We start from the raw sequence: 68,168 nt of genomic DNA on the forward strand, positions 1-68,168 counted from the left end.
ATACATCCAGACACTTATTCAGCAAAATGCCATATTACAGGGCAACTTCTAGGAGATCAATAATGATGCCAAAATTGTATCCAATGACACAGGACATGTGTTAGTTACCTGTGCTAGTTTGAAGCAGGCCAGAATGTTTTGGTGAGAAGAACTAGATTACAGGCTGTGGAAAGAAAACAATGGTGATGTCTGCTTTGCTCACAGGCTTGCTGAGATGTATAGGTACAAGAAATAAAAACAGTAGATAACCACTCTCGCTGGGGCTGCTGGCTGAGCTGCATTTCTCCAACCTCACCCTCCATTTTGGACTAATCTACTTTGCTTCCTAACCCCCTGGCTGAACCTCTATTCTTCCTTGGGACTGGGGTGAGGTTGAGAGGGGTAGGGGGAAGGTGAAGGGGTGGTTGAGAGCCCCTCCTGGGGACTCAGGTTTTTGGGAGGGGAGTTGTGTTTCTGTATTAACTTTTTACCTTGCATATTTCTGTATATAACTGTATATACTGGAAATATCTGCTTGTATATTGTGCCAGCTGTAAATATAAGCTTCATTCATATTTCCAGAGCCAGCTGAGTCTAGTCTGGGTGATTTCTAAAGTGTGGGGGCCGGGGAACACCCAAACCATCACATTACCCTACATTCAAGCTTGATAGGAAGCTTGACCACTGTCCAGAATTAGCAGGAGTCTTAAGTTTAACTCATGTGGTCAGATTTGAAGTGTAAGTTCCTCCACATTTTGGAAAGGAACCCCTCAGGTATTATGCACCAGTTTGCTTTTGTGTGCTTATATCTGTGTTTATTTCTTCGTTTGAACACACTGCTAACTGTGCCATTTGTTCAGCAAAATGAGATTTTAAAATGCATTCAGAGCAGAAATGTCCATGGTGGTTTAAGGCAAACTGGCTTTCAGCAGCAAAAGTCTGCCTTTGGTGGCAGAGAGATCCTGTGCATGCTTTGTCTTGGTGCCAAGCGATTACCCATAACAGGGCCTGAGCTAGTCTGCAAGCTCAGCGCTGGCCAGGCTGAGGTGCTAGCACATGATATGTTTTACAGCCTTGCTGGTGGCTGGCCGTGTAGTGCAAAGGCCTGGGTTGCAAACAGCCTAACACATAACACCATCCTCAATTGCTGCTATTAAACTTGGCATTGCAAGCTTGACCCATGCCCTTGAAAACTTTACTGGAACTGCTCACCTTTAAGCCAGTAACAAGACCTTTGCAATTGCTGAGCTTGTTTTAGTAAACTGATCTTATCTGAAGATTAAAATAGATTTGAAAGGTGTCAAATGTCTGCAGTATATCTCCTATAACAACATGCATGTCTCAACAGGTGGCAATTTCAAACTGAACAGCACATAGGTCTCAGCTGCTCTTTGCACTCCCATTGGCTTCAGTGAGGTCATGGAGGGGATGTAAACCCTCCCACTTTAGAGAACAATGTGACTTTTGGGGCTGGTTGGAGTACATAATGCACACAGGTCCCTGATTTGATCTGTTGTGTTTCATAAGGACAATATTTAGTTTGACACAGGTGGTGTTTTCCACTTCTGTATCCTCCCATTAAATCCCTGACTGAAAGCACGTTGCTGAATAATTGCATGCACACATCTTCCTTTGGATTTAGGTGCCTGCAAGGGGGATCTTTTTTCTGCCTATTGAAAGGAATCAGAGCCATGTTGTAAAACTTGCAACGTTATCCTTTCAGCCTCAGCCAGAATAAACTGTGCAATAACTTTTTTGGTGACAGAAATCATCACATGAGCTTTTATTTTATATTCAGAAGCCATGTTTTGGAGATGCTGGAACAACACTGAGCGGGCGTTATATAATACCTTAAATGTGTGCTCAGAGGAGTCAGAGAACTTTGACCAGGAAATTGGGTGAGGGAGAACAGTCATCATGGGTAAGGCCTGCGTGGGGGCGTGCAGCTACTTGTGGCAGGGAGGAGGTCAGGCAGCCTCCAAGTCTTGGAGGAGAGCCAGTTCAGTGACAGCACTGCTTTAGGATTCCTTCCCAAACATGATATTGGCAGAGAAGCATTAAACCACAAACAGGACTAGATGTCTGTCAATCTGTGGGCAGTGATGGGGAGGATTGTCCTGAGAGCTGAGCAGAGAGGTGCTTCGTGACCTGTGCTCTGGGTGATAGATGTCTTCTTGTGCTCAGAGCTGAAATCAGGGGTGAGTGGGTGATGAACCTTCAAGTACTGTCCTTGCCCCACAAACCACAGGCGTCCCTACAGCCTTCAGCAAAAACATTGCAGGGTCACATCTTTGCACTCAACTGGCATAGTTGCAGCACCTTACATGACAGGAGGTGAAGAATAAAGTGCAGTCATGCACAGCAGAGTCTGTGCCTGCTGGAAAAGTTCCTGTACATACTGCATCAGAGAGCAGAGTCAGACTTTTCCTGACACCATCCCTGGAGCATGCCCGAAGTTTGCAGTGAATTTGCATTTGCATACCTTGTAGCTATGCTTATGCTGCAGCATGGAGCTAGACCTCCCCAGGTATTATTGAAGTGCATCATAGATGCTATTAAATACAGGAGGAGGTAGAAGAAAAAGGGCTTGCCTAGTGCTGTTTTGTCAAAATACAACCAAGACAAGTGCAAACTATTTAGAAATCTGGACCACTCCCATATAAAATGCAACAGTGTGTCATGTGTGTGCCAACATGCAAAGTCATTGCTCAGCTGTTGTTCAGACAAAATTCCCACTGAGTAAGGTCAGAGTAATCGCTTCGAGGTCTGGCCCTTCTGTGTTCCACTCCAGTTGCCATAGTACTTTCCATGTGACTAGCTCAAGGTGCTTTCCAATCCCAGCTACATGGGTCCTACACTCATGGCTTTGCTAAGTCAAGGCAAAGCTTGGCACAGCACTTGGACATCACCTGTTCTCTCTGTGAGGAAACACAGCCTCTTGGGCTTCTGTAGGTTGTGTACCTGCAAGCCCCTCCATCTTTGTGCTGTGTTACCAAAACTGCCATGGGGATTAGGCAACACTGCTTGGAGGTTGCTGCCTGTCAGAGTGATCACTATCGATTCATCCTCATTATCCTGTCATTTCTCCTTCCCATGCCTTTCCATTCCAGCAGGCAGGCTAACTGGAGGCAAGCAGCACCATGCCCTTCACCCACTTCTCCCTAAATGCCCTCTTAGACTTTTTTCCTCTCCTAGGTGTTGAGGAAGGAGGGCTGATGTCTGGGCATGGGCTCACCTGGCACTGGGGTTGTAAGCATGAGTTGCCTCAGTCTCTGGTCTCTCATCACAGTTTTCCTGAATGTAGATGGCATATCTTGTTCCATTTATACAGATTTGGGGCTCATATGCATCTGGAGCTCCTCCTGTGCTCCCTCAAGATCAGTAATGGCAGACTTGTGGTATTTTGGGATGCTTTTCTTTGTATGGAGAGATGATGTTTCTTTACTGCCCAAGCCTGCCCTTTCCATCTCCTGGCCTCTCATTTGCCTCTGATCTTCAGGAATGTGTCATCTCTCCCCAGATCAGTGTTACTTCCCAAATGCCACCTCTAGGGCCTGCCTCGAGCTTTGCTGGTCTCCCTGAAGGTCCATGGGGTTGGTCTGTTGCTCTTCTTGTGGATCAGCTTTCAGAATATGGACCAAAGTTTTTGATATGTGAATGTGAATAAAAGATTAACACTTGAGGTCATTATCTTTTAGGGGCACTTGTATGACTGCGCTCCTTGCAGTATCCTAAGTAGTCTTTAATGCCAGTGCTGTGGGTGCTGCTAGGCATGAACTATGTCACACTATGTTCCCATCCCTCTCTTTCAGAGGTTTTCAGATCCCTACATCACTCTCCTCCCAACTCTGCCATCTCCTTGCAGGGATGGATTGCATGCCTAACTTAAATACAGGGATTCTTGTCATCCTGTGATGCTCTCCATTTACCACACTTGGCAAGGAGCAGTTCAGCAGGCCCCTGAACATTCTGAGTTTCCCTTCTGAGTCTTTCATGCCTGCCGCACACCAACTCCCCTCTGATATTCTTTTCTCTGTTGTCACCACCCAGCTTTATCTCACAGACGGGTAGAGAGAGATGACACAGTCATGTTCAGACCTTACTTCACTTCTCTGGGGATCTTTTTCCAATTAACTTAAATGCAAGCTAGCACTGCAAGGAGAGGAAGTTTTAGCAGGGCTTGAGAGAAAATGTCATCCTCTGTTGCAACAGCAAAGTGAAAGGACTGGATTTACAGCAAAAGCAGGCTGTGAGATGGACTTGGCCAGTCAGCAGGAAATCGATGATAAAAGCATAAAGTGTGCACGTTTTGGCCTTTATTCTTCTGTTGCTTGTGTGTAACAGGCATATGACAAAAGGTGGCAAGAGGTGAGCTCAAACAGCTGCGGCTGTTTGATGTCTCTCTTTGTGCTCTGCCCCTCTGCTGGAAGTTGCTCTCTGTGCTTTGGGGCAGGATTGAAGGCAAGAGGACCTCCAGCCCAGCTGCTACTCTATGTTGCCCAGCTCATTTCCTGAAAACAGTAATGATAGAATCATAGAATCAACCAGGTTGGAAGAGACCTCCAAGATCATCCAGTCCAACCTAGCGCCCAGCCCTATCCAATCAACTAGACCATGACACTAATTGCCCCACCCAGGCTTTGTTTGAACACCTCCAGGGACAGTGATCCACCACCTCCCTGGGCAGCCCATTCCAATGGTAAACCACTCTCTCTGTAAAGAACTTCCTCCTAGTATCCAGCCCATACCTCCCCTGGCATAACTTGAGATTGTGTCCCCTCATTCTGTTGCTGGTTGTCTGGCAGAAGAGACTGCCCCCCACCTGGCTACAGCCTCCCTTCAGGTAGCCGTAGACAACAATGAGCTCAGGATAGCACTAAGATGCTTTGAACCCAAGGAGGTGCAGAGTGTCTCACCTTCTGAGAAGAGATAGTCTTAGGAAAAGTGAGTGGGGTGCATGGGAATATAATGTCTTGTCCACAAGAGTTTATTCACAGGAAAGTTCCCCCTTTGACTTCACCTTCTTGTGCTTAATATTGGTTTTCTCTTTATGTGCCCTGGACTTGATGGAGATAAACCTTATGTCATTGCATAGAGCAACACTTTGGAAGGGAATGTCTCCATTTATGCTTATGTGGGTATTATGTATGGCTGCTGGGAAGGAAAAGGCTTGTCCTTTTAGAAGACCTTTATTAAGGGAAACCAGTTATTAACAAGTATATATGGAAAGGGTGGGGTTCCTCATTACTGCACTCATTTCAGCATCTCCTATCTGCCTCAGGAGTGCATCATCATGATATCAGCCTTTATTAATATAGAACTCAGTATTACGCACCCAGGGTTACACCACAGGCAGCTCATTCAGTGGCTCTCTGACTTTGCAACCTATCGGATTAAAGTGGCAGAGAAGCAACGGGTGGCAGCAAATTGAACTGTCCTTGTCAGGGAGCTTTTGGTGTTAGGATATAAACTTCAAATGATAGTCAAGGATTAAAACCTGGGAGACTGAGCTAATTAGCTGAACTTTACCCTACGAGTGGTTGGGATGTAATGACTTGAAGATGTGGAGATGAAAACACCCAATGGCAAATTTTCTCTGTGGGAAAGTGAGAAATTAATTGGCTTTGGTATGTGCTACATGAGTACTCTGCCTGCTTTTTTGATGGCTTCTGCCCAGTCTAAGGAATATGCCATTGTGGAAAAATGCATTAACTTTATCACTTTCCCCAGCAAGTATGGGTTACAGAATTTTCTCCATCTCCTTGAGGAGAAGTATCTTTATCTGGTTCTTTATTACAGGAGTTGCTGTGAAACTTAATTAGGGGAAGCATGTTTTTAGTGGTGGAGATGCTGAGAAATTAGTACTTGTGAAGTTTAGAGTCGACTTTTAAATCCTCTGTGGGAACAAATTCCACGTTTCTTGCAACTCAAAACTTGGTTATTCCTAATCAAAATTCTTCACAAAAACTTCCATTTGATAGTGTGAACACACTATGCTTTTCTCTTGTATAGGTAAGCTTATTTAAATAGAACATAGTTTTAAAACCTCCAACAACACAACACTTAAAACAACTTTCTCGTTCCGTTTTGTCACAGTGAAAAATTGTTTGGTCTCTTTGTTCCTTGGAAAAAACTTAAATTGTTTCTGCAAAACATTTTGATTCTGTTTAAACTGATCTTTCATTTTAACAGAAAACTCTTCCCTCAGGTATTTTGTTCGGTTTTGTTTAGAATATGTTGGCCTGGTGTGTCAGATCCTGAGAGGTGTGAGGTGACTTGAGGTGAATTCTAGGGGACTCAGCACTCCTCAGGGTGAGTCCCACACCATTTACCCAGTGTTGAGACAAGCAGGTGTAATTATACTGGCCTTTATCATTTTCCCATAGCTGTCTTGCTGATAAGCTGTCCTTGGTGAGAACTGCTCATGCACATTCGCTGATGAATCAGCATATGTGTGTGTGTGCATACATGTGTGCACGCGGAGTCATCAGGGCTGCCCACTAGTAGGGCTTCCCACCCAGTCTTGAAGTAAGGTGGGACTCAGAGCTCTTGTTGTCAGTATAAAGGTTGGTTTGAGCTGCTGATGGTATTGTGGGTCTCTGATGCAATTCAAACATGGTTTAGGACTCTTCTTCCCCTAAATCTCCTCCCTTCCCCATACCTAGAGGACAGGGATGCCATCCAGAGGGACCTGGACAGGCTGGCGAGGTGGCGCCAGGCCAACCTTATGAAATTCAACAAGGCCAAGTGTAAGGTCCTGCACCTGGGTCAGTGTAATCCCAAGCACAAATCCAGGCTGGGTAGCAAATGGCTGGAGAGCAGCCCTGAGGAAAAGGATCTGAGAGTCTGGATTGATGAAGAGCTCAACATAAGCTGGCAGTGTGCATGTGCAGCCCAGACAGCAACCATGTGCTGGGCTGCATCAAGAGCAGCGTGGCCAGCAGGGCAAGGTGGGGGATTCTCCCCCTTTACTTGCTCTTGTCAGACCCCATCTGCAGTACTGTGTGCAGTTCTGGAGCCCCCAATACAAGAAGAACATCGAATTATTGAAGCAAGTCCAGAGGAGGCCATGGAGATGATCAGAGGACTGCAGCAGTTCTGCTATAAGGACAGGCTACAAGAGCTGGGGCTCTTTAGCCTGGAGAAGAGAAGGCTTTGAGGAGACCTTGTAATGGCCTTCCAGTATCTGAAGGGGGCCTACAGGAGGGCTGGGGAGGGACTATTTACAAGGTCTTGTAATGACAGGATGAGGAGCAATGGATTTAAACTGGCAGAGGGGAGATTTAGGTTAGATGTTAGGAAAGTGTTCTTTACAATGAGGGTAGTGAGACACTGGCACAGGATGCCCAGGGAGGCTGTGGCTGCTCCCTCCCTGGAGGTGTTCAAGGCCAGGTTGGATGAGGCTTTGAGTGACCTGTTCTAGTGGGAGGTGTCCCTGTCTATGGCAGGGAGGTGGAAATAGATGATCTTTGAGGTCACTTCCAACCTAAATCATTCTATGATTCTATGATTCTACCTGGCTCCGTGAAATGGAGTCCTTCAAAGCTGACCCTTGCTTCAGTGAGGTTGGTCCCCTAACTGGCTCTGTTCTGCAAAGCTTTGAAATAAACCACCTTCTCCAAGTTCCATAATGCCTCATCCTCATGGTAGCTGTGTTTTGCCTGCCTGTCTTCCTTCCGCTAAGCCCAGAGTGTGTATGTGTAGATGAGCCCAGTCATTCTGCTACGTCAGCAGGCTTGCAGCATGCTCTTTGCCTAGGTGCAGTTTATGTGGAGAAGGTTCTTAGCATCTTCCATCAGTGGATGCAGGGAACAGAGGCTAATATGGAAGTCTGTGTTCAACAAACCTGTGAACAGTCAAGAGAAATCACTCTGTTTTTTAAGGCAAAAGATAAGCTGAAAAAAAACAAAAAACAAACCCAAACATCTGTCTCTGTGACAGTGAGAAATTAATATAAGAGATTAAAATAATTGCATACAGTTCAAGAATGAAAAAAATGTCCCAGGTCTTGATTCTTTCCTGTATGTCAATATTTAACTATAAAATTTTATGGAGAGTATGCCTTGTGTCTCAGACAGAGCCTTTGACCTGCCTACGTGACAAGCTTATTACCTGGTGTCCAAATAAAGCAGATGATAAATAAATGATGCTCTTCCCAGGTGAACTGTATGGGAAGTGTGCAGGTTAGTAACTAACTCATTTTTCAGCTTGGGAGACAGACTCTGGAGTGAAAACTGAGTGTGAACTTGAACTTGCTACTATAAGCATCAAGCATTGGAAAGTCTCACCATTGCTCACAGGCTACTGAGTCAGCTTCCTGTTCCCTACTGTTCTTACTGTATTGAGTTTTCTCTCTGAAGAGAAATCTTTTCAATCCTTCTCATCTCTCTCACTCCTCTTTCCATTAGCATTGCACCTCCTATGGAGCTTCCTTATACCTTTAAAACACTGCCTGCATCTCTTGTGTCCTGAAATTCACCGTTCTACACATAACTGCTGGAGGGAAAGAGTGACAGTATTTGAGGAGATGTGTTTGGTTGGTTTTTTTTTTCTTTCCCCCCCGGTGGTCATTTTATAGGCAAAGATTTTCATTTACTCAGAACTTTATATTCATGTCAATAAAATGAAATCCTTATTCCTGTTTAAGTTTTATTTGGTGTTTCTAATACATTCTACATTGTGTATGGGCAAAGAGAAACATTTTCTCTCTAATCCTTCCTCCTGCTTTTTGACTCTTTTCCTTTCACTATTAATTTCAAACAGCTGATCAGCCGGTTTGTTTCTAAGATAAGATTTGACATAGGTAACAAAACATGCCATTCAAATACTGCAGCCAGCTCTGGTGTCCCCATCGTAAGAAGGACACAGAGATGTTGGAGCAAATCCAGAGGAGGGTCACAAAGTTGATCCAAGGGCAGGAGCACTTCTTCTATGAGGACAGGCTGAGGGAGCTGGGCTTGTTCAGCCTAGAGAAGAGAAGACTCTTGAGGGACCTTATAGCTGCCTTCCAGTACCTGAAGGGATTCTACAAGAAGGCTGGAGAAGGACTAGAATCATGGAATCAACCAGGTTGGAAGAAACCTCCAAGATCATCCAGTCCATATCCAAAAGATAAGATGAAAGTCATGGCAGAGGGAAAATCTCATCAGTGTGGGGATTGCAGAGGCAGGACAGGATGGAGGTCAACACCAGAGTGTGTACAGGTAACATGTTGCAAACTGATAGCTGTGTCATCCTACCAGCAGGGATGTGAGCTAGAGAAGATGATATAAAACATGAAGGAATAAATTACCTTGAGGGAGCCCATGTTCCCCATCAGGACAGCAAGCAGTCAAACTGTGTGGATGTAGCAGGGAGAACAGGTTGCCTTTAGCCTCGCTCTGGGAGGCCAGATTGTGTGAAATGCAGACATAACCAGAATTCAACTTCTAATGTCTCCTAGAGGAGAAAATTCAGAGCTAATCTTGTCCTATTTTCTTCCATCCTGACACCCTAGAGAGGAAAAGTAACCAGCCAGCTAGAAATTTTCTGATACCAGTCCTGATGCAATGGCAATATGGGGTAAAAAAACAAGTTGCAAACCCTGCTTGGGGACATGGAGGGTTGCTGCTGCCGTGCTGAGGGACACCTGCTGCCACCAGTGACTGAACCACGGCTTCCTAGGCAGCGGTTGCATCCTTTCTGCCTGTGATGGGGGCATTACCTTTGGTGTTACTGTCTCAGCAGTGAGAAGTGCTGAGCCAGTTGCTATTTAGGTAGGGTTCCTGGCCCATTTCCCAGGGAAATTTGAGTTACGTAAAGGATACAAAGTTGGAAGCCTCACTGGGATGCAGGACAAGCGGAAGTGGTAATGGGAGAAGCATATGCAAGGGAGCAGAAGGGGTGAGGGCCAGGCTGAGCAGTAGAACATCCACCTGCCATTTTTTTTCCTTTTAAAAACTTTTGATCAGCTCATTGTTTCGTGGTCTTTGTGATGTAAATTCCTGTTCTCTGTTCATATGTCCATCCTCTCTTATCCAGCTGGTCCCTGTGCCACCGCTAACAGCTGCTGGAAATGTCAAACCTGGTCTTCAAAGCTAGATGCCTCCCATTGGGGGTGATTTATTCTGGAGAGCTGTGTACAAACACATCCTACACAGGTACCTTGACAGGGTAGTGAGTGGCTGCAGAGAAGCTGCCTCACTACGTTCCTGACGAGCGCTCATGCAGTCACACACAAAGCCTTCAATTAAAGAAAGGAAAACTAAAGTAATATGATAGGAGGTCTCTATGGTATGAGAAGGGATAAGTGTGATAGGTGTTTTTTTGTTTGGCTTAGGGTTTTTGTGGATTTGTTTGTTTATATATACATATATATATATTTAGGGCAGCTATCACGCCTGTCTGAGGGGTGGGACCTTGCAGTGAAGAGACATCATGCTTTCCCTAAGGTCTATTGGATATGGTAGAAATAACTCACCACAGAATCAGGAGGCAGCTAATAATGGATTGGTTATTTCAGCAGCTCTCCTGGTTAACAGAAACTGATTTAACAATCCAAAGGTGGGAGTTAACTGAGTGATTGTAAAATAAGACAGGTCATTATGATAAGAACTGTGGATTTCAGGAAAGGTATAGAATCGGTTGGTTGTTAATCTGGGCAAAAGTCTAAAGGGTAAAGGATGACTGGCAATAAAATAGTGTATCCAACTGTGTTGGTAGACCTTCCTAATGTAGAAGCCATTTGGAAAGCTTTGTTTGAAATGTCCTGTGGTCCCCAGAGAAAAGCTCAGTAGAGATGGGTGTGCTGCTGGTTCAGAGTGCAGAGGGAACCCAAGCATGGGGAATAGCTCTTTGGCAGTAGTGAAGCAAAGGGGAGTACAAAGAGGAGTTGCAGTGCAAATTTGGCCTTCAGGTAGAATGGCCAAAGTCTAAGCAGGCTGGTGATCCTCTATGGCCTCTCAGGATTTGTATGTGTTTTCAGATGCCAGCACATTGTATCTTGAGTGCTTCACATCTGCAGGAATGTGAAAAGCATTAAAATCAAGATTAGGGTGACTGATATAATGCTGTTTGTTTCCTGACATGGATACAGAAAGCACTGCGCTTTGTAGTGTGCCTGACCTCTGAGTCTGCTCTGAAATGTACATAGCGCAGCCAGATGCCACACAATACCCCTGAACAGTGCTGAAGTTTTGGCCTGTGTGCAGTCTGGGGATGCAATGGGCTGCTCACTTCTGCTCACATTTGAAAGTAAAGTAATGGAATTGGCAGAGTCCTCAAATTCAGCTCCACTTTTGTAATTTTGTGGCTCTTTTAAACTCCTAAGTATGATCTGTTAACGAATGCTAGTGGTTCCCTTTACTGTTACAAAGCCAGATCCTGAGAAGAAATATGTGCCTTGTCCAGATTTTCCTGTTCAGGCAGTCATTTTTTCCATGACGTCTAATCTTTTTCTTTTGCTGAACTGTCAGTAAAGCCAGACCACTTTGGCTTGGCGTGGTGCCTACATCCACCTACACACTTTTCTTAACAGCAAACAAACTAATTAAATGCCTTTATCTTATGAGGCATTCCTTTCTCCCAGGTAGTTACTGATTAAAAAAAAATAAATAAAACTTCTCACTATTTTGAGAAAACAAGAGATGAGTCATTGTGTTCACAGCCTGGTTTATTATTAAATAAGAAGCCAGGATCAAAACATGAGCAGGGCAGAAAAGAGGCAGTGCCATGCCATCGTATTATGTTTGTGGCCAGTGAAAAGAGTCTGTTCTCACTCCAGTGAGCATTATGTTTGCACATGAAGGTGGACATGGGTACATAAATGCAACACTTCTCCTGTAAAAGATTACTGCAATGAAATGTTAGTTTATAAACCATAGTTTGTGGTGCTTTGTGTCAGATGTGCCTCAAGAGCCTTTCTGATAATGCTAAACTGAAGCAGAAAGGCAACTATTCAGAGTCAAAAGAGGTTCCCCAAATCTGGCAGCTAACAATAACCTTGCTAACTGAACTTTTAAACATAGACATTTTAGACACATTGAATAAAATCATTGGAAGTGGAAACATTCAGAAAGATCATCAAGGCCAACATCTGCTATTGGAAGAGTGGAGGGCAATAGCAGGATGTGTACTCTGTAAGTTAGGGCTCCCAAGCATTTAACCTGATCAATTGTCCATGTCTAGTGGGTATCAGGATATGTCTGGGCTTCAGAATAAGATGGAGTAAAAAGACATCAGGAGCTAAGGGGAAAAGACCTGGCTGCATGGTACTGTAAGAATATAGAGGGCTTCATGTGCTAAGGCTGAGGAGCAAAGGTGACTCTGTTGGTGTTACCTGAACTAAAGCCATCCCAAGGCACCAGCCAGGCACCAGGAGCTAAAGTTATTGGCAAAACTCCTGCCAGGGCAGCATCTACTATGATGCTCTAAGCTTAAGAGAAAACAATAAAGAGGTCTTCAGTCTGTGTTGTCTCCTTCCCCGACATTAAGCCCAGTTGCAGGCTTGCCTATGTTTGTCTGGAGAACTATTTGTGCCCCAAGTCAAACCAGAAGACTCTTGCTGCTATTACCAGCAGCCCTCATTCTGCTTTGGGAGGTGTTACAAAATGTGTAAATCAGCTTAGCTCTTCATCTCTTGGTTTTCTTAATCAGGGCTTCAATTCCAGCCTTTGAAGCAGGCTTTACTCACAACAGACCTATTAAGTCATTTGCTTCTGCTATTGTATATCCAAGAGATCCACGCATGCCCCACAGTCACACAGAAGCCACCCAGACTGACACCAGTATTTATGCAAATCTGCAGGATTTATCATTTGGCATAGAGTTTGGGATAAAGTGCCATGGACTAGGATCCCAGCAAACTCTCTCTGCTCCAGAAATGAAGCAGGAGATACTGGCTTCCAGTCGCACTGTCTCTAATCTTAGCCTCCAAGCGCTGAATGATTCAGAAGCAGGCTGAGATATCCCATGTATTGTTTTGATTCCTAATCCTGGCCAATCCTCTTTCTTTGATACATAACAGAAGGCTGTTGGCAGATGTGGTGAGCGGCTGCTCTTCACCAAAAATTAGTTAGGAGACATGAGATGCTGGAGCTGTTGAGGTATGTTAGCACTGGGCAGGGTAGAGATGGCACAGTCTGAAAAACGTTTGCCGATGGAGCTGGGAAGACCCCCTGGGTGGACCAGATGATGAGGTTGGCTAGATAGTGCTCATTGAGATGATGAGAAGGGCTAAATAGCCCCGACAGCATGACACCATCCTGCCTTCTGCTTGGTCAACTACAGCAGGGAAGCAGGCTCTTCCAACCCAAGCATTGAGTGCCCATAGACACACACTTGTAGTCCCTACCTCATTCCAAAAAAGCCTGCTTTTCCTAATCCTGGCCCTCATCTCAGCACAGCACCTCTGAGAGCTCATCCTGATGACAAACAATTAAGCCCTTGAGGCTCTCATCTCAGGCCCTTAGATTTACCTCATGGTAAAACAGGAAACTCCTCAGCTGCTGCTGAATGAAGCCTTGGCCCTGCCCTAAGCTTTCTGGGGCGTTTCCACTGCCTTTGGGCTTTGATTAGCACTGGTGCCACGTGGGTGGGAGTTTGTGACTCCTGTGTCTGAGGGACCACATGGAAAGGTGAGAGTCTAAAGAGCTGCCTGGGTCACTATGTGCATGTGCCTTCGAGGCTAAACAAGCCAAAGTGAGGGTAGCATCCTGGGGGGGAAAAACTGGTCTTTGGTTTGTTCAGGTCTGTTTTCAAAGGCACACAGCAGAAGGCACAATAGTTAGGGTATGGATTAACATAAGATGAAGATGTCTTGGGCTTTGCATTCTGTTCTGTGGGGTCCTATTACACTTTTCAAAGTAGAATGGCTACCACGTGGGTGAAAGAGTTCTTGGTTTTCTTTGTACCAACTCAGGGTCTGTAAGCAAGGATATCAAGCCTGTTGTTAGGGCTCAGGATGGCTCACAAAAAGCTGTAGTTTCTGTTTGGTTCTTGTAGTCTTGTAAAAACTAAGAGCTGGGCCAAAAGGGTTGTTGTAATTCATTTAGGTTCAGCTCAACATCGCCAAACTGCAGCATTAAGCAGCAGCTGAAATTTTATATAAGCATCTGAAGAACCTGTCTGGCTAAGATATGAGTTGCATCATGCAGAGGGAAATTGCCTTTGATTTGCTCAGAAGTGGGATTAAATTCTCCTGTGAGGCTAAAATGAGTTAACTCAGTGCTGATTTTTCTGGACCAGATTCAAATTTTTGAACAGGGCATTATGATTTGCACCCAGCATATGGGAAAGCACAGTGGGAAAGCAGACAGGGTCGTGGCCTAGGCTTAAGACAAAGGGTAAATCAGGTGTGTTGGGTCTCAGGAAAGCAGAAGTTACCCTCACTGTAAAGAGAAGTGAGTGGCAGGTTTGGCTGATCACTGAATGTGAGGCTGGTGCCTGGGGTGTGCTGAATGGAATACATTTGTTTAGTACCAGTGGAAATGGTTGGGTGTTTACAAGAGTTTACTTGTTCCTACTATTACCACCAGCTGGCTGTGTTCACCTTCTGGGCAGCTTTGCTCTAGTTATCTCTCCTGTGGTTCTTAACCCTGACTTAACCCTTGCCTTAGCAGAACAGCCCACTGCAAAACACAAACTGACAATCTTTGCTGGCAGCCTACCTCTTTCTGCATCTTCAGGCAGCATTTGATTTCATTCTAAATTTCCTCAGACCCACTTACATCAGTGTGGTGAGTTGACTCTGGTTGGATGCCCTGTGCAAAACAAAATGAAAGGCTCATGGGTGAAGATGAGGATAGGAAAATCACCAGTTATGATCGTGGGCAAATAAGACCAGACATGTGGAAATTAGTTTGATTTATGTTACAAATCAAACCAGAGTAGGATCATGAGGAGTTAAACCAACTCTTAAAAACACATTCCCTCAACCCCTCCCTCCTTCCTGAGCTCAACTTTACTCCTGATGTTTTCTTTAACTCTCCCCCCAGCAGTAGAACAGGTGGAAGATTACAGTCATCACATGCTGTTTCTTCTACTCTCTCCTTCTCACCAGGAGGACTTCAACACTTCCTTTGGTCCAGTGTGCTATCCTTCCCCTAGGAAAGTTCTCCATGAAAGTTGTCCAACACAGGTCCATCCCATGTTCTACAGTTCCTCATAAACTGTTTCAGCAGGGGTCCCTTCCACAGAGTGCAGTCCTTTAAGAACACACTATTCTAGTGTAGGCTCCCCATGGTGAGGTCACAAGTTCTGTCAGCAAACCTGCTCCAGTATGGGCTTCTCTCTCCATAGGTCCACAGGAGCCTGCTCTAGTGTGGGCTTCCCACAGGGTCACAGCCTCCTTCAGGTATCTAACTGCTCCAGCATGAGGTTATCCATGGGATTCAGGTAGATATCTGCTCCACCATTTTACCTCCATGGGCTGCATAGGGACAGTCTACCTCACCATGGTCTTCATCATGGACTGCAGGGGAATCTCCTCGCTGGCACCTGGAGATCTTCCTCCCCCTCTTCCTTCTGTGACCTTGGCGTCTGAAGAGTTGTTTCACATATTCTCAGTCCTCTCTGTGGTTGCAGTTGTTCTTGCTCAGTAACTCTTCACCTTATTCAGTATGTTATCACAGAGGTGTTGCACATTGGCCTAGCCTTGGCCAGCAGCAAGTCCATGTTGGAGCTGGTTGTCATTTGCTTTATCAGGCATGCAGAAAGCAGTTTCTCTAGCAGCAGCTTCTCACAGAAGCCATTCTCATAGCCTCCCTGCCACAAAGCCCCAGTACAATGAAATTATTATCCAGCCTATCCCTCCAGTCATAAACTTCCCTATGTTCAGGAATCCTCAGCTGATTTCAGAATTGTCTGCAGCCCTTCAGGAACCTCCATGCCTATGCTGGGGCAGCCCTAACACAGGAGACCAATGAAACACTGTTAGCTCAAGGGTTGATGACCTGGTTACCCCTAGAGAAAGCATTAGTTATTGTAGGTTCCTAGTCCTTGCATTTCACAGAGGTGGTAGATACAGCTCTTTAGCTCCTTCTGTCCTTGTCCATAAACATAACCCTAGTGTTAGCCCAGTGGCCTGGTCAACTCAACCCAAAACTATCAGACAACTAACTTTGACAGCAATCTCTCACAAACAGCATTCACCCTAGGAGGACCCATCAGATGAGATACTCGACTCTGCTGCTGCCACAGTCTTTCTCTCTTCCTCAAGAGATTCTGCAACACACAGTCATGAGCCCAACTCTCTAGCTCCTAGACTAAAACTCTTGTCATAGCTTGTGATACCCTGAGGCATATCACAGGAACTTCTTATTGTAGGCCTTTCCTGGGGATATTTTAACAACAAAGTGCTGACAGCCTTGATGGGATTTGGCTCTCCTTACTTTGTCCAGCCCAGTTCTCCAGAGTTCATCTGGGCAGTCTGCTCTCTCTGTCTGGTCAATATAGGACACTCAGCTCACACAGGTACAGCATGGTGTCCTCATAAGGTAGGATGAATAAATACACTGAATTTTCATCTTTTTCTCTCCACTGATGGCTGAGGGAGCTTTTACATGCTTGCAGCCTATTGGAGACCTAAAATTGGGTGTGCTGCATTCCACCTAGCTATGAAAATTTATGCCTAATTAATAACCTACACAGCTTTGAGTGAGTGTTGCTGACTAACCCAGTTCCCTTTGTTTTATTAGTCTCTGACTTGATCATGTATTTCTAGCACTTGGAAATGGTTTCTTTTGGCTCTTTGTTGGTGTCGTTAGTAATTAGTAAGCACCTTACCTGCTGTGATCTGCAAGAAGTGTCCGGCATGGTGACCTGGGACGTGCAGGAGAGGAGCCCATGGGTCCTGGTCCTGTTGCAGGAGGACTATAAGTAAGAGTTCTCAGTGATGCTTAGACTCTTGACACCAAAGATTTCATCTTCGAGGAGCTGGGACATTGTGCTTAGGCAGTCAGATGAGCTCTTCCTTTGCACACCTGCAACTTCAGAAGAAGTCTCAGAGGCTGTGCATCCACAATCATCCAGAGCACACTGAGCAGGAAAGGATGGTAAGAGAAGTCAATGCAGAAATGCACCAGCTAGAGAAAAACCAAAAGCCAACAAAACAAAAAAAACCTCAACCAACAAACAAACAACAACAACAAAAAAAAAAAAAAACAAGCTCACAAAGTTCTTTTTGTTAGGAGATGTCAGAAACACACCTGGTGGAAAGCTGATTTCAGCTGCAGTTCTGTTACCTGATAAAAGCTTAATATCATAGTGCCATCTTGGGTGGGGGCTCTGCAAAGAGCAGCTTTGCTACAAGAACATTAAAGCTGTAATAGCTGGCTCAAACAATGTGAGTAAAGGGAAATAAAAGAGGAGGATAAGAAAGTAATTGTCATAATTAGGCAGGAGGAGAAAATTGAATAGTCTCTGTTGGGGGGAGCGGAGGCAGCAAAGTGCTGCTGGGCTACCTGCTGCAGGTGTTGAGTTGTAATGGCAAAGACTCAACAAAAAAGAGAGTTGGGTAATTAATACCCTATGAATAATGCAAATAAGTGCCCTCACAAGTAGTTGAATAACTGATTTTGTTCAAGGATGCTGCATAACTCCAAAATGTGCTTTTCTTTTCCAGCTGCCTTCTTTGTTTTCTTCCTTCTCCTCCACATTTGTTTCAGTTGCTGGCTTTCTTTACACTGAACCAGTCTTTCCTGTGTCTTGCTCTGTTTGATTGCTGCTGGAGTGAGATCACTCATAATTTGGCCCAGCCAAGGCAGGAGTAAGTGGAAGAAGGATCTGTGGGGACCCACACTGTAGGTGGCAGAGAGAAAAACCAGAAAGTCCCTGCAAAGGAGAGAGGAAAAAGCCTACAGTGAATGGGTTGCATTACAATTAGGCCGAGTTACAGGGGGTGCTGGCAGCTGTGTTTAGCAAAATGATGGAACAGCTTCTTCAGAGGAGCAGAGCCCTGCTGTCTCCAGCCTTCAGAGCACATATAAAGCTCTGCATGATACAGAGGGCAAGAAAATTTTGTACCAGGGACTGAAACACATGGTCCATCCCTTGTGTTAATTTTCCCCACTCCCATGAGTCATTAAGGCTTCACCCTTCAATTCTGGATGTGTTCAATCATGATTCAAAGGGCAGGACACAGAAGAGGAGTAGGAGGCTAAGATAGCAGACTTAAGTACCCTTACAGTGGCAGCTGGCACACCTAAAGAAAAGAAGGGCAGGCTGGGCTGCTGCTATGTGTGGTGGCTGCAGGCACACCTGTGCACCCAGGCGGTACAGACAGGTGACCCTGCAGTGACAGCACGCCTTGCACCTGCGCTTTCAGGAACAAGGAGATGTAGGCATCTAAGAGCTGCCTTTAAAGTCTGCTGCATTGTTTGCAGTCAAGAATTAAATCTGAGATGGGACAGACAGGTTTGCAGCTTAATGGCTTTTTTGAGACAAGAGAACAGCATTTAATGTAACCTAGGCACTAGTTTGGAGCAGCCATTCCTTGGAGACATTCATAACCTCTGATTTGCACATCTCTTAGAAAAAATATCTCACCTGGATATGAGCATTTCTGGTGAAGAACAAGGATATCTTCCTAGCCTGGGTTCTTTTAATGGTTTTGAATAAAGGATGAGATGTCAAACAAGACCAAATTTAATCCATACTTAAATGATTATTTCTTAGCTCCCCACCAATTACATACTCAGTGGGAACCTGGTGATCACAACACACTATTAATAACCTCATTATATATTAACTATGTCACAACTCAGATCTGCAGCCAAACTCTGCTGCCAGCACAGGTGTTTGCACTGACAGCTTAACTTCACTGCTGTTGCCCAGATGCCTTTTGGGCAAAACAGGATTGGACTGGCTGTTCAGGGCGGTCATTAAGGAGTTAAAAGCACTGTGCTGGGGGGGGGGGGGGGGGGGGGAGGTGGCAAACGCAAAACTGAGCTGGCTGTGGGCTTCTGGCAGACTTCTCCAGCAGCAGCACTGACTTTCTTTCTCTGGCTTAGCCACCTCCTCTTTTGGTTAGCAGCAGAGCTGTCCCCAAATCCCCAGCATCTCTCAAGAGCCAGTCTGCTCTTCTCCCCAGAACAGACACCTGCAGAAATAAAAATTTTGGGAAGCCAATGATGCTGAGTCTCCCCATGAGCAGCCTCACTGGGGAGCTCAGCAACAGCTCCCTGATACAGCCCAGTACCTTGCCCAAGAGTGCATTATTTTTTCCCAGCTGCATCTGATCCCATGACTTGGCTATGGCAGAGCAGCTTTGAGATCTGATCAAGGAAGGTAATTAGAGCTGCTTGGAAGACCTTCGAGGAAGGTCTCCTCTGGTATGTCAATGGAGCTGCTGCTCACGTGGCTGGCAAGGAGTGGCCAGGGCTTGGCATGAAGCCCTTGGCACCCACCAGGCATTGGGAAGGGACAAGGGACATTTTTAGCTGAGATAAATGGATCTAGATTTGCTGGGGACCGTGTCTGCTTGGCTGGAAATTTTTGCTCCTCTTGCATCTTGGTTTCCAGTGAATTTTGTTAATGTGGAACATGTTGTCTCCTCAACACGAGGAGATTCTTCTTCACAGTGAGGGTGACAGAGCACTGGAACAGACTGCACAGAGAGATTGTGAGTCTCCTTCTTTGGAGACTTTCCAAACCCACTTGGATTCATTTCTATGTGGCCTACCCTAGGTGATCCTGCTTTGGCAGGGGGGCTGGACTTGCTGATCTCTGGAGGCCCCTTTCAAGCTCCTGACATTCTGTGATTCTGGGATATTTAAGTCCTAGAGCAAATCTAGGAAAACAAACAGAGCTTGGGAAAACAGCAGAAGGGCAGGAGAAGGCTTGAAATGTTGCTGCTGGTAAAAGCAATCTCCCACTGCAACTGACAACTTTTTTCTGTGTGTACCATGCATGTAAGAACTAACTGGTAAATACCTTCTCTGTAGGCTGAAAACTATAGAGTGTAAGCTTGAGGCTGCTGCTGCATCAGCAAAGACACACATAACAGTGTGGTGAAGAAGGCAGCTGGGGGACGAGGGGAGGAATAAATGTCTGCAAAGATAAACTTTCAGAACTAAGTTACTCTCAGTTCCTCCATTTTTTTGGTGATATAGGAGCAGCACTCACATGAAACATTTTGGACCCAAGTCCTTGCTGCTAGGTTTGGCTTTTTGTTGTTGAGGTGGGATTGGTTTGGGTAGGAGCTGTTGTCAATAAGAAACTGTAGGAGTTTGTCTCCTGTATCTCATGTGATTGCTAGAGAGGAGGTAAAGACAACTTGCTTGCTACAGCAGGACACAGAAGCAGAAGGCAAAGGCAGGAAGTTTTAAGACTGATAAAATAATGCTTTCAATCATTATTCTGCTTGTAAAATTGTATGTATTTCATATGTATATACATGTATGTATATGTAAACCAAAAACTCTTATATACACATACTTATAGGTGTGTACAAATATAATAAACACTAATGATATTTTAATATTTATAATTATGGACTATATAATAATTCTATTAATATTTAACTATGCTAAAATTATTGAAATATGTATGTGTATGTAATTGTTCTTTTTTTATTTATTGTAACTGTTAAGAACATTTGTAGGGGTCTGAAAATATTTAAATATTTATTATAGGTAATGTGAACGCTGTGATAAGTGACCTGGATGTGGAAAGGGGTTTCCCTATGAGCATTTTATTTCCCAATTGCTTGGAGCAGGATTATGCTTTGATTCTTCCTTAAGCTTTTAACGTGGGGAATTCTGAGGGGTTTTGGAGAATGCTGGTCTGATCCAATCTGTGTTTACTAGGTTGGAAATACTGAAATGAGAACAACTGTACCAGTGTTCGTGGCCACACAAGTGGACTTTTCCTCCTTTTGCAGCTGGGATGTGATCTCGTTCTGACAGTGGTAGTGAGTGCTTCCTATGAGTGAATTACAGGGTTGCAGCAGTGCTGTGATGAACCTTTGACAGCCTTGAGGGATGCACCCTGAGGCAACCATCCGAATGCTTTGATAGACCACAGGGAGCAGGGCTGGAGTAGCTTAAGGGGAGAGCTGCAAAGTGCTGTGGTATCGAGCTGTTGGCAGGATTAGGTTAGCAAAGCATTGCACAAGCAGTAGAGTGTCACCGCCGTCACCTTTCAGTTTTGTAGTCTGCTTCCGAAAGCAAAGAATTACTGCCTAGGCTGGGGGGAGGACGACATAGGTGTTCTGAGAGGTCTCTGCCTTGAAAAGTGGCCGATTTTCGCCACAAAGACACAAAACTACCAGCGTGTTTGTGACTGTGTGCGCAGAGGCGTGCCCACGTGTGCGGGCAGGCAGCGGGCACGCGTGCACCTGTAAGCCTGGGCGTGCGGGCAGACGAGCGCCTGTGCCGTGTAGGTGGGCACACATGCACAGACGCCCGACCCTCCCTCGGAGCGCAGTGTAGGTGGGCACACATGCACAGACGCCCGACCCTCCCTCGGAGCGCAGTGTAGGTGGGCACACATGCACAGACGCCCGACCCTCCCTCGGAGCGCAGTGTAGGTGGGCACACATGCACAGACGCCCGACCCTCCCTCGGAGCGCAGTGTAGGTGGGCACACATGCACAGACGCCCGACCCTCCCTCGGAGCGCAGTGTAGGTGGGCACACATGCACAGACGCCCGACCCTCCCTCGGAGCGCAGTGTAGGTGGGCACACATGCACAGACGCCCGACCCTCCCTCGGAGCGCAGTGTAGGTGGGCACACATGCACAGACGCCCGACCCTCCCTCGGAGCGCAGTGTAGGTGGGCACACATGCACAGACGCCCGACCCTCCCTCGGAGGGCAGTGTAGGTGGGCACACATGCACAGACGCCCGACCCTCCCTCGGAGCGCAGTGTAGGTGGGCACACATGCACAGACGCCCGACCCTCCCTCGGAGCTGCATTAAAAAGCTGAAATGGCTTGAGATCCCATCCATGTTGCCTCTGCCCTCTTACCTCACCCAGCCCCACCCTGTCCCACAGCCCTGCTAATTGTTCACAAACAGCAGCGGGGATGCAGTTGCAGCCGGAGTTGCTGCACCTTGCCGTGGAGCTGATCAGGGGGTCGGCTCCGTACCCAGATAGCCACACTGCCTTGTTGTGGCTGCTGTGCCAAGCTGTGACACCGGCTGCAGTCAAGCAAAGGACAGAGGGAGAGGGGCTGAGGAAGACCTCCCCGGGATCTCACACTGGGGACAAACTGACGGCATGTCCGAGGGCTCCTTGCAGCACAGATCAGAGCATGGTTTCGTGGTTCAGAGAATCTGACATGGAAGAAAATGGATTTTAAAGTCTGTGGATCTTTTTCTTGGGTGTCTCAAGGCACTCCACTGGACTGTCAGGTGAAAGGAGGCAGCAGGGTGTTGTGCATCCCCCTAGCCCATCCACTCTGTGGTGCAGGAGGGAGCAGAGGAGGTGGCATCCAAAGGAGTGGTCCCAGCTCCCTGCAGGTGTTAAGCACAACACTGGCCAGTTCCCTTACATCAGCATTCTTCTGATCTTAATAGGAGTCAGATGTGTAAAATCTCTTGGGAATGAGTTACTGTTGTTAAGAGAATGACAGCCTCCCCAGCAGCAGCTCTTCCTGGCCCACTCCAGCCCGTCAGGGGGCTAGCATGGCCCTACTGGCTCCAAAACATCACAGAGCAGAGCAGTTCATTTCTGAGGGTGAGCTGGGCTAGCTGTGCTGCCCCTGGAGGGCTGTACCCTTTGCCTGACCCCAATCCAGGCATACTTCAACACTGCCTTTCTCAGCAGGGGTGAAAATGGCACACCGCCAGCTTCGGGCACGCATCTCTGCTGGCAGGGGGAAGCTGTTGTGTTCCTCTGTGTTTGTTGGCCTTTCAGATTGTTTTCTTTTAATTCCTTCAGGAAGGAGGCAACTAAATGGGAGGTGAGGGAAGCTCAGAGAGGGGAAGGAAAAGATCAGGGAGGCCTCAGCTTCCCCACTGGCACAGGCTGTTTATGAGGCATGATGACTCCCCAGACGTTTTGCTTTGTTGGGGAAGCTGCCAGCACAGGTATTTACTGCTGCTTTCACCATTGAGCTTGAGGTTGGAGCAGCTTTTTTTGGTTGCTGCTGGGGAGAAATGAATGGAGAAAGTCCAGCAGCACCTGCAAAGCCACTTCCCTGCCAGAAAAATGGGTGGAAAGCCTCAGCCAGACTCATCTGAGCAGGAGCCTCCCATGGCAGAAAGGCAGGCAGTGATGAGCTGGAGCCACCTGTGGCACGGTGCATGCTGGCACATGCCACGTGAGCTGCTATGGTTCACTCACCACCCAGGGCAAAGGGCTGCAGAGCTGCCTAGTTCTGGCAGGTCTGTGAGGAGGAAACAGAAAGGGTACTCTCCAAAAGCATGTCTCGGACTGCATCCTTGGCACTGCCATGGCCCCAGGAAGGAGATGCCAGGAGCAGTTCTGCACAGTTCTCTTTCTCTGAAGTGAAAGAACCCAGGATGGGAAGGAAGCCCATCATTTTGCAGCTCTGCAAGGCTTTTGGCCTTGGAGATGTCCCATACCTGCGACCTTTCCAGCAAACAAAACACTGCATTGGTGAAGGGGAGGGCAGTACATGCTGCAGGTTGTAGCTATGGCAAAGAAGATTGTCTGCATCTGTGTTGGTTGTCCTGGTTTGCTGCAGCAAAGCAAACTTCTTCCCTGGGAATTGGTGAACTGAGAAATGGGTCAGGAGCCCAAAGAATGAGAGGAGAATAAGGCTGGTCCTGAGAGCAATTTGACTTGGTGAGCAAGGGAGCAGTACTGCTTTTCCTTAGTAAACCATCATCTGAAACTGGATTTTAGGTCAAGCAGAAACACAAAGTCTTGGCTGCTCATCAGTGGTCAGTGTCCCTTTGCTTCTCTGCTCTCCCAGGCCATGGTTACTGCTATAGCAGCAGCCATGCAGTGCAGCTTCCTCATGATCAACCTCCTTGTCCTCCGTATTGTCCTCCAGCAGGGAGTTCAGTTGGGGTGTAGGGAAAAACAAGGAGCTTCAATACTGGGAGAAAGCCTGGTACCTCCCACCCATCTAGTAGCACTACTCAAGTTGTACCCTAGCTGCACTGGGCAATGGGATGCTGCCATGCTCAGGAATTGGAAACAAGTGGGAAGATACTGTGAAATGAAAGCTTTCCAGCTGGTGGGAAGCTGGTGGTCAGGCTAAGTTAATCTCAAGGCATCTAGCATCTCTTGAAGCTGGGATGCACTAACATACTGAGCAGATTTAAAAGGTGCTTTTCTGAGTTCTTTTCTTGTTTGGTTGCTTTTTTAAAAAGGAAGAGGTTTGGGATTTTTGTGAGCTCCTGAGACTGGTCAAAGGTTACATAAAGTCAGACTTTATATTCACTGCATACAAACTTCTAGACTTTGATTTTGCCAATGTCTATCCCCATTGCACATGTGCTTTTGGATATCAGTTATAACTGTGGTGTGCTTAGCCTCCTACGATGCTCCTAGTTAAGCATCTTAGCAAAGAGCAAGACAATGCTGGGGCAAAGCCAGCCTCACTGGGAGTTTTAAAATGCATGGCAGGCACCAGTAGTGGCAGCACAGGATGTGGTATGTTTTGCCTGTTAGTGGACTAAGAAAAGCAATCATTTAAATAGATTAAAAAGGGAATCCATTGGATCTAGTCCCTGTTGATGCCGGGTCGAGTATGAACTCATGTGAAAACTAGCTCTGCCAGGATTTGTTTCCTCTGATCCAGTCAGGTGGTGGAGACTCAGGGAGACTAACTGGGTAAATTTGTCTCTCGTGCATGTTGTGTCTGCAGGCTGTGGGACCTTATTCCTGCCACAGCCAAGGGTTACTCGCTGCTTGTGGGGCAGAGCCTGCCCTAAGGAGCAACATCTGCAAATGTGTTCTCACCTGCTCTTCTAAGTAAGAGCACAGAGCATCTTCTCCCTTGACTTTGTCACAGCTGTACTATCATAGAATCAGTCAGGGTTGGAAGGGACCACAAGGATCATTTAGTTCCAACCCCCCTGCTGTGTCCAGGGACACCTCACACTAGATCAGGCTGTCTAGAGCCTCATCAGGCCTGGCCCTAACTCTGCTTTGTGCTTCTGCTGCATGCTGCTCCCCCAGCCTCACAGAGCCAGGTGTTTCTGTGCAGATTGTGAGTTGCTCTTTATTAGCTTTTAAATGGTCTTTGCTCTGTACAACTGCAGAGGAAAGCCTGAAAGCCTCTCCCACAGCATTTTGAAAACACAAGATAAAGAAGATTGAGGCAGCAGTGATTTTCAAACCTCATTTTTGCTTAAGTGCCTGCTGTTTGGTTCCCTGCAAGCGCAGGGCTTCCCAGAGCAGCAGTGAAGGCTTTGCGGCCAAGCCAGGCGTCGTGCCCGCCCTCCCCACTGGCATAGCCTTCTCAGGCTGCTCCCAGCCACAACACGCTGCCCACCGGCCCGCGGCTGGCTGCCAGCAGCCTGTGACGCTCAGCCGCTGAGCCACCATGGCCTGCGGCTTGACGTGTTGGGATCTGCCTCCTGCCGCCTGCCTTGTTGAAAGGGTTTCCTGTGCTGTTGTGCTACCCTGTTTAATCAGCATTCGCTTTGGCTTCTCAGTCTTTCCCTGGCTCCACGTTTTGCCGCAGCCCCCAGGTTAAAGATAGTCCCAAAAGCAGGGGGAAGGGAGGGAGCTGAAGTGGTGCTGTGTGTGACCCATTCCTCTGCCATACCCAACCAAGCGAAGGCTTTGTGCAGAGGCAGGAGTGCTTGTGCCGCAGCTTTGGCCAAAGAACAGGATGGGCTAAGCGTATCTGAAGTCCTATCTCAAACCCCTGGCCCCAGGATGTGTGGGTAAAAGAAGGCCAGCACTCTTGAGCTCCTTGTGTTCCTTGCTTGTGTGGGTCTCTTCCAGAGAAACAGCTTGAAAGTAACACTGCTTGAAAGAGGTCTCTTTCTGAGACAGGGAGGAAGGAGGAAAGGCTGAACGTTTCCTCCCCAAAGTGCAGGGATGATGTGATCTGATCAGCAGCTGGACTCAGGTGCAGATGGGTAGGTAAACTAGGCTTGCACCCCAGCAGCAGAGCACTGTGGCACCCAAAGGCTTTGCCTGGGGTTTTCTGCAAGCCAATTTGCACCTTATGCCACCCAGCTAGGGTTCAAGGAACGTGAAGAAGAGCAGATTCCCCCCCTCCCCCAACCTCTCCACTAAAAGACTCCTAGTAGAGCAGCTCCTACATGCCTTGTTTTTGTTGCAACTCTGTTGTACAGAGCCAAGGTGGTGCAAGAGAGGAGGCAGGAATGAAAGGGCTGAGGTTTGCCTCCAGGCCTCTTTGCAATCACCCAGCAATTCTCTCTGCTGCTGCCACTGCTGAGCATGTTTGAACTGCAGGCTTGTCAGGTCCTCTGGAGGCCTGTAGAAACACCGTGCTGCAGCATCTCATGCTAAGCAGTAGGTACATAAAGGTACTGAGTGCTGGAAACAAACTGTTGCAAAGACAGGTTTGCATCAGGGGCTGCGCTATCCCCTGGAGGTGAAGGCTGGGGTGAAGGAACAAGGAATGGGGGTGATGTGAGGCACCTTCCTGGCTGCTGGGGCTCTTGTGTGGGGAGCTGGCACCAGTGGGTGCTGGCAGAAACCCAGACTGCGCTACCACAGGCATGCAGGCAGAGGCCAGCTTGTAAAATCATGTCTAGAGATGGAAAGGTGAGGCTCGTGGTCCCTAATACCATTTCACTGTATCTTTTTTCCTATACTTGTTACTCTGAGCTGAAACAGCCACCTGGGCCATGGTCAAAAACCTTAAGGAAACAGGTGAGCGTGGCATGCACAGAAACTCTGCAAGAAACTTCTGCCTGCCTTCAAAGTGAGCAAGAGGAGCTTATGCCTATACTGCAGTCCTTTCTGCTACCGGGCAACAGTTAAGTAGGCAGCGTGGGGGGCTTGGAGCAAGGCTGTGGAGCTCCCTGTGCCTTCACACCACCTCTCAAACCTGCTTCCCCAGCATGTGGGCTTTCATGCACGTTTGCAGGGTTTGTGCGCAGGCTGGAGCTGGTAGGTGAGTGGGCAGAACCCGTGCCTTAGGAGCTGGTTCACACCATTGCCTTGGCTTGCTTCAAGGCGTGAACCGGAGTGAGGGAAGCTGGCAGAAAATCGTGGGGAGAACAGGTTTCTGTTTCAGACTTAGAGCAGCCAAGTTCACCCTGCCAAGCCAGCTAGGGAAAAGCCATCAAATGATACCAAGAGTGAATTTATGGTAGACTTTGGGGATTTATTTCTTAGTTTTTGCAGAGGATTTGTTTTGTTTTAATTTTGTGTAGGTAAGTAGTGGCAAAGCCTGGTGTTGCCATTAAGTGATTCTGTGTATTTTTCTGGTGTGGTGATTTTTTTTGTTGGTTTGGTTGGTTTTCTTTGCTTGCTTAAAGAATATAGCTCAGATTGGAAAATAAAGCAATGAAATGCCTGTAAGGTTTAGGTCAGCAGCCCAGTTAGGACTCCAGCAAGCCCTGAGATTGCAGTGCCATGCTGCCAGTGCTGGAGTGGATATTTGTCCCTGTGATCCAGTCTTTCTTGGGAGCAGGAATGGTCTCCTGCAAGTGCCTTTCCTGGTAGTATGTTCATTCCTTTGGAGGAGACCTTTACAAAACAGTAATTTGCAATTCCTGCATTAGTGCTAATTTAGCACCCCCATTCACCCTTCCTGCCCCCAGGGAAGTCTGGATCACAGGGACAAATGTCCACTCCAGCACTGGCAGCGTGGCACTGCAATCCCTTTGCTGTCTTTTTTTTCCCCAGTGCCTGCTGTGTTGCCAGCTATGTAGTGCATAGCTGCTGTCTGTTATTGTGAAAGATGGCATGGAAAATAAAGACTCACGAGTGTGGCCTCATGTTTAATTAGAAGGTAATGTGCTATTATTATTAGGCACTGAAGGAATGTACAGGCAAAGCAGTGCTTGAGCTGTTTTAAAAGCATTTTGTAAGTGTACTTTCCCCTTGCTTAGTTGGCATGCACTACCTTTATTAGGAGGCACAAGACTGGTGGTACCTGGTCATAGTTCTTTTACAGTTCAGGCAAATACTGCTGGAAATGAAGTCTGTCCAATCGCACTGTTCAGAGGACTTTGAAACAGAAGGGAATGGCGTGAGCTAGGCTGGGCCAAATGCTTAATCACCGTGGCACAGGACTTGACAGACTTAAGTGGTTGAATTTGCTGTAAGGGGAGACTGATTAAGCACAACTTAATGAAACACAGCAACCTCATTGGTCTCAAATGCAGGTGTAGGAAGCAGTGAGAAAACTACTGTTTTGTTTAATGAGAAGGTGCATTGTCAGCACCTTTAGGAAGCTTACTGTGACTGCCATGCTCTGTTAAGAGGTATATTGCTTTGTGAGCTCCATATATGGGCATGGCTCCACCATCTATTCTTTAACACAGTACCATTAAGCAGTGAGTGAACTCCCCTGAAATCCAATACATTGAACTAGGGGAGTTGCACACAGGTACACAGATGTATCTACTTGGAGCCAGGAACAGTATGCAGCAGCAGGCTCCTTAGGCCCTCTGCAAGCACCTATCCTACTTTGGTTATCATCCTCAGCTCATCTCCAGTGACAGGAAGATTCAGTTTTGTTTTTTAAGAATGGGACTAGATTCCCACAGCAGCACTATGACTCCTAAAGTCAGATACTAAGGTAGCACTGGTATTCATATCACTGACATCAGGTAGGTTCAGAGGAAGGTCTCAAGCAGGAGCAACTTTCCTGTCAGGGAAGATAGGAAGAAAGCACAGCACTACTACTTGCTATGTGGTGCACATGGTGGGAGCACAGCAAGGATCAGCAGCCCACCAGTCAACAGGGAAGACTGAAAAGCATTTGGCTTGGCTTCAAGGCATGGAAGAAGACTAAACTCTAAACAGCTACAGCATAGAAGAAAGCATCCCAGTTGCACATCAGTGTGTTTTGCACATAACCCAGTCTTTATGTGGAGGGTTATTCTACACATTTGTTATGTAAATAACACTTCCAATTCATCCAAGCTCCTTACCTTCCGTATAAAAGCTATGTATGTGGCATAGTGAAACTGAGGACAGCCTTAGATGTCCACAGTTTGGGCTTCAAGGTAATTTAAGATATTACAGTTGTGTGCTGCTGCTGGTTGACAGGATTTCAGTCTCTTTAAAAATTACATAATACAGACAGATATGGAACACAGTCTTTTATTAATGACAGATCACGTCTGAGCTTTGAAAAAAAGAGTGACATTAAAAGGTGTATTAAAACATACCCACTCTAAGAAATCTATTTTCTTCAGTAGAAAAAAAAAATCCAACAACATACAACAGGTAGAAATATAAATGCTATATACACAGTATATCGGTCTAGTCATCAGCCCCTCCAAACGTTGTTTTGCAGATTGGTATAATGGTGGTCAACTATACCAGCCAGTCCAGGATGAATTGTAGGGTTTGACTTTTTCATCTAAGACAAACCATTGAACATCTAAGTCGCCTTACCGAGCTAAGAATACATACAAGGTGGTATTGTGTAGGAAGATACCAGAATTAAGCTTTTACTTCCATTTAATGCATTTTTGGGATCCTGCCTTTTTAATAACTCTGCCTTAATCAATTTTTAGTGCATGGAAATCTGTAGTCAGGGTCTCTATTGAAGAGAGTACCTTTTGACACTGAAATATGATTAGCTATATCTCAAATAGCCTTATCTTTTGCATTAATTTCAAGCAGATTTGTGTCATGCTTTGTCTTATGCTGGAGGTTTTCAGCCCACAATATAGATAATTGCAACAAACAAGGAATCTATGTTTTTTGTTTGTTTGTTTGTTTGTTTTGGGGGGGGAGGTTTGGAGATAAAAAAGCAGAATGGTAGTTCTTAAATTGGTTTGGCATTTAAAAGCGGGGGGGGAACCCACAAGTTGCATCCCTCTCTCATGACATCCTTGGGAGGAAAATACAGACGTACAGGCAAGGCAGGCAAGTGCAGAGTGGCTGACACACTGCAGCATGGCAGACTCCAGCGCTTCACCTTACATCTGGCCTTAGTCTATGTATGCTCTCACTTGTACAATCAAACGCAAGTAACTTCTGCTGGTTGTCCCTCAAGTCCATCAGCTGACACTGCTGATGGGCAGGTCACTGCTCAATTGGAGAAGGGCCTCATGAGCCAAGCTCCATCAGCCTTCTCACACTAGGTAGAAAGGTAGCAAGTTCTGTACCTTCTGCTTAAGTATCACTTAACAACACAGCAACTGAGCTATTGCTGCTCTGCTGAGCAATTTGTAGCAGGGTCTGATTTGTGGGTCTTTGCATGTTAGTGTGTGCCCCATGCTGCAGAAGAACCTCCACCGTTTTTGTGTGCCCTCCTCGTGCAGCCAGATGAAGAGCCGTCAACCCTTCGCTGTCGGAAGCACTGATGTTTTCGGAACTGATGAGTTCTTCCACTACTTCAGAGTGCCCGTTTTCTGCAGCAAGATGTAGTGCTGTCCTATTGAAAGGGCCTCTGGCTAGAACAGCGGCCCCTTCATCTATCAGCAGCTTAGTTGTTGCTGCATGGCCGCTGCGAGATGCCAAGTGCAGAGCGGTGTACCCTTCTGCGGTCGCTGCCTCGATGTCTGCGCCGTGTTTAAGGAGCAGCCTGGAGGTGCTGGTGTGGCCAGTTTCAGCAGCTATGTGGAGAGCAGTCTGCAGGAGCACGTTCTGTACGTTGACGTCCGACTCCAGGTCTATGAGAAGCCGAGCCACTCGGTAGTGTCCTCGCTGAGCAGCCAAGTGCAGCGAGGTCCTCCCATCTGCAGTCTGCACGTTGACGTTTGCACCCTGCTGTTTGGCCAGAAGCTTTACGATGGGGAGATGACCTTGCCAGGCGGCATAGTGCAGCGGCACCCAGTCATCCTTTCCTTTGATGTGCACATTAACGCCTCTTCTCAGGAAGATCCGCACGATATTCTCTTGGCCATACTGACAGGCTATGTGGATGGGGGCTCTGCCTTCAAAATCTACCTCATTTAAGGAGGCATTCTTATCAAGCAGCATTTTGGTGCTGAAATCATCCCCGTTTTGGGCAGCAAAGTGAAGAGCAGTCCACTGATCCTCGTCTTTGGCATTAACATTGATTTTCCTAGCCATAATCAGCTCTGCAATGCTTTTAAACTTCTTCTCAATGGCTATGTGAAGAGGGGTGGATCCCTTCTTGTTGGTGAGGTTAGGGTTAGCATTGTACAGAAGGAGCCATTTGACACATTCTTCTTGACCAGCTTCAACAGCCAAGTGCAAAAGACTGGAGTTCCCATCTAAAACAATATCAACATCTTGAGGCTGGAGTATCTTCATCAGCTTGCTGGTATCTCCAGATAAAATGGCCTCTGTTAGTTTCCTTTTCTGTATGTCTGTGGTACCAATATCTAGATGGATAAAAGCAAGACATTTTTTTACAATGAGAGTGGTGAAACACTGGAGCAGGTTTGCCAGAGGGGTAGTGAATGTCCCATCCCTGTTAAAATGTAAGGCCAGGCTGGTTGGAACTGTGAGCAACCTGATCTAATTGAAGATGTCTCTGCTCACTGAAGCTGGGGTTGGACCAAATGACTTTTTAAAAGGTCCCTTCCAAACCAAACTATTCTATGAAAAAGACAGCATCATAATTCCAATACCCATTAAACTTTGCTTGCCTATGGCTAACAGATCTAGTGGCTTCAGCAATGACTTGACTGCAAGGAAATATTCTCCCCTCTCCCCCATCTCCCTCCTCTACAGAAGTTGTTTAAGAATCTTTTCAAGTCAGATTTGGAGCCTCACTTACTCCATTTGTTGTTGAATGAAAAACACAGCATGCTGTAGTTGATCTCCTTACACTAATCACTCTTTGCCTAACTGGAAAACAGAAGTTTAGGTTTTGCAGCACTGGGTTGGAAGGGGAGTGACATGTGTGCAACAGCAGGGGGTTTTATTACAATGTTCATGGAAACTGCTCAAAAAGTGGCTTGAGTCTTCTAAAATAGTAGGTGCTCAGACTGAAAAAGCCTCAAACTAAGTTGACCTGACTGAGCATTGGCTTCAGTCCCACCTTGAGTGGGGCTCTGGACTGACTGAGCTTCCTTTCAACCAACCTTTACGTGATTGATTCTGTAACTGCTTTTATGGGAACTCTGGTAACTTTTCCAAAAAGTGAATGAGATTTATTATTTTTCATTAGATCATGTGGGTGGGAAACACTTTCTTTCTTTGTTTCTTTAATTAATCCCCTCCAATAAACACATCTGTAGTACTTACAGCAAGAGCAAACAAGGCTGGCAGCAGTTTCTAGAATGCAATTTCTTTATATGACTACTCTCCAGCCCACTGATTGCCATGCCCCAGTACAAACTACTAAAAAATCCTAAACCAAAACAACCAACCAAAACAAAAAAAAACCAAACTCCTGGCCATTACCTGAACTCTCCCTTTCAAAGGAAAGCGAAAGGGAACCTCTGGATGAAAACGCTGAATCTACAGATGAAACTCCCGAAAGCCGCTTATCACTGGCAGCAAGTTTGGACTCAGAAGAGCTGCGGCTCAGATCCTCAGGGCCTTCCATAGTCTGTGAAATCCCTGAATCCAGCTGGGACAACAACTCTGAGAGACTGTAATCCTTAACTGATGGTAGAGCAGGATCCTGTTTTGGCTGGGACAGTGCAGACATCCCCTTCAAGAGAAGGACACAAGCAGTTTAGAAAGGTTAGCAAAGAAAACCAAGCATGAGGCCCTACAGGAAGAAGCAGAAGTTTGTTAGTTTAAGCACTATCTTATTAAATGAAACCCACTGAAAATGTTCAGATACAGGAGAGCAGCTTTCATCAGTACTCACACAACCACAAAAGCCACATAAACTTTTCTGTTCACAGTGTTTTTTAGGATTGGCCACATTCACACAGTTCCAGCTTCATTTCCTAACTGCCCTGTCCTCCCTCAGCGGTCTAATATCTGCTTGCACCAAGGTTTTCCTGAGCCAGTCCGTGCATTTGCTGTCACTTCTGTATTCTGGTTGTTCACCAAGACTCACTTCTAGGAGGCAAGAAGGTACTCAAAAACAGCAAAGATACAGTTGCTTGGGAAGATGCAGATCACAGAAGAAACAATTCCTTGCAAAGCTTAGGGGATTTGAACAAACAGAAAGAGAAATACCTGAGGCTGCTGCTCTGCGGAATTCTTCGTGTCGAGGTCCCGAGTTACCATCTCTTTTGTTTCATCCTCTGGTTTTTCACAAAGGGCCTCTGTTTCTGAAGTGATTTCTTTGAAGACAGCAAGAGAAGCTTTTGTTATATATATTTTTTTAATAGAAGACTTCTGAGATGCTCTGCTGCCTGTATCTACCACTAGGGCATAACAGCTTTGAGATACTGTGGGAGAACAGCTCCAAATTTTGACTACAACATCTAGCCTCTTATTAGTAGGTACAAGTGTGTAGTTAGGCAGTGCGTGCATAGGGTTGACCTAGCAATTCATTTTCACATTCAGACCAGACTGGTGTTACACAGTGGCTATGCTGCAGGACTATGAAATGGAAATCAGACTACTCCTGGCACACTTAAGCACGTGTTTTTTGAAAAGATGGAATCCCTGTTCCCTGAAGTCCCCATACCTTGTTTGGCCAGGAGGAGGGGGAAGAGGGAAATCCGTCTCATTAGTGCTAAATGTAGCTACCTGGAGATAACATTCACTACATCCTTCTGCACCTTTGAATTCGTAACAAAAGCGCTTTGTGTAAGTTCAAACCTTTCCTCAGAATTACTCTTTAATGGCAGAAAAATGTCAGTAGAAATTGCTTTGTGGCAAGAAATCAATTCCATTTCTCAGCATGCAGGAGTAAATTTCCAGAGGCTGGGTCTTTAGCACTTTGGTAGGGAGAAAGCCACACCAGCTCCAGCTTGGCATATACCCTGACACACAGTCAGAAATTAATAGAATTTCTGTCTAAATGGTTCAACTGCTTCAGTACAGGTCTCATTTCTGACATGTTTACATAACACTGTCATGGTTAGGACTTGTACTCAGATAATCCCTTCCTCCACAAATGAATAAGTGGCCTGTATCATTGTCTCCACCGCACAATGTGCTCTATTTATTCTGTCACAGAGGTGCAGAGCATTTGCCCCAACGATTAATAGTCTTGAGCAATAATGTGACTCACAGAAGAACAAATGGGCAGCCAAGTTACGAGGAAATCTTACCTTGAAATGTTGGTCGTTCGCCAGGATCATCTTGCCAACATTTTTGCATCAGTTTGATCAAGTTATTACACGAATGAGGTCTGGATTTGGAAACAGCAGGTAGCTCTGGGCGGTGCCCTTTAACTACTTTTACCATAATATGTAAAATGTTGTTTTCTTCTGTAAAAGCAAAAGCACACAAAATTAAGATCTTCCAGCAAAAGGAATGATTTCTTTTGTCTAAGAGCATTAGCAGTGTGTTAGGCTGAAGCTTTGGGTTTATGCATTTTTTTCTCTAGCTTCAGAGTGCTTTGCTTTATCAATAGGGAAAATAAAGCTGGTCTTATTCTCTCACATGTCAATGCAGTAACACTTACTTCCTGTGTATTAGTTAAAAACAATTGTCAGTGACTATGTTCTTTGTCCATCCTTAAAAGACACAGAACCAAAGAAAAAAGTTCAAGTAGCACTTTGCTACCTCTCTTTGGCTCTCCATACCTGCTGTGAGAAGACGGAAATGCAGATTTTATTTAGAAACTATTGAGCTAAATGGGATCTGTCACCTGGAGAAAATGCAATAGTAGTCTGGAGCCTGTTCAAACATGTTTGCTATACATAGGCTAGTCACATACACAGAAGTCATGAAGAACGAATAGCTGCCTGTTGGTTGGTACATTTACTGCGGGGTGGAACAAGGCTTATTCTCAGAGACAGCTCCTTTTTTTTTGTTTTAAAGACAAGTCCGTACCCACAGTCCACAAATAAACAACAAAACCTCTCTTGAAAAGTTGTTTCTGACAACAGCACAGTTCCCTGCCAGGTGGCTTTGGCCTGCACTGTTCCTTGTCTGCCACAGACATGTCAGAAGTCCATGCAGGCCACATGCTAACTTGGATCAGTACAGCGTACTGCAGCAGAAGCAAAAAGGTACAGCCTAAGGCCTCCTGCAGCAATAAAGGTTCTGCTTCCACATTTAAGACAAAGGAGGAATTACATTTGCAATCAGAATTTGAAAGCTTACAAATGTCTGCCACAGAAGGCTGTGGGAACTGGGAGGATATGCAGGTAAATCAAGGGCTGGTGGGGCAGGAAGCATGCTAATTAATGGAAGAAAGGCAGAAAACAAAAAAATCCAACACAACCCAGATCAAATCAAACTCACCTGCAAAAGGCTTCTTCTGTGTAAGAACTCCCCAAATCACAATGGAAAAGCTACAAATAAATAGAAAAAAGAGTCTAGAAAAGCTTTTAAAATCCCCAACAAACTCAGGAAAAGAAAGAAAAAAAACAACTTCACAGAATTATAATTTCTTAAGCTCTCCAGTTCTGCATCTAATTCATCTGATGAACACGCAGACAAGTAAGATGCAGCCAAGAACCACGATTTGAAAGTCTGGTTCTTGCAGGGAAGAACCTCAGGCAGCAAGCACAGGGTCTTGCTGGAGGCTGCTGAGCTCTTGGTAACATTTACCAGCTACTGCTCCCCAGCACTGACACAATCAGAGAGCAGCAAAGCATTGCTGTGGAATTTATTTAATACTTCTACCCTGCAAGATGACTTCAAAGAAATACATTCCATTTAGAATATGATCTGTCTTTTAACTTACAGCTATGATTTCCTTTTCCCAATAATATTACCATGAAAGAAGAATCAGGCTTAGTGATGAAATTCACTGAAGATAACTAAAAATTTTGTGACAGACTCAAAAGGTTTTGTGAAGATGTACCTTTTCATGAGGAATGAAAAGGTGGCCAGTGTTTCCCATGCCAGTCACTAATAAATGTTACTTAGCAGAGCATCCCTTGAGAGCAGCTGCAGTTTGTTAAAAGGCCTCTCTGCCCTATAAAGCCTTTGCAAAGGATCAAATGTGACTCTTTGCAAGATGAGGCTCCAAACAGGTTTATGGGTTTCATGCTCAATCAGGTGTTACAAGCAGAAAACATGAGAACTAATTTTACAGCATTAAAGTGCTTTAAAGTATTTTCATAGTTAACTGACCTGTACACGTCATGTTTGGTGTCAAAACACCTATTTTTCTCTTTGATGCGCTCTGGAGGGAGGTATGCAATAGTGCCACACAAGCCATCCATGCTGATATCATGAGAATAGGACAAGCCATTGCACTTTGCAAGTCCAAAGTCAGAAATCTGCAAAAAAAAAAAGGGAGGAGGAAGAAGGGAAGAGAAATGCATGCTACCATTAGATTTCAAACGATTTTGTGTAAAGAACAATACATGTAGCAGGATGACCCAACAAAATAGAGCAGGCTGCCATTCAGAAACACTAAGCTAAGGAACCATCTCTGGAAGCATTACACAATGGTAAGCTTTTCTTTATGGGGTAGCTAAAAAAAACCAACCCAAAAAAAAAACACCCCAAAAAACCCACACACGAAAATATAGAAAGAAAAAAAAAAAGAAAACCAAACAAAGTTGTTTTTTTTTGCAAGCAGCAACTTGTTGGCCCATTAGATAGCAAAGCTAATAAACAGTAAAGACAAATCATTGTAATTTAAAACTAGTCAAATTTAGCTAGTGCAAACCATTTAAATGTAATTATTGGTCCTGCCACTCCTTTCCCCTATACAAACTCATGTTGCATGCTGTGTTTAAGGGTTCTGAGCACCTGTTTTCATAAAATGAGCTCTCCAATGAATGCAAGAGAATCACTCTTTCAGATATTGCTATTACACTGACCATGCTAACAAGGACTAAGCTCAACACCAGAGGCACCAAGTGTTAAGAAAACCCAAACCAAACCCCCCCCCCCCACATATATATCAAAAACCCACACAGGGAACTCTTTTTGGCAACTAGGAGACAAGGCAAGTTGGTGCAGTGACGCAGTGAACACAGCTGAAATGAACAAAACAAGTGACAGCAAGTTTATAGAAAACACACCTCTCCACTTTAATTTGAAGTGTCAAACAAATATGCATACATTTTTTCTCAGAGGCAAGAGATAGGCAAGGAATTTCTTTTGTCTTAGTTATTTCCCATTGGTCACAAATGTCTATTATGCCAAGTGGAAATTTCAAGAGAAGTCTTTCTGGATCGCTCAGCCCACTCCTATTTGTCTGTAAGTTAGATAAGATTCCCCTCTCCCTAACTTCTATATTCTTTTTATCTAACAAATGCTCAGGTTTTAAAATGACTCATTCCCCTTTTGATCTGATCTTCACAGCTTCTCCTTCGAGAAAGTTCTCCCTCAAACAACAAATGTAATTTTAAAAGTGCCCCCCCCCTCTTTTTTTTTTAATAGGCATCAACTTTACACTTTCAGAAGTTCCCACAAAGATACCACAAAGCCAGTCCTAACATGTATACATTACTGGAAAGGGATAAAACTGCTGCCAGCCTCAGTCTTGTGGAGAACAAGCAGGCTACACAGCCATCTTCAAGTGCTAGAAATCCCCCTCTGCCAAAAAAACCCAAACAAAGCAACGCACATAACTTCAGGAAGAAGTTCTCCCAGGGACAAAGAACTCAAAGGCATTTTCAGGAGCTGTCAGCTATATCCAACCTGTTATTACCCTATACAGTTAAGATACAGGTGGACATGGGAATAACTTGAGAAGAAAAAAAGGAGAGAAGGGGGAAAAAGGGTGGAAAAGGCAAAGTCCTCTGGAATAATTTCTCAGGCTTGTAGGGGTATGCTGTCAAAGGGAGATTACTGGCCTCCTCAACACACTAAGCACTGGAGTCCAGTAAAGCAGCAAACAGCCAAGAAACCCGGGTTTGCAAGCCAGCTTATCCTGCGAAGAGCTGAATCGACTGCCTCAGGAAGTGCTGCATGAGTTGGGGCGCTTAATGCACCACAAGAGAACAAAAGCACAACCCCAGCATCACTCAAGCCTATGGTGTCAGGTTAATAAGTGAACCAACGGCTGCAAGTCTGAGCAGATCTGACTTGGTGAAGCGCTGCTGTCCTTTGATTAACGTGAAGCTTAGACTTATATATACCTCAACAAATCCATCTGGCATGCAGGCATAATTAAAGTAACACACTATCCTCTTTGTCTAAACAACACCAGGTTTCCTACCTTGCAAGTTAAGAGATGAAATACAGACAGCGCAGAGACACTCCTGTGCTAAGAGCCAGCAGCTACACTGCACGAATCTAAGGCTCAGGGCTAAGACAAGAAGATAAGCACACTAGACAGAAAAGGTCTCAGTCTCAGCCTACAAACCAAGAAACAGCTAAGGTATATAGTATATCCCCCTCAGGCTAGCAAGAAGTTTACTGTGTGAACCTGCACCCCACCTAGTGTGAAGGACTAGGTTTTATGCTAATAGGAAATTCATCTGCAGAGCAGAGCGTCAATCCTATCAAATCCTGCAGAAAGCACTGGGAGCTAGAGAACTGTCATCTTCCAGGCTGCAACAAAAGGTACCGTTCTGCAGACAGCTTTTGTGGCTGTTATTATTTCCTTTAGGGTAAATTTTCCACACTGCACAGTGTATTTAGCCATGCAGTTTCTTTAAACATCAGTGGGAACTGTGCTGTGGGTGGAAAATGCTGCCATTTAACTTAGCTATTTTGCCTTTAAATCGCTTGCCAGGTACCAAATTCTGCAATACAAGGCACTCTTACTGAAGGTAGCAGAAGCAGAGCATCCCTCCCTACTTCTTCCTCCTCACCCCTCACTAGCTCCTGCAGCCCACCCTGGGATTTGCCCTGCTGCCTGACCTGACAGAACCCATAATCTCATTCCTCCTATCAGTTATTGCAGGTGGCTCCCACCGTGCTTCAAAAGCATACCTAATATCAGTGGAGTTAAGAGGAGACATGGAGGCGACAGACTGCTTCATGCAAAACATGCGGTGAAGAGGTAGGAAGAAGAGAAACAACATTGGCCAAAGCCCACGCAGACAGTGGGATTATTCGTGTTCAGACAGCTCACTCCCTCTCTGCTCTTTAAAGGTCTGCCTGAGAACAAACACGTGAGTGGTGGCTGGGGAGGAGAGCTGAACGAATTTTCCTGTGCACTTCCCAGCAACACTTAATTTACTGAGAGATTCCAAAATCTGAAGACAGTTTGGGGGTTCTTCTCTTCCACGGTTTGGTTGTTTTGGTTTCTTTGTGTTTCCTGACATCTGTGGACACTGCCGTTCTAGAAAACACTTGTAAAGCTTTAGATGCTTGGAGTTTTTCCAAGTTACTCTTTGGAACTGTTTTTTTTCCTTTTGAAATCTAGTAGATATGCTCACATGATTACAATGGTTACTACAGTCAGCCATTCCCAAACACTCCAGGGATCATGCTCTCAGGAATAAAAATCAGAGCTTGGAACGTGCTTTCACTGATGACTCCTGACAGGCCACTCTGAAGGGTGCACTTAGCTTCCGATGCTGCGTTTTTCTGCAAGTAAAACTCAAGAAGCCACTGCAACAGACTCAGGAACAGAATTCAGCAAAAGGTTTACTTCATCAAATAGGTTACAGAGACATCAGATTAAAAATTAATCACTGCTGGCATATCTAGTATTTGTCTCTGACCAAAGTCTCTGTGCAATTGGATACTGAGAACATGACCACATCTGTCTAAGGGTTTGGGGGCTTTGTCAGGGAAAGAGAGGGAGGACATCAGCCTTTCTCGTTGTTTTTTTCCCGGGGGTAGGGGAGAAAGACTAATTGTTATGATTTTGTTCATTAAGAAATGCCAAAAATGTTTAATGCTCACATGGGTCACAGATTTAAACTGCTATAAAGTAGGAATAAAAATTACTTTCAAGTGTAGATACAACCAGCATCGACACTTCAAATTAAGTCTTTACTTCAGTGTTTATGAACACACTTCAGTCATCTACTAAAAGAAGCCTTTCTGAAACAGACCATATTTCTGTCCTTTTCCAACCTCCCCTGAAACCCTAACTCCTCAATACCTGTTTCAAGTGTGTGAAGCAGCAGAAACCAAAGCCGTGGTCAAACATCCACTTTAATCCATCATAAATCTGCATTACTGTAACAGGAATGGTCTTGTTCTCAACCCGGGGGTGGGGGGGCGGGGGGGCATGCATCCCCACCACAATTAGAGAATTGATCAAGGTGAAAACCAGCCTTGCTGGTTGGAATTAAAGTGCCATGGAACAACAGTCCTACACTGAAACCTTAATCAGGTGGAGGGGTGGGAAAGAGGGAAAAGGGACAACCAGAACAAAGCCGCTTCTCATTTCTAGTAACAGGGGAATATTTGCAGCTGATAAAAAAGAAGTCTGTGTTAAGTACCTCAGCTAGACTAACAAAAAGGGCCAACCACTCTTTACTAGGCTGGCCTCTGGGCATGACTTTGACCTACAGTTAACGACCTACATTAAGAAACTTTCTGATAAACAAATGTGCCGTCTGACTTGTCTTCTTTAAGTCCAAAATGAACAATTTTAAAGTCCGTTCTTCGGCTAAAGTAAATAAAAGTTCTTCACAGAGAGAGTGATTTCCCATTGGAATGGGCTGCCCAGGGAGGTGGTGGAGGCACCGTCCCTGGGGGTCTTCAAGAAAAGACTGGATGAGGCACTTAGTGCCATGGTCTAGTTGATTGGTTAGGGCTGGGTGATAGGTTGGACTGGATGATCTTGGAGGTCTCTTCCAACCTGGTTGATTCTATGATTCTATGAAAAGTGAAGACCACAGAGGCAACCTGAGGCACATTACAACACAGCAGCATCTTCACGCTGGCTTAAATTGAAGCACTGGGAGGAAAAAAAAAAAAAGTAAAAGCAGCTACAGTAAACGTAAGGCAGTGCACAGCTCAGATCAGCCCAAAATATGGGAGGTGAAAAATAACTGCTGGGATTTCCCTCTGCATGCATGTACCCACATAGATATACCCAAGTGCATGTGTGTATGTGCATAGCTATATGGCAAGGCGAGGAGCTGCAAATATCAAGAATGGATAGTAAGAGAAACAAGAACTTACAAATAATGGTTTTGCCCAAAAGTATTGTCACAGGTTCACCTAATTCTAAATACATGAGCAAAAGTGACACTTAACCACGAGATACTGACAAGGAGGAACTTGGGAAGCACGTGGGCATGGTAGCTGGCAACAATTTAGAGTACAAGATTACAGCATCAAGGGGGTGGTGTATTCTACTGAGGGCCCTGGAGAAAGGTCACATCTGAGCAGGGAACAGCAAAGTAACAGCCCACAAAGGCAGTGCTGGAATGTGGCATTGCTTCCCCAGCCACGGTTCCCTGCAAGCGATTGCCACATCACAGGCTGTTCAGGGGAGACATCCAGAATGTGTAGGGAAGGCAGGAGAGTTGAAGAACGAGCTCATAAGACATGATTCAGTCAAGCAAAAACTAGGCGTTAGCCGGTAAATATTGGAAGGCTGCACATATGGAACCTGAGAGAAAGGGGCAGAGGGGATCTTGTCTGTACAAATAGAACTAACAGCTTGACATGAAGGAAAACAAACATTCAACCAAAAAATTAGCTGATCCCTGCTAGCAAAAGCCTGCCTGGGTATGGAATAGTTCATCAGAGGAAACGACAGTGCTTCAGGCAACAAAGATGGAGCATGACATGGTGGGGAAGGGAGCGCCAAGCTCAGGCTCCTATTAGTACTGTGCTCCACCACCACTCACAAGGGAGGAGACAGACATGCATTCATCCTCCAGAAAAAATCCCAAACCAGCAAGGCCTCACTTTTCATTGTACATATTACATACATACATTTAAAGCCACTCCAACATGCCTTCAAAGTTAACAGCTGTCCATCTATAACCATGCTGTGTGCTCAGGCTAATGCCAGCCTCCTAATTATCCTGCCAAGAACAAAATTCAGCACACGCTTATGTAAGGCACCGGAGACAGCTTTATGATATGGAGGCACCCACTTGATGATAAGTTCTGTGCAACACTGCCGTATTACTCATCCTCACTTGGGGTTTTTACAGTAAGCATTGTGCTGGTAAAAAGAAGGGTGTGTTTCTCCATTTAACTAGCAATAGGGCTCAGAAGCATTTCTAATGTGCTCCATTGGAAGACTGTTTCCTGGCTCAAGGGCAAACAGTTTATAGAAATCCTCCCTACCTCCAAACTCTTCTTCTGCAGTCTGCAACATCTCTTTGCTCACCTCAGGATTCTATTAGGGACAGGTCACCTACTCAATTAATGCCAACATTTAAAATACACTTCAATCACCAGCTTGACTAGCCTTTCAGCAAGAAAATGCACATTAAGTCAAGCTGCAGGGTCTGAAATTTAATTACAAGTTTCACATCACACAAAAAGAAGGTTTGGGGCCACATTTTTAAAGTGAAGGCACCTCACAGAATACATACATCACTTATTTTGCATACAGGTTGCTATGTCTGCTGTGCTGCTCAGGGGGTTTCCAAGACTCCTGTAGATGTTAAAGACTACTGACTATAAGAGGGTTTGACCATTCTTCTGAACTTGGAATGAAACAGAAAGGTTCTGAAGACCTTTTCATGGCTTTCACATACAGAGCAAGTAGCAACAGTTTAGGGATGTCAGTAATGACCTCACCAGAAACTTTCTCTCTTTTTTCCCCCTTTTGATACATTTTGCACTTTGCCCTTTACATTACATCACCATCCAGATATAGGCTATAGAGCAGGTAAAATACTGGCAGCATTTCAGCCTCTTGAAACAGTGAGAAAAATACAGCCTTCATATCTTGGCTCATAGATGAGTCAAGAATTAGGAATTTCAGAAGTTATGCAAGCAAGTGCAAACTTTAAGTAAATAAACACTTAGCAAGGGCCTCTCAGCACCAGCGTGCAAGGATATACTTTCAGCAGTTCAGATCCTGATGATTATGACCAGAAGGTTGTAATATGATGGACTATTTGTAGGTCTTTCCTATGTCAGGAAGGAAATCCTTCCAAGAAGTAAACCACTAAGAGGCTCAGTGAAAATGCTGAGGCTGTGACAGGTATGATTTCATTTGAGGCACACACTTCTTATGGCTCCAACCCTCTCACAATGTCAGGAGAGACATATTCCTTCACAAAAACTTCACTTTTAGAATGGTACAGCAAGACCAAAGCCGTTTGGTCAGTTTGAGTGGGACAGGAAAACAGGGAGCAGATATATGATGGCAATGATAAAAATCTGTGACTGCTTGTACTGAGTTATGTCAGTCAGTCAGCATGATTAATCCTGAAGGTCAAAGGTTTAGCCACTGATCTGGGCAAGTGAAAAACAAACCAACATAAGCCAAACTCACTCCTACTATCTCTCACCTCAAAAAAAAAAAAAAAAAAAAAAAAAAAGAAGAAAGAAAGAAAGGTATTTTAGCCTCTTTCCTTTCCAAAACGAAGTATCAGAAAACAAGCACCACCTCCTTAGTCCATCTGTCAAAACAGAACCTCCAACAGAGAAGATCAACAAGTTTGCTAAACTTACTCTGAAAATGCATTAAAAAAGAACTTCATACTGGTACAGGCACAAAGATTCCCTTAAATGATGTCTGGTATGCATAAAGTCAGGATAGAGATACTTCTTCACTGTACATGCTCTGAGCAAATGAAAGAAAATGAGTTGCCTCTGAGAAAGCTTCTCTGGACTGCAACTGTAAATAGGTTTGGGTATTTAGTGGAGAATACAAAGCCAGAAGGACCTAGACAGAACAAGATTACAGCTGAGAGCTGGGGAAGTGGCATAGATTATTTAGAGGTTCACACTGCTCTTTTCTCCCTGTTCTCGCTTGTTTTATAACCTTGCTGCAAAAGAAAAAACATTACAGCAGGACCCATTAGGTCTCAAAGCCAGAGTTCACTACACAAGCACTCTCCTAATGTTCAGGAGAGTTCTCATTCTACTTCTATTTATGTACCCAAATGGTGCATAAATCAGACAGAGAAGTTTGGAGATTGGGGGGTTCAGTTGGTGAGTGTTTTTCTTATTCAATGACCTTAAAGATCTTTTCCAAGCAAAACAATTCTAGGATTCTATGAAAAGGACTTCTCCTGGGCCTCCGAGTTCAACAGGAGTCATGCAAAGTATCCAGAGACAGGTCCTTGGCATAGAGAGCCCAGTGCATACCTTGACATGATAGTGGGCATCAAGCAGGATGTTTGCAGGCTTGAGGTCCAGGTGGAGTAGTGGAGGGGACATGCAGTGTAGGAAGTTCATCCCCACAGCTGTCTCGTGGATAATGCGGAAGCGCAGTTCCCAGGGCAGAGGTTCGGAGGCCAGAAGCTTTTCCAAAGATCCTGTTTCCATGTATTCCATGACCAAACCAACTGGCTCCTTACAGATGCCGTAAACAGGGAGGATGTAACGAAACTTTGCCATCTCCATCTTCCTGGCCTCTTCCAGTAACTCCATGCGCTCCCTAGGTAGAAGAGAGCAGAGGGTGACAAATGGAATGGTTGTTTTCCCCCTCGCCAGATCTCCACAAAATATTCCATTGAACACCACGTCATCACTTGGCCAAACCTTGCCACATTTCACCAGCCTGCACTTTAGGCATATTTCCACATTTACTAACTTTGCTTCTAACGGTAGGGAGCTTGCAGCAGCTGATCCACACATGAGCTGTGGAAATATCCCTAGCATAAAGCCCATCTCCCCACTTTGATGTTTATGCTGTGCTAGTAAGAATGAGGACGATACATGTAGTGCCCATATTTACCACCACTCTAACTCCCTGGGCTAAACTCATCAACTTTTTGTGAGTCATAGGACTGTGTTAATCAGGAGACAGCATGGACAGCATTGTTTCAGCTGCTCTGTAGGCGCAGGCTGCCAGTACACAGACACAAACCTTGGGAGAAGAATCCCCAGAAGCCACCACTCGAGGGGTGCAAGCTGCTTGTTGTAGCTAGAAGGGTACAGCAAGTTTCCTTGTCCTCAAACCCCAGATTTGGAAACTCCAACAATATGCTAAAACAGCTCCAGAAAATGCCAGAGAATCTGGGTGCACCATTTTTGGTGATGTAACAGGCCCAGCACTGGCGCACATAATGAGCACCCCTAGGTTGTTTACAGGTCACTTTAGCTTGACCTTGCAGAGCGTTAGTGTTAGTCAGTCCAAGCTGCAGCCTCCCAGGTCAAGACCCTTCATCGCCATGCTCTCACCCTGCACCTCATGCAGGAGTTGCAATAGCCCATGAGAACCTGCTAGGCATTGAGTTGGAGAGAAGAGACAAGGGTCACCTCCCCAGGGTGACTGCATCCCTAAAGATGGGCCACAAATGGTGGGTGAAAGAACCTTTAGTATCTCAAAACCTACACTATCAGCGATAATGGGCAGTACCTAGAGCAGTTTTGTGCCAGGGATACGGATGCATCACTGTCGTTGCCACCAACCAATTCACAATAGAAGGCAAAGGGAGGTCATATAGGTAGTTTCCTGAACATATCCTTTCTTACTACATAACTGCTTCTGTACAGTACCCAAGGTCTGTCCACTATTTAACAGAGAACAGTACCTGAAGTATTAGGGCAAAGTTTTCACAGACACTTGATAAAAAGAAAGTCTCACTTTAAAATAATTTTAAAAAACCCAACACATTGCTTTGCTGCTTCTGATTAAATATTAGTAATGCATTTAACACTTCTCTACAGGCATTTTGAGATGACCAGCTCTCCTGGAAAACACAAGATCTAAATACAAAGCTCAGCAAGCACATTCACAGTGGCTGCAACAATGGCTCAGAAGAAAGATGCTTGCACACTCTGCAAGGCAGAAAGCCCTGTCACATCTGTCCCTTCTGCCAGCCCCTGAGAGCTGGAAAATACCTGGGGACCAATCCTGACCCAGTCTCCGTTTGTGCCCTTTGTCACTAACAAGAGATGTGGTTACCACTGTGGCAGGGACTGGCACAGCAGAGCTGTCAGCACAATCAGACCTTTTCTTTTCTTTTTCCATTTTTCTTTTTTAAATAAAGCACCATTTCTAAAAAGTCTAGCCTTAGTGTAGTGAAGTCTCTCCTTCTCAAGTGTCTCCTCACCGTGGATGACCCATGGGGCAGCATGCATCATCATGACAAAACAGAGCCTGCAAGAGGCACTCAGTGCTCCCACATGGGAGCATTTTTGGGAACTGTCATTTAGCCCTTAGATTCTGCATTAGGACACTCCCGTGTCCCCATCCCTTTTCCCTCTACTTCACCTGCTATGGGAAGCACAAAAGTTAGTTTGCCCAGACAAGCTGCTTGTTCCTCGCCAGCCGTAGCAGCCTGCAATAACCCAGCGCAGTTAACATTTCACCCTAGGCATGAGTCTAGCCTAGCGAGAGGCAGCAGACCCATTCCAGAGGCAAGATCAGACTGAAAAATGGTTTTGAGAGGGATGTACACACTGGGAGGAGAAAAAAAAAAAAAAAGGAACCCTTTTCTCTCTTAACCATGTTGGCTCCTGCTGCTCCCTACAGCAACTTGCTTGTGAAATAATTGCCTTTGTAGACAAGTACCCAGTTTGCTCTTTGGCACGCTGGAAGGGAGCGCCTATGAATAATGCAACCAACTCCTTGCCCCCAAGCCACATGCATAGCCAGCATAATTCACCAGGCTTCAGCGGGCTGAGCTCTGGAGTCAGGGATGTAAAATACCTGTCTGAGCCCTCCAAGGCAAGGCAAGAACCCAGCAACAGGTAAAGCCTAACAAGAACCACTATAATCGCAGAGATAGGCTAACAGCTTTGGAAAGAGTTTTCCCTAGGAAGACAGAATTCCAATTTCAACAAAATCACAGAACCAAAGAAGGGGAAAGAGGAGAGAAAAAAGGGAAGACGATGAGAAGAGGGACAGAAAAAAAAGAGACGACAAGAGGGTGAGAAAAAAAAGAAGAAAGTATGCGGGGAGAGGGGAGACAGAAGAAGAACGGAGAGGGGGAAGAGAAAGGGAAAAAAGAAGGAGGAAAAATGAGAGGGGGGGAGGTGGGGGTTGGAACGAAAGAGAGAGGTAATAAGAGAAAAAAAAGTAAAAGCTCCCTGTCTGCTTCGACCAGATCCAGTTAGGTGAGTGAATTAACTGAGTAATTAGCAGGCAATTGCCCTTTATCTGATTTACTTGTTCAAATAAAACCCCCATCCGAGCAATTGTCGCCTTTAACATCTTTCCATACTCAAAGTGTTCAGGACTGAATTAGTTATCTCTACAGCTGGCAAGACTGGTCAGCAGCTTTCAAATACAGACCTATCACCTTCAGAAAAGGATCAAAACCAAAAGAGAGCCAAAATACACCTCAGTCATTAGCCAAGTGCTGGAGTGCCCTTTGCATTAATCGCATTAACATAAACAGCTAGTTAAACCAAGATCTCCTCTATCAGGCAAAGATGAAAGGTCTTTCCCTTCATACAAGGTGCTACTGGCGCTCTGCATGGTCTAAGCTGTTCTCAGTGTGCCCATCGCTTCCAATACACAAGCGTTAATGCTGCAACAATAGATGCTGTATAATAGAATGGCAGGGCTTGGAAGGGACCTCCGGACATCATCGACTCCAAAACCCCTGCCAAAGCAGGATCACCTAAGGCAGGTCACAGACAAATTCATCCAGAGTCCAGATGGGTCTTCAAAGTCCCCAGGGAAAGAGACTCCAAAAGCTCTCTGGGCAGCCTGATGATGTTCTGTCAACCTTACTGTAAAGAAATTTTATCTCGTGTTGAGGTAAAACTTCCTGTGTTCCAGTTCGTGTCCATTGCCTCTTGTCCTACCACTGGACACGAGTGAAAAAAGACTTGCCCCTTCTTGACACCTACCCCTCAAGGATTTGTAAACATTAGTAAGATACCCTCTCAGTCTTCTGTTCTCCAGACTAAACAGTTCCAGGTCTCTCAGCCTCAAAAGACAGATGTTCTAGCCCTCTGTTGGACACTTGCCTGCATATCCCTGTCCCTCTTCAACTGGAGACTCCAGAACTGGACACAGTACTCCAGATGTGGTCTCACTGGGGTTGCACTGAGGGCAAGGAGAACCTCCATCAAGACACACACTCTTCTTGATGCACCACAGGATACCATTGGCCTTCCCAGACACAAGGGTACATTGCTGTCCCACAGATAACTCACAATCCACAATAAGTAGGTATCTTTCACGCTCACATCTAGCAGATCAAAGTATGGGATCGGAGGAGTTCTGCTACTCAATTACTCCTTAGAAATCATTCTGTGCTAAAATCAAGAAACACTTCCCTACAAAATGGAGGAAAATAAAAGCTCTTCATGAGGTTTCTCAGTCAAGAAACATGGGACTAGACACTGTTGTAATAGTATTTATCTAACATCTACATGATTAAAGAGTCAGAATTACCTTCTCCAAGCACCCTGGCTCCATTCTTCTCTTCTTTGAGTATTATATCTTAACACAGTAATAAAAAGTCTTGCACACAGGGCCACTAAGCTCTTGGAAATCAAGGGGTACACATATCTCCTGTACAACAGTATTAAAAGACAGGGGCACACACACAAAGAGATCTAGCCCTGGGTTCAATGCCAAATAGCATCTCTATCACTGAGTCTATGATAGATAAGCCATTTTCAAAGCAATTGCCAATACAACATGAATGAAGGACCACTGATACCCTTGAAACATCTGTCTGCTTCCACTCAAGGTCAGACTGAATGGATAGGGCTGCGTTCTTTAGATTCTCCTGGTGAGACAAGGAACTTACTCTTGCTTACTGCCTCACCCCCCACAAGGGCCCAACCCATCTTCCACAAACCCTGCCACAAGAAAGCACAAATGTGACTCTAGCCAATGCCCTAGAGAAAACACCATGTTATAAAAACAGAAGTTTAAACTCACAAGGCAGTTCTTGCAGTTTTATAGTCCCCCATCACTACCTTCACATTTTCCTAATGGAGTCTGGGACCAAGCAGTTAAATTTGCTCCAAAGAAACTCAAAAATACCTGAAAACCTGAAATGGGATTATTTGTATGAATCATCTCCAGATGTAGATCAGTCTTCTCCCAGTCCAGGGGAGATGCAGTCCCATACAATCATACTGCTCTCCAGTGGGGGATGCAAGTTACCTCTTATGTTCTGCCTACACATCCAGAGATCACCAGAACAGTTACTTTTGTCACCCAAATAAATGCAGCATCTGCTAACAAGATGACATTTCTAAAACCTGTGACATTTCTATGTCCTATTCTACTCCTAAATCCAGGTCCTGTAGAGTAAGGTACCTGTACAGTTTTGTTGTTTTTTATTTGGTTTTGGTTGTGTTTTTTTTTCTCTAATCAAGACAGCAGACACTTCAACCTCTACATCCTGTAGTCACCCCCACCAGCTAACACCTCCAGTGAAGAGCCCTCTCTGAGAACCGTTACATCACTCATACTCTTTAAAGCCACCTACAAGTAATTCACAAAGGATTCCAGGCTGTTCTCTCAGCACCACCCTTTCTCTCCAGATCACAGTTCCATTCTGGCCAACATAGGTAAAGAGAAGAGACTTTGCGCTCTCCACTGCGAGTCCTGGGACAGAGGCTCCTCCACTCTTCTGGGTCACACCTTCTTCAGGTTTACATTGAACCTCCCCATCTTGACAGTGAGAAATGCAATCTCAGGAGACAGCAAGTGGGAGTAAATAAGGCATTAAAGATGAATTTGCCTTGATCACCTGAGAGAACTTTGATTTAAAGCTAAGAAGGCTTCTGGCTGTACATTCAGTTTTTCTTCTGCTTGAGGCCACTTGGCTTTATGGTGTGGTAACTCCCAAAGGAATTACTTTAAATCTCTTACTGTCTGCAGAAAAACAGTAAGAGACACTACTGAGCACTATCACCTCCAAGCCACTACAAACAAAGTTTTAATGTGGTACTAAATAAATAAATAAATAAATCTGGTGGGGTTTTTTTTCTTTTGTTTTTTTTTGTTAATGCTTCTGATACCGCTTCTGCTTCACAAGGTTCCAAGAAATCAGTCGCCAAATGAATCTTCTGGATCAACAGTCTAATTACACAGGCTTGTTTCAACCTGCAAACTAAAGGGGTAGCATTGGGCAGTGTTTTATTTTGTCTGTGCCCACCAACCTGCCATCTGAATGGCATAAATTTCTTAGAAAGGTTTCAAGTTCTTCAGAAAGGTTTTTCAGGTGAAAAGTCTCTTTGCAGGGCAGCATCAGCAACTACAGAAAGTTTGGTTGGCTTTGTTTTGCAGAAACAGTCATTTCAAGGGCTAGAGACCCTCTGGTTTCTAATTAGTGCTCCCCTTAAGCATCTGAAGCATAAATTCTGCAGCAAAACAACTGCATTAAGTGTAAGGATTGGTTTGTTAACTAGGAACTGCAGGATCCCCAGAGCCTTACATTTCTTAAATTCTCAAGGTGCTTCAGTTTACTGTATTGTGTGCTCAGATGGTCTCTCCAATACCTGCACACCTGCCACTGGGGGACAAGCAGTTCTCTATTGCACGTTGAATATATTAAATATATTAAATATAGGTATTTGGTAGCAACTCTCCAAGCCAATTGTTCATATCAAAATAGGTGGCAGCATCCTTTGTCTCAGACTGAAAATTAACTTCTGCGTAAACTTCCAAATGCATTCCTTAAATAAAAAAAAAAAAAAAGCAAATATTCTAGCTTATTTTAAACAGATGTTTAACAGAAAAAAAATTAGTCAGCTATGGTACTGTTTGCATCAATTCTGAAAGCTTTAATGGTAGGAGGCCTCGCAGGTTAATACAATAAAACACCCCTTGCCATTTTGAGGTCTTTCTCTTTTTATTCACAGGCAATACGGCTACCCAATGCATATATTAAATTCTCCCTCTCTCCTTTCGAAAGAAAGTGACATTTTATTTCATTTCCTATACTACATAAGCCATGCCTAGAGCAAAGCCAGCAATCCCGATAAAGGACAAGATGCTCAACTATCCTACTAAGTGCTCTTGCAGCAAACAGACCTACAAATGTTTTCAGTCTTGGGCCAACTTGTCTCCCTCCTCCTGCAGGAACCACAACAAGGGAAATCTTTTGTGACTGAAGCAACCCACATCTCAGAAAATTAACTGCAGAATCAGCTAGTGAGTTGGCAGAGTTCCCAATGATCAAGGTGGAGTCGGAAAAGCTCCATGAACACGACTTGGTCATATTCACCTCCATCCGCACTGATGCACACCTGCTGGGAAATCACTACTATGCCTCAAGTCAGAAGGACGTTCCTAAATATATGCCTGACAGCCTTCTTCTTCCAGGGAAGCAGACCTCTGCTTGATAGACCTCCATCACACACACTGAGGGAGCACTGCCGAACGTCCTTCACCACGGGCCACAGCTAGTCAGAGAGAGCAGCCAAGCTAGACAGAGTTCTCAACGTGTGATATCTTAACCTGCAACACAGCTCTACCCTGGCCTGCTCGGTGAGGACGCATCCCGAGCAGATGCAGGGAGAAACGCGGGCCCTTAAGGGAAGCTGGAGAACGTCTTTTCCAGCACGTCTCCTTTCAGCACCCACTCCTGAAAAGACAGCTGCAGCGCCCACACCCTAGCATCCCCCCGCTGCTTGCCTTGCTGCTATCCACCACCATCTACCGCGCAGAAGGCACAACTAACGCATCTGCAAACACAAGCTAACTAAGGCACAACTAACGCATCTGCAAACACAAGCTAACTAACGCATCTGCAAACACAAGCTAACTAAGGCACAACTAACGCATCTGCAAACACAAGCTAACTAAGGCATCTGCAAACACAAGCTAACTAAGGCATCTGCAAACACAAGCTAACTAAGGCACAACTAACGCATCTGCAAACACAAGCTAACTAACGCATCTGCAAACACAAGCTAAGGCACAACTAACGCATCTGCAAACCCAAGCTAAAGGGATGGCTTTCTCAAGGTGGAGTGAGGCATGGCAGGCCTGAGAAGCCCCCGGATCCCATTCGGCATTTTCACTCCTCCTACCCTTCCTATTCAGGACTGCCTTCCATGACCTTCAGATCTGTAGCAGGCATAACGCTTTAGCACAAGCCAGTACATGCATGACTAGGGCAGGGCAGATTGCCTTCCAAATGGCTCCGAGGGAATAGGCAAGCCCTACATTGCAGCCGTGCGGCAGCTCTTCCCAGGCTTCTGCAAGTGGCTAAACAACATAGCTCATTCTTTGAGGGAGGCCAGCCCCATTACATACAACTAAAGGTGCTGGTCCGGCCTCTACTTAAGTGTGACAAAGGCCACGTTTGCCTAGAGAATAATTAATTGCGCGGCTCTCCTGGCCGCGTTTAGTCAGACCTTCATACCCGTTGTCGCTGTTGGTAAACAGGGCTGCCAGATCGGCTGCAGCTCCGGCTCTGTTAGCCTGCAGCTGCCTTGGGCCAGTTTGTTCTTTTTCTCAAGTACGCTCCCAACACCTCAACTCCGTATGAGCTTGTAGCTTTCATGTGCTACATGGCTTGGTTTGTTTCTCAAAAATAAAGTGGTGTTGCACAGGTTGTGCTATCATCCCGTTTGGCCTTATGCGATTAGATTGCCGTTAAGCACAACTACCTGCATTTGCATGCCTTATGTAAGCTGAGCCAAGAGAAAACAGACGAAAAATTCTTACAGCCACCCCGACAATAATAAAACAAATAAACACAACAAAAATAACTAGAGCAATAATCCGCAAGGTCTTGGGAGCCGAGCGGAGCTGTGAAGGAGGAGTCCTCAGTCGCCCCGCAGCATCCCAGCTGCATGTGCAGAGAAGCCGCGGAGCGACTGAGGGCTGCGGGGCTCCTGGAGAAGATCGCTCCTGCGGGAAAAGCCTCTTTCCCCCCGCTCCCTCCCCAGTCCCTCAGCCCATCGACCCTTACTTCTCGTCCACATGGAGGCTGGGCGAACACTTGATGGCGAGCCAGGTCTTCCAGTGGAGGTGTCGCACCTTGTACACCTGCCCGAACCCACCCGAGCCGATCTTCTCCCAGCTGCAGAACTCGCTCTCCTCGAAGGTTTTCAGCAGTCCCATAGCCCACGGCGACCCGCTCTCCCGCGCCATGCTGCTCTGCTGCTGCTCTCCGGCAGACAGCCGCCCGCCCGGCACCGCGGTGAGCAGCGCCAGCGCCGCCGCCCGCCCAGGTGAGTCAGGTGTGCCCGGGGTGGCGTCACTTCCTGGGTCGGGACCGGCCGTCCCCCGCCGCCGCGGGGAGCTGAAGGCTACGTTCGCTGTCAGGGAGAGCTGTTGTGGTGTGGCGTGGCGTGGCCCAGCCCGGCCCGTCCTGGGCTGGTGCGGACTTCTCTTCCCGGGTGCTGCTGACAGCCTGGCGCAGGTAGCGGTCTCAGGGTCCTAGCGCACTCCGTGGCCCCTCGCAAGCGGCCGAAATGTTCCCAGGGACGCTCCCAGGTTTGGGGCTGGCCCTTGCTTCTCCCGACACCTGTAAAGGGCAGTATCCCTCACTCTCGGGGACCCTTCGTCTCTTCCTGGCACCCTGAAAGCTGCCGTGTCTCGGCTGCGCCGAAGTCTGGCAGTGCTGTGCAGCACGCGTGTCCCAACCTCATGCAAAAGCCATGAGGCAGGAAGGCAGGACGGGAGCTCTTTTGATCTGTAACGATTAAGCTATTAAATACAAGGGAGAGGGAAGTACCAGCAGCTGCATTCCTTCCTTTTCTTCTCTACAGGAACTGCTATGGGAACCCCAGAGGATATGCGTCCCTTCAGCAGAGAAGGGCAAACCCTTAACCAGTGCATGCTGCCCGAGTCTGCGAGACTCGGGTCAGCCTGCTCTGGGTGGCAGAGCCTGGCCTCTGTCCAGGCACATTGTAAAGCAACAATTCTTAGCTTCTCTGCTGTCAAGACTGATGCGTCTCTGGTTTTTAGTCGCCCCTGGGAGTAGGTACTTTGATGATCCCGGTGGCAAATTTAAGTGCCTGAATCCCTTTGCGGATATAATTGCAGGTACCACAGGACTTGGACTAATGAGTAAAGAGTCTTGCTCTTTTACTGAGATGCTGCAGTTTGAAGGAAGATGCCTGCAGCCTCTGGTCTGTAACACGGCAGTGAAGAGGCTATTCCAATCTGCATCCTGACCTTCACACCTATTGTGTGTCTCAAGGTTAATGAAGATCATGCTTGTTTGTTATACTGAATATCAGACTGAAGTTGATTGTTCTAGGCAATTAGTGTCTGATCATTTAATCTGGTTGGATAGGCAATAGATAGAGGACAATGCGTTTTAAAGCTAGAATAATAGCAGCAGGCATTCTTGTCTTTGCAAAGTTCCATTGAAAAAGAACCTATAGACACATTTAATTACTTTCAAAAGACACGGGACATTGAGTCTGTTCTTAGGGCTTTATTCCATATGCATGTGTTCCTGCTTAATTTACTCCGGATTAAATCAAACAATGGCTCACACTGAATGAGGACAGCTATATATAAATACACCAGGAATAACAAATAGTTATGTGTAGAGAAAGCCCTAAGGTCACCTGTGTGAAGCAAAATTATACCTCTATCTGACCTCTTTCTTCTGGCTGTCATCCTACGTTCTTCCTTGCTTTGATTTGGGACTTCAGCTACAACTGGATCAGCCTGGACTCCATTCTCTCAAGGAGATCTACTGAAATTGAAGCAATTTGGGGAACCAGGGTCTTGGATACTATGTGTTTTAGAGGCATGTACCATGTTGTTTGAAATAACACACTAGATGTTTTATTCTGCTGTCATTCAAACTCCTGTTTCATTGGGAAGATGGTGAAAGTTGAAAAACGAAGTCAGATAAAACCCAATCTGTACTTGTCAGTTGAGTTTAAGCAAAAAGTAGATTGTTTCCCTTCTATCTGCACTTTGATTTGAGAGAATTAAATCAATGAACACCAGCAAAAAAGAGGTGAGGGCTGGTGATAGAACACATAAAGAGCTCATCTAAGAATATTTTAATTAGTGCATTTAAGAGGGCTACACCTAAACAAAAATCACATTTAGAGTGCTTAGCGAGCTGGCTGTCCAGACTTCAGGCTTTTAGTTGATGCAGTGTAGGAGGGATGGAAAAGGGCACCAGAAGATCTTGTCTTAAAGAGGCAGAAAAAGAAGGTGGCAAGGGAATTCTCAAGCAGCTAAGTTCCTGACTAAATATTAATAACTAAACAAAGAAATAGAAAAGATGTGCTAATAGCTAGCCAGTCTGAGAAACAACAGTCAATACTAGGTTTACTGAGAACAAATCACATGAAGCCAACCTAAAATATCTTTTTTTTTGTGGCAAGATAACCAGTCTTGTATAAACCTTTTTCTCCTGTGCATGTACATCAGCAGAGGCATCACCAAGAAACTCTGTTGTCACTGTCTCCCTGTCTTGCAGTATTTCTCAGTCCTTCAGAGAACAGGGTTTAATCCAGTGTTTAAGCCTTTTTTCTTTCCAGAATTACATCCTTTTAAAGAGTTGCTAGATGTGTATGAAATTGGCCAAGCTGAAGCTTCATCAAGAATGAAAGGCACCTTTATCCTGAGTATTAGAGCTAAACTGTTTTGATTTTATGTTCTTCAAACATATAGCAGATGACAACTGTGCAATATATTTAAAGCTAATATAAAAGAGCACTAATTTGCAGATTGCATCTTTCCAGAGAGATAAAAGCAAAAATCCACCTATTTGCTCACTCTGCAAACATCTGAGCTACGGCTTAGGTTTTTAGATGTAAACAGTGCAATACTGCAGCTGGGTTAAGCCAACCTACACTGTCTTGGAAGGAGGCTGCCATTCTCTTTTTCTGTGGGTGCTAGTATTCACATGGTTGTGCTCAGGTTCACGTCATTTAACAGTAACTGAGTCAGCTTAATGATCTCACTTTAAAAAACTCCCTTGGTTAGTTTTCAGACAGATCAGAAAGCTGGCCTAACTTACCAGATGCTCATTAATGTCCACAGAAAGGGAGGCAAGTAGTCTGGAAGGAAACTACCTCCGAAGAGGAAGGTGATGAAAGGGCATAGTTACACATCATAGTCGATGTTGGAGTTCCTTGCTGATCTCATTTAAAGTACACACTCCCTAACAACTGACAAGTGTGGTGTGGAAATGAGCAGCAGGAAGAGGGTGGGAATCCTTAAACCAACTTTTCCACTGAAGAAAATTAACAAATAAATCACAGTCTACGTAATGCTACTGAACTCCACAACACACTCTGGCAAGGCTGCTACTAGTATCCAGTCAGACACATCTGTGAATTTTTGCTAATTCACACATTAATAGCAGCTCTGCCTGCTCAGCACCTTGACAGTCAGTTCCTTTATAAGCTGATTTGCACCTACAAAATTAAGACATGAATTAAAGATCTGACTTGAGACCATCCTTGAGCCTTCAATTGTGTGTTTTCAGTGCTTGTGACTCTAGAGGCTGAACAAATCAGAACACAAGTTAATAAAATTCTCGTGGGTTCCTCATAAAACTGAGAACTCTTTAGAGGCAGACAACTGAGGCACATCATAATGTGCTGGATATCACATAAGCTTCACACTGTAGAGACAGTAACAGAATGTACTCTGTATTTCATGTGATCTAGTGAGAAAATTACAGGTTTGGGGCTTTAGGTACATTTTGCAGATTGCTTTAAATACATTTTACTTCATGGAATTATATGTCAACAATTACATCATGGCAAACATTCCTCTCCAAGATGCTAAACTTTAAAGCCTGTGCAAAATACTAGTGTTGCTTAATGATCCAGATTTGAGATTTATTTTTTTTCCAAGTGACAAATCCTATACCTTTCCCCCAACCACTGTCTTAGAAACTGCTGAGCTATTTTTGCTAACATTCTTTCTCTGTAAGGATAGTAAAAAGTGCTAAATTCAGCTACACAATCAAGAAGCATCAATCCAATTTCTCTTTATATACATATATCATGTTTCTGATGGTAGTAAAAAGTGAACAAAACAAAACAAAATCCAAACCACACACACACACACACACAAAACACCTAAGTGAAAAGAAAGATGAATCAGATTCACATATAGAGTGAATGACCAACGTGGTTGTTCTGTGATATTAAAAACAAACAAACAAACCTACAACAACAACAAAAACCTCGATTTACATTTTCGTCTCAAAAGTTTTGAGAACGAAAACCATGCTCTGCATAGGTTCCTCAAGTTCGATCTTGCTCTGCTTCCGGGCAGGCACCGTCATTTTCGGGGTACAATTTTCGCCTGCTGATAGCGGCGCTGCAGGGCACTCTCTCCGAGGTCATTTCTTTGTCAGCCTGGTAAACTCTCTCCTCTTGCCTCCACAAAGACGAGGGCTAGTCCGGACCCACCGAAATCCACCCAGGTCCCGTGCCAGAGCCGCGGTTAGACACTGCGCTGGCTTTGCAGACTCGAATGCACCTGCGCCGGTTTACCTTATCTGATGATCTGGCTCCATGAGAACAAGTCCCTAGTGACTCACGTCCACCTCATACCTACTGCACTGGGGAAGAAGTTGTTTTTTTCAAGCTGGATCCCACATATCCCAGCAAACAATGTTTTCGTCGGGGTGTTTTCTTCTAGGAGGCGCTGAATAAAATTTGTATTTAACCAAGATATTTGCTTGACAAATACCCCGTGTCACACGATGCTGTGCGACGAGGCAGCAGGCTGAGTCAGAGCGTTCAGCCCGCTGGCACCCTCTATGGGCTCTGCTACGGGGCGGCGCACAGCCGCCCTTGCTGGCTGGGGAGAAAGCAGCTTCTCTGTCATGCTGCAAACCAAGCAGAAACAGACACCAATTACTTTTCAAAACTGAAGAGTTTGCCGAACAGATTTTACTGCAGATGTACAGCTATTTTAGTACAAATAACTACCATGACAAATAGCTTGGGTTTATATCATAGAATTCATAGAATTGTGAGGGGAGGGAGGCACCTCAAGGACTGTCTAGCTTCAACCTCCTTGCTAGGGACAGACACACCTCACACTAGATCAGGTTGCTTGGAGCCAAATCCAGTCTGGTTTTAAAGACCTCCACGGATGGGACTTCCACCAACTCCCTGGGCAACCCCTTCCAGTATCTCACCACTCCCATGGTGAAGAACTTCTTCCTAGCATCCAATCTGAATCTACCCGCTTGTAGTTTTGCTCCATTCACCCTTAGTCCTATCAAAAGCTGACACCTTAAAAAGTCCTTCACCAGCTTTCCTGTAGGCCCCCTTCAGATACTGGAAGGCCACAATAAGGTCTCCTTAGAGCCTTCTCCTCTCCAGACTGAACAGCCCCAACTCTCTCAGTCTATCTTCATTGGAGAGGTGATCCAGCACTATAACCACATCCTCGTAGCCCTTCTCTGGGCAACTTCTCTCGTATATATATATATATATATATATATAAAGAACAAAACCTCCAACTGTTTTCACCAAAGTGCTTTCTTTCAGATGTCTGTTTCATTTGCTTTGTACATGCATCTGTAACAATGCAAACTGGAAAAAGTCTGAAAAAAACAACTTTTACATCCATTCTTGTTAACTACTCTTGCTTAGTACATACACAGGTATTAGCTAAACCTCCATATAGAAACTAATACAAGAATGTAAATCCTAATCTAAATGACTGACAAGAAAATGAATGTAACTTGTGTGAGTGCACCATGAATAATAATAAAGTGGATGATGAACCTAAACACTAGTCAAATAAACTCTGGAGTGTCATTATGCATCACAAATGAGGGAAACGATTTTCAAATATGATTTTTAAAAATAGGTTTCTATTAGTAAATTATAATCCCATTGTGTCTGCTCCAACAGTCGATTTTGTCTTCCAGAGTGTGTTTAATAGGCTCCCATTAAGTTGTGGCAATTTAGAACTTGTAGGTCATACCCCTTGCTCTGCAAGTGTGGTTCCAGAGCTCAAGTACAAATCTATAATGCGATGTTTAATTCTGAATGTGAGTACCCTGTACTCTGCACTGGTTAGACCACACCTTGAGTACTGTGTCCAGTTCTGGGCCCCTCAATTTGAGAAGGACATTGAGATGCTTGAACGTGTCCAGAGAAGGGCAACGAGGCTGGTGAGAGGCCTTGAGCACAGCCCTACGAGGAGAGGCTGAGGGAGCTGGGATTGGTTAGCCTGGAGAAGAGGAGGCTCAGGGGTGACCTTATTGCTGTCTACAACTACCTGAGGGGTGGTTGTGGCAAGGGGGAGGTTGCTCTCTTCTCTCAGGTGGCCAGCACCAGAACAAGAGGACACAGCCTCAGGCTGTGCCAGGGGAAATTTAGGCTGGAGGTGAGGAGAAAGTTCTTCCCTGAGAGAGTCATTGGACACTGGAATGGGCTGCCCGGGGAGGTGGTGGAGTTGCCATCCCTGGAGCTGTTCAAGGCAGGATTGGGCGTGGCACTTGGTGCCATGGTCTGGCCTTGAGCTCTGTGGTAAAGGGTTGGACTTGATGATCTGTGAGGTCTCTTCTAACCTTGGTGATACTGTGATACTGTAATGTCCTCTCTGTAAATTAACCTTGGTTCCTGCAACGCAGCTTGCAATGCTGCTTGCACTGCAGGCAGCAGCCTCTCAATCAGGTAGGCACAGGGATCGGTCCAAAGGAATAAATTGTTGGATATTGGATTAGAGGCTTCTGGTAAGTTATTGTAAAAGATCTGGAAAAGACCCCTCTGTATTCTGTGTGACTAATACTTTCCATTATAAAGGATTCTTTCTTTGGGAAGCATTAACACCTCTGTTGTTTGTTGCAGGCCTTTGATATTTAGCAGGGGAAATCCCAGCGGCTATACTGGGTACCTATTCATTGCCCAGAGAAACGTGAGTCAGTTTCACCAGGATTGTAAAGTATTAAAACTGCTGGGTCTCTGATTCATTCACACAGGCAGATTAAAATCAGGCTGCCTCCCACATCTGTCTAGTCTGCCCCTGCTGCACAGATGTCTCAGCTACTCCTCAGACACCAGCTGAATTGCCACAAATTACAGCCCAGCATATTTAATAGTACTAAAACCTGAGCACAAAGATCTCAGCTGCATGCATGGAACTTTCAAGGTGGACAGCCATGGAAGGAGATTTTTACAGCCATCACTTTTAATCTGCCTGTATTTGTGACAGGAATCTTAAACACCTTCTCTCTCTGGCCAAGATTACTGAACGTTGTAGACAACCTGGTGTAGGTTAGGCTGAAGGAGCAGTGAGTGCTGCTGTCTGCACACAGATGCATAACCAGAGACATGATTTTGGGGCTCCTCCAGCAAGCCCCACTCTCAGTAACAAAGCAACTGTAGCAGGACGGCACATACTCTTCAGCTGGTTTGTTTTCATGCTCTTTTTGACACCAAGCGGAGGGAAGAAAGGACAGTTCACGTAAGAATGTAACAGATCCAATGCTGGTCTTACCTTCTCACCCACTCTTACCAGGCTTCATGAGGGTCCTATTCAGGGCACTGCATGCTTCCAGCTGCGAGGCAATGAGCCCTTCCTTCCCCTGGCCCTGCACACAGGCCACTTCAATTTCAGATGGCCTACTTTTGTTCAAACTGTGCCCAGTCTGTCTGATACTCCAAGTTGTCTGGGGACTCACCTGTGTGCAGGCTGATTGCTTGTCCCAGGCTGTCAGCATCAGTTTGTCTGCATAAAGAAATAAATATTCAGTAAGCAGTGGTGATGCACTACTGCTCTGTGTATGCACTGGAAGTTGTTTTTATAGTGGTACAGCAAGTCCTTTGAGAGCCCTCAGGAGACACTGGCTTGCAGTAGCTAATACAGGTTAAATTAGGGTTCTAACGGGCTCAGTACAGTCTTCTGTGTGTGAAACTTACATGTCTTAGTTGAAAGACTCATTCAGTTCTTGTTTTAAATAATGCTCCAAACATTGTAATTATTTTATAGTGTGATAAACAGTACCTATCTTTTTGTCTGTCAAGGGGGTTGGATTTGATGATCTCCAGAGGCCCATTCTAACCCCTAACATCCTGTGATCCTATGAAATTCTCTGCATTGGCCATCAGTACTCCAGATACCTCCAGCAGCAGTGTGACTACAGCTTCCACTACACTAAAATAGATTTATTTTACAGTACAGCAGTGATCCTGACTCAGGAAGTTGAAGAGACAGGCAACAAGTGCTTAACACCTAATGATGCCAAACTGCATTTTAATGTGGCCAGGCTCACTCAATTCAAAGTGATGTAAGCTTTACACAGTTTATAGTTCGTCTATTTTCAGGCAGCATGTTAGTTCTGAAGGTGGAGTTCCAGCATGAGGAGAAAGATGACAGCGGATTTTATTCCCTGGGTTATGTTGCTGTTGAGATTAGGATTGGCATGTTCTTTCTTTCCTTTAAAAGGGGTGTGGGGGAGGGTCCTTTGGGCAGAGTGCAAGACTGTCAGCATGCAACTGCGTGTACATAAGGTAAGCTCACGATATCTGTAGGTAAGAGTGAGTCAGATATTTGCATAATAGTTGCAAGTGTCCCAGAAATGTGTGCATATAAATACTCGGTGTCATGCAAAAATGAAATGTTTCATTACTTCACAAGAAGCTAAATGCAAGTAGATATTACATTTCGGTCTCATTTACAGCAGAATATTTTATTCTGCTATTTAATATACTCACCACATGTTCTTTCTTGTAATGCTGTCTCAAAGTTAGTAAAGCCCATGAAGCAAAACCACATCCTTCAACATCACAGCTGTAGGCATCTGAATCATTCCGTGTTTCAACATGTTTATGCAGATCCTACGTGTTCTTAAAACTGGAAACAAGGTAAAACAAATAACAGATATAATAGTACAGAGGAGTAGTCTTGTGGTTAATGTTTAGGACTGGGAAGTAGCAATTCTTGGCTCTGAGAATAAGTGAAAGCGGAATACGTGTAAACTGCTTCTCCACCTCATTTTTTCCAGCTGTGTATAGGGGGTAGTACAGACATCTCTTTGATGTGCTCTGGATTCCATTTTCTTCCCACACATCCACAGCATGCCCAAATCTAGGTAATTTTTCCACGACCATGTTTCACCCTCTCTTCCTGTCAACATAGAGAAAATTCTTGTTCATTATTGATCAGTCACTTCAGTGCCTCTGGTCTAGTAATTCAGGTTATTTCCTCTGTCTAGCCAGATGCTTTATCCCACTTCCAGCATGCAAAGGTTAGACCTCTCATCTCCTCTGGTAAAGTTAGACATAATTTGCCAAGGCTTATATCTGCAAACTGGTCTATATCATCATAATGCCACTTTTATTATTCCATTTTAATGTTTTATTTTGCTGCTGTGTGGCATCATAAGGTAAAAGCAAAGAAGAAACTACAATAGAAAAATGCCAAGTGCAAGACCAGAGAAGTTACACTAAGCCTGTGGAAGAAAAACCTCTCAGAGGAGAAGACTCTCTTAGCAAACAACCAGAGCAACTGCTACATTTCCCAGCTTTTCATGTTGACCATTTTGTAATGAACAGTCTTTAATCTCATTTAGAGCAAAATATTTCATTCTGCTGTTCAATATACTCACCACATGTTGTCTCTTGTAATGCTGTCTCAAACTTAGTGAAGTCCATTAGGTAAAACTACATCCTTGGCAGAAAAAAATCACTACCAAGAAAATACACCTTTTCATGCAGCAGTCCTCCTTGCACCAGCAGATCAGAGACTACAGCGTCTCAGCAGCTGAAAGCAGGTGACCAGCAGATATATCTTATTAGATTTCTTCATTGGACAAGTGATTTTATGCTTGAGAACTTTTCTGTCCTTACTAACTCATATAAAACACTAGCTTGGTTCTACACTTCTGCTCAGAGTGCTGGGAACTTCAGATTTTCTAAGCTGCTGTCACAGAGGTGCAACAGAGAGGATGTTCATCACTGTGTTTCGATCTGATGATTTCAGTGAGATGACATTTGTGCATATTATAACACAGAGAGTACAGGTAATGATCAGCTAGAAAATAGTGCCAAGAAAGATACTTTCAGTCCTGTATCACAGCTGCACCAGGATATATGTCTATGATGTAAGACAAAAATAGTATTAAAATATAATGTTCAGATTGCAATATGTTTGGGAATAAAATACACAGAAAAAATATGTTAAAAATGGAATTGAGATGAAATAAAGAGAGTAGTAAAATAATAAAGCTGTAATGTTTTAAGTTACTTTGAAGAAATAGATGGTAAGGGAAAAACAGGCAGAGGATCACATTTCACTCTCTAAACTCTAACAAAAAGGTTGATTATCATCTTACCCTTGGCACTTTGGGAGGATTTGTAAAAGGTGGATGTTGTCTGGAGGCCTTCTGGCAGACAAGTAGTGGCAAATCCACTTGTAGTGTTTAAGGTATTACCACTCCTGAGAAAGTTTGCAGAAAGAATTTGAGTGTGTCTTTTGCCTTCTCTCTTCACATGCAGATACATCCGCTGAAGCTGTCAGACTATAAACTGCAGTAGCTGAGGCACAGGTCGACTCTGGAACTGAGGAGAACCTCTGGCAGATTGGCAGGCAAGCTCTAACATCTTAAGATGAACAAATGCTTGCTTTGCTCCACGTGAATCAGCAACTTGATGAATGCAGTAGGAAGAGTCTCAGTAAAGAGTTTTGGGTTTAGATAACCTGCTCTGTTCTGGGCTTTGGACCAGCACGTTGTCGTATCATCAGCTTTACAGGTGGCCAAAGAAAATCTTGCAGTTGAAGCGCTTGCATTTGCTTGAAAAAGGAGGTAAATATAAGGTGCTGTAGCTATTCTGGAGTCACTCCCTGCATAGGCACTTTTCCTTATAGTTTTTTTTAAACCAGGGAAAATTACTTCTTCTTTTTTTTTTTTTTTTCCCTTCCCTAAGATAAATATTTTCCTGGAGAAACTGAGTCTGGAAGATCTTAGTCTAGAAACCTGCATCAGTGAAATTCACCAGTCTTTTGAAACAGGAGTACTCAGCAGCTTACTTGACTTGACTCTCTAGCATGTAACTATGTCTACATAAGGAGAGATTTTGGAGTACCTATAGAATTTGTGTTCACATTGCAGCTTTTGCCAGAACACTTTCTTACAGATGGGCAAGCTCTTTAAAAGAAAAACTCAGTATTTATCTATACCAGCAAGCTCTTATGAAATACACTGGGGTAAGAATCTGCAAATGCCATGTCTGCACTGGCAGGCTGTTCTGACATGCAAAGACATATGATGCCAGGAAGCTGAATCATGAACCATAGAAGTAACTGGCTCCATTATCTGCAGGGATTTAGGTTGTGCCTAAACAGTTGGACCTAGGAATGCCTCCCAGGTTGCTCAGCCAAGTTCACATTGCAGCTGGTTCTCTGTGGCTTGCTGGAACGTGACACAGGTTCACAACATCCTTGTTCATCCACCTTGTGATTTTTTTCCCTGACTATGCAAGCAGAACACGGTCTGAATGATCAGGGGACAAGGATACCCAGCGCAATTCACAAGCACAACCAGAGTGACCAGAAGCAAATAGCTCAGTTAGCCAGGAACTTCATTTAATACAGCCAATCTACCTTAATGTGTGCTGTGCTTTGATGAAGAAACCAAACCAGGGTAGTTAAATGGTATTCCCAGCTAATAAAACCAAAACAAACATGAATTTGTAGTTATTTCCATTTTCTATTCAAAATTACTTTGAGACAAAGGAATAAAACTAATCCAGTAAACAAAAATTATTCTCTAGTTTCTGATAGAAAATATAAGCTTAAGACATTTTAGTCATGTGCATGCCAACTATAAAGCTATTGAGATATGAATATGGTGTTGTGGAGCACTCCAAATTCCTTCTTCATTGCCCCCTACTCTGTCTCTAAAAGGGTTGAATGGGTCAAGAAGGTGGTGTGAAAAACATCTTTCCCTGCCACTGTGGGCTTAAAGGGGGAACAGCAAAAGGCACCTTTTCCACACGTGTACTGACTCACGTGGAAGCCTGCACAGGAGTCGGCCGATGGTTGGCTGGGTTCTTGGTGCCCAGTATGCATGGCAAGTGGACTCTCTGTCTAGAAAACACACAAGTAGAGTGAGGGGAAAGGCACAGTGTTCCCACTTTGACAGAGTTCCTGCTTTACATTGCTCCCCTCTTTGGACTGTCCCCACTTTGGATGGCTCCTACTTTCACATGGCTCTCATTTTTGCATCATCCCTGCTTATGGACAGGTCCCCACTTCTGCACCATTCTGTGCAAACCTGCAAGCTCAGCAAGTCCTTAGGTCCATTTGAGATAGAGAGAGAGAGAGAGAGCTGCCGGCGCTACCGGACCCAGCTTCTCTTGGACCATACTGCAGCCTGAATTCCTGGTTGCTACCCTGAGCACAAAAACGCTGACACTTTGGCTTTCCCCATGCTGCTGAGGCAGTGCCATTCCATGAATCTTTTGCCTCAAGGAAGAAGTGCCTGAGACCCTTCTGACTTTGGTGTTTTTTTCCACCCACCTTAGCTTCATGGATCTGCACCATTGGATATAACTTGCAGGAGGCTGCTTCCACAGAGAAATTCAGCAAGGGATCATGGCCAATTTTCTCACCTCACCTCCATGATTAAAAGCTGCTGTTACCTTAATTCTCTGCTCAGGCTGATTTGTAGGGGGATAAAGCTGTGTTTGTATGTTAACCTTTTTTCATTTTCTGACCTTCCTAAATCTCTACATTTGTCCATAAACATCCCACAAAGAATTCTCAACTGAATTAGAGCCTGTAAATAAACCTTAACTAGTTCTGTATATAGTTTGGGGGGGTGAGGTTTTGGGGAAAGTAAAAACAATTCTATTTTTATAATTCCTGCCTTGGCCAATTAATATCCAAACCTCTACAACATATGGTCTGTCCTGGTCATTCACAGTAAGCACCAAATCAAATGCATAATTGCTGAGCATCAGTTTGTAGACATGCAGACAACAAAAAATCACATTTCCTTAAAAATGCAATTAGAAAGCAGCCTCTGCTGTGACTGAGCAAGTCTGCACAAAGCTACTTGTATGTTTATACAACCTAAATGACTGGTACCCAAGCCTGGCTGCCTGGCTGAAACATTCCCACCCACCTCTCAGCTTCTGCATTTCCTGTGTGTCCAACAGCAATATCACCTGTTTCCTTGTGCTTAGATGCTGAAGAATTCTTTCCCAGCAAGTCATAGCTGTTGTAGTGTAACTCGTGGGAATAATCTGGGTACCTCAGGGATATTGTGGCTAGGTCAAGGAATTTGAGTGAGGCTGATTATGCATTGCAAGGTGAGCAGAGTTGCAGCCCAAGCTCCAGCACTGCTTGGCTCTAACCATGCCCCTAGTCACGCAAGCAGGTAAACAGACATGCACATGAAGAATAAACATCTGCATGGGAGCTACTGCAGACCAGAAGAGGCCCTTAGACTTTTTGATCAGAAGGCATGAAGAAGGGCATTTCCATGGCAATGAAATTCTTACTTTCCAGCATTAGTTGCTAGCTGACCTCATTTCATATAGTAATTTCCTTAGCTGATGTAGTGGTACTTTACCAAGTAAAGTGGTACTTTACCAAGTGGTAGTTTACCAAGGCTGGTGTGCCCAAGGTGACCTTTAGAAAAAGCACAGCACATCTTAAAAAGCTCTGATGTACCATGTCCCCTCGTGTGATCTCATAGCAGCTTTTCATTGGCAAAATGCTTCTGACAGTTCTGGCAAACAAATATTTGTTCTGAATTTAAGTAGAAACTACTTAGTGTCAATACAAATAAGTTATGAAAGCTACATTAATTATGAACCCACAGCTGCCAGTTTCATGAATAATCTAACACAGCACTGAGACAGTTTCAATATTCTTTTTAATTACCAACACTGTTCAGAATAAAATGTAGTTAAGGCTTAAGGAAAAGGATTCCTTTTGTTTTATCCTAAACAGAATAATAATCTGTTCAACACACTAACAATTTGAAATTTGAGCTCTTTGTACTTACCTACAATGCAACTACTTTCCCTCACCAAAACATTCACAGCTCCTAAATATATCTCAAGTACTTAAAACCAGAAAAAAAAATCACCTCTCCTTCCCTCTTTAGCACACAGGAAAGCATGCCAACTAATACACAGATAGCTGGTGCTGGGAGTGTTCTGGTGAGGAAAAGACTTACTGGAAAAGAAAGTTGAAGAGAAAATACTGCATTTTGACCTGCAAGTAGTTCAATGTTTATTGTGATTACTTGCAGAGATTTTGTAATCCAAGTCTGTGCCTTGTGGCATTTCTCTCTTCAATAACCAAAAGCCTTTCCTATTCACAGGCAGTTTCCTTGTTGTACCATGGCCACCAAGGAAAGAGAGGCAGCTGCCAAGTGGACAGCTTTTCTGCTGAAACATGGATCTAAGCACGTTCTGTTGCCCAGATTTATTGCCCTAATTCATCATATATGCAAGGTCAAGAGAATTTCTATGCGTTATGAAAACAAATGCTTTCCTGGAGTAAACCCTGCTTTTGTGCATTTAACTTATAAGAAAAACAGAAATGCTAGTGAAATCACATGAGCCTATTATCCCAAAGCACCTGAAATGAAAAGCTCTTTGAAGCAAACAGAAATAAGAACATAGCCACTTATGATTTTCTACAACTGGGTTATTGGCATGATAAACCCCCCTAGTGTTACTGGACAACATTCCCCTGGTAGAGTAGGCAATTTACCCCCCTAAAGGTAAATTACCACACTACTCAGAATTTGGAAGTAAAATGAAGTTATTATTTACAAAAGTAGGCTAAATATAAAAGGTAATAAACTTGTACATATACATATATATGCACACACATATATGCACACAACTAGACAAAAGCCCAGCTAACCCTGCTGGACAAAACCCAGCAACCCATTGGACAAAACCTGGGGGCTGTCACCAGCTAAGACAATATTATCTCTTCCCCTGCTCCCAGTATTACCAATAGCCCAAATAAATGATAGGCACAGAGCAGGCAAGGCCAGAGGAGAGAATCAGTGGGAGAAAGCAAGCAAATCAGAAAGAGATAGAATACTCTGAACTTCAGATTATATAAAAAAATAACAGGCTAATGAAATGAGATAAATATGTCTCTTATGTTCTGTTCAGCCCCTTTTGGGATATGCTCTCAAACTCTCTCAAAACCTTTATTTACAACTAAGACAGTAGTTTTAAAACTACAACAAGGACATTCTACAACTCTTTCTTATATGTGGGCTCTTAAATGATCCTACAGATTATGATGAATTATCATTATGCTTCACTTTAAATACACCTAAAAGATCTAAACCAAACAAGCAGGAAAA

At 44.8% G+C, this 68,168-nt stretch overlaps 1 protein-coding gene and 2 long non-coding RNA genes across 4 annotated transcripts; 2 read left to right on the forward strand and 1 right to left on the reverse strand.

Annotated features, from left to right (window-relative positions):
* The first annotated feature begins 13,506 nt into the window (after nt 1-13,506).
* LOC135180211 (uncharacterized) lies at nt 13,507-32,348 on the forward strand. Its single transcript, XR_010304331.1, has 2 exons — nt 13,507-13,592; nt 30,249-32,348. It is a non-coding gene; the product is annotated as an uncharacterized LOC135180211 (long non-coding RNA).
* On the reverse strand, nt 29,118-53,530 carry RIPK4 (receptor interacting serine/threonine kinase 4). 2 transcript variants are annotated; one of them, XM_064152558.1, is made up of 8 exons: nt 52,836-53,530; nt 44,137-44,428; nt 36,118-36,266; nt 35,281-35,330; nt 34,140-34,298; nt 33,094-33,200; nt 32,362-32,614; nt 29,118-31,334 (listed from the first exon to the last, which is right to left on the reverse strand). In XM_064152558.1, the coding sequence occupies exons 1-8, from the start codon at nt 53,015-53,017 to the stop codon at nt 30,157-30,159; spliced, it is 2,370 nt and encodes a 789-aa protein (XP_064008628.1). In that variant the 5' UTR covers nt 53,018-53,530; the 3' UTR covers nt 29,118-30,156. The 2 variants fall into 2 exon arrangements, with proteins under 2 accessions (XP_064008628.1, XP_064008629.1); XM_064152559.1 differs by lacking the exon at nt 52,836-53,530 and adding an exon at nt 49,398-49,457.
* On the forward strand, nt 53,103-56,170 carry LOC135180210 (uncharacterized). Its single transcript, XR_010304330.1, has 2 exons — nt 53,103-53,288; nt 53,638-56,170. It is a non-coding gene; the product is annotated as an uncharacterized LOC135180210 (long non-coding RNA).
* The last annotated feature ends 11,998 nt before the right edge of the window (nt 56,171-68,168 follow it).

The sequence above is a fragment of the Pogoniulus pusillus genome, chromosome 12 (assembly GCF_015220805.1).
Source record: "Pogoniulus pusillus isolate bPogPus1 chromosome 12, bPogPus1.pri, whole genome shotgun sequence".
Classification (NCBI taxonomy): Eukaryota; Metazoa; Chordata; class Aves; order Piciformes; family Lybiidae; genus Pogoniulus; species Pogoniulus pusillus.

Excerpts from the sequence above, each read along its gene's own strand:
- RIPK4 (XM_064152558.1), bottom strand. The coding sequence starts at position 53,017 with ATGGCGCGGGAGAGCGGGTCGCCGTGGGCTATGGGACTGCTGAAAACC. Across the intron at positions 32,615-33,093 it reads CCGCAGAGCAGCAGCCTCAG|GGGATGTCTGCACTGTCCCA; the intron begins GTATTTCTCTTT and ends CTTCTCTTGAAG. Across the intron at positions 31,335-32,361 it reads CTTTGAAAGGGAGAGTTCAG|ATATTGGTACCACAGACATA; the intron begins GTAATGGCCAGG and ends TTATCCATCTAG.